This window comes from Juglans microcarpa x Juglans regia, chromosome 3S, assembly GCF_004785595.1.
Source record: "Juglans microcarpa x Juglans regia isolate MS1-56 chromosome 3S, Jm3101_v1.0, whole genome shotgun sequence".
Classification (NCBI taxonomy): domain Eukaryota; kingdom Viridiplantae; phylum Streptophyta; class Magnoliopsida; order Fagales; family Juglandaceae; genus Juglans; species Juglans microcarpa x Juglans regia.
The window spans coordinates 14,627,306-14,699,394 of NC_054599.1; the positions used below are offsets into that span (position 1 = coordinate 14,627,306).

The following is a 72,089-nucleotide window of genomic DNA, read 5'->3' on the forward strand; positions in this document are numbered from 1 at the left end:
ATATATCTGACCCTCCAAGTTTTGCACCTCTAGATGTTAGGTTAATTCTGCTATGTGCTTTTGCAAATTTGCAACCATCACATCCTATAAGTTAAGATCATGGTCATGAGTTTCCTCAGGTGAAACCTGCCCACTCCGACCACGACCTATACTATAACATCTCATATTTTAGTATATTTCTATTGAAGGATTATTTTTATTAATTCAAAAATTTATTCTCTTGTTTTAAAATTGTCGAATTTTTAGTGGATTTAATTTTATGATATTTAATTTGTAAAAAGTTAAATTGATATGTTTTCTTAATATTTATTATTGTGATACATTTAAATTGTTCTTTGTTTTAAATTAATTGATGGTTGGATTTAATTATTGTATTTTCATTTTCTCATTACGTTTAAATTATTTTAATTAACTTGTTGTTTTAAAATCTTTTTCGTTGGATCATTTTTGTGATCCAAGATGTGAGGATTGGACCTCATTTCTTTCCTTCCATTTTTTTCCCTTTTTCCTTTCTTCTTCTTCTTTTTTTCGTTTTTTCTTTTCTTCTTCTTCTTTTTTTCTTTTGTTCTTTCTTTTCTTTTCACCCCTTCTCTCTCCTCTCCCACGCGGCTTCTCCCTTCTCTCCCCGCGTCCGTGTCGCCTTCTCCCAACCCATCGCCGTCGCACGCCACCGTGCACCTCACCGCCCAGCCCACCGTCTTCCCCTCCCTCCGGCGACCACCTCCCTCCATTTTTAGCCTCCCTCGCATCGCCGTTAGCCACCACAAGCTCCTCAAAGCCGCGACCTTCTCTTCACTCCAGCCCTGCCGTCACGCCACCTCCGGACACCATTTCTTTACCACTTCATCCTCGACCTCCTAGCAACCCAAAGCACCCATCCTTAGCCCCGATCCGTCACCAGTGAAGTGCATCCAACTCCATTCTGTTTTGGGCATTTTTGGCCTAAAATCGCCTCCTACGCCACGATCCACGGCAAACCACCACCACCACTAGTTTCACCAACATGCCTAAGCCCTACCCTATCAATTTCGGGTCTTGGTTTGTCTCTGTTCAAAAGTGAATTTTTGAGACCCACGGCCACAGTGTATTTTACACTGTTACGTTGTTGAGCCGCCACTTCTTGCAGCTTTTTGATCCTTCAGAAATTATAATATAGCGCTATAAATATTTTTCCAAAGAACTATCGTGATTTAAATATATTTTTGCACTAACACATTTTATCTGTGAACTGGTTGGTTATGCAGGATTGAGTTCGAGGAGTTTGGAGGTTGGATGGATTGTGGACGGAGGTGTTGTGTGTTTGGTTGCATTGTTGGTTGTTGGTATGGTGTTGTTCATGTACATGGCATATCTGCACGCATGATCATGTTTGTAAAGGAAACTGGATTTTCATGTAAATGCATTCATGTTCATGTGTTTATTTAAAACTGGGTTTTCATGTGTTAAAGGATTTTTGGGTGCGTGTGTATCATGACTCCAAGTCGAGATGGGGCATTATCTCGGTGGAGCTCCACTGGTCACTCGGGAGCGGAATATACTGAGTGACGTCCCTTGGATTGTCGCTGGGCGACAACGGGATCGGACGAGATGGTCTCATGCTGACTCTGTGGCCCCTCTGCTGGCGGGGGCTAGAGGATGCTTGGCCACGAACGCGCTGGGCGCGGAACTGGGCATTGCTTGTTGCGTAGAGGATGCTTGGCCACGAACATGCTGGGCGCAGAACTGGGCATCACTACGAAGCCAGGACGTGCGGATGATCCCTAGGGGAGATCATGGTGCATATGGTTAATGGATTAATGGGCTATTTTTTGGGAAAATAGCGTGTGCTGAATAAAAGGATTTTTATGTGATTCATTTTCTAGGAAAATGATATTTTATTGATTTGGGTCATTTTCTGGGAAAATGACGGATTATTATTTTTGGGCCAGAATGGAATTTTGGCATGTGCTGAAAAATATCTATTTTTGGGAAAAATAATATTTTTGGATCTGATGCATATGTCATCATATGCATGCATGTTAGTTGCACCAATATGTTTTTATCTCGTGGTTGTTTGGTTTATACTTATATGTGGTACCGTTCTATGGTAATGCAGATTTTGATACAGAGGAAGATGAGGATGAGCTTGAAGATTCTGCTCCGCCCAAGGAGTGATTGGGATCACTTGTATTCTAGTTTGAGACTTGTACTATATTTTATTTGGGATGACTGTATAACTCTTTTAATCGTTTTACTTATGTAAACTTGTATTAAAAATTTTGATACTTAATTGACTTATTTATATTATCCGCTGCGTTGTTTATTGTACATTGTTGCATGTACACACACTTGGCACTTTCGTTGGGATGCGTGACCGTGTTGTCACCATCTTGGCATCTTGACTCCCGTGTTCCCTTGTATGAGGGTCGGGGGCGCCACATAAACTACTAGCCACGAAAGCTTAAGCTCCAATGCCAACTGACACCAGACAAAATAAGGATGATTATCCTAACAACTAGTTAATCAACAAAAACTAGAAATTGAGAATTGAGAAAAGATGCAAACAATGAAACAGAGAAAAAACTCTAAAATATATTCACTAATGATAAAATTCAAAATTAATAAGTGAAGCTTACAAGCAGGGCTAAATAGCTACAACATTTGAAATTATGAAGATTTTTTCCAAAAGGAAAAATCCATATCATTGCATGAAAATTAACTACGCAAGTAAACATGAATCCTGCAAAACATTGGGCAAAATCGAAATCATAGCCACTGCTAAAACTTAAAATGAAATATTTCCTAAGAAAACAAAAGTGAACATAAATAGAAGACTTGGGAAAAAAATAACTAATATTGTCCCAATCCAATGAAGATTAAGCTTTTCTTAAGGTAGTTCAGTACAATCAACGTAAAACCTAGATATGGATTCCTCATATCAATTTGGGTGTGCATCACTTCCCTTAACAAATTGGCGGAATAAATGAAATATCTAATAAAATTGGAATGAAATATCTAATAAAATTGGGTGAAATGTACCTGTAAGGGGACTTTCCCCCACTAAGCCCAAGAGGCCTATGAATGGAAGGGAAGTAAAATAAAAAATTTGACCCAGAGTAGAGAGCCCTTAATCCAGTTCCAGTCCACGGGAAAGCTCCTCTGAACACGACCTGCAGGAGGGATGGTGTTGCAAGGGATAAGACTCGTCAATTTGTGGACCCCTCGAGTAGTGTCCAGTCCTCAAGTGCTTGCCGGAAAAACAGGTGTGATATGCGTGGGGAGCCATTGATCTACTGACAGAGAAGGTATGAACGACCCAGAGGGGAGACAAACTGAAAGAAGAAGGTTGAATAACCATGCCGTATTAATGACTCCACCAACAGGCAACACGCCACATTAATGACGCCGTCACAAAGCCACGCCACATTTAAAAACTCTAATACAAAGAACAGTACAGGCGACGCGGACTTCACGAGAGTAGACACTATCTGCTCTTTAGACCTGTAGTATAAATAGTAGATCTCACGTACGAGAATATCTCTTTGGTCCCTAGACTCCCTTACTTATTTGCTACCCTCAAAGAGTATTTACTAACTTTGGCATTAGAGGTTACCTAGCCCCTAGGCCACCCTCTCAAAGCTGTAGTCTTTTCTACCTTTTGCAGAGCCCTTTTTGAAGACCTGAGTTGTCGGAGCTTGGCTCAAAGGTGTACGAAATACAAAGTTAACAGTGGCACCGTCTATGGGATCGTAATAGATCTTGTGTGTCTTTCTCATACTTGCGACATCCCGATCCTAACAACTTAGGAGAGAGATAGGAGATGTTATGGAAATAAGGTTGAAAACCATGAAGGAGCAGGTAACAAAACTAACCGGCGAAGTACAGACACTCCGCAAGGAGAATGAAGAGCTTAGAAAACCCCAGCAGGAGCAAGATGGTGGGGTTGGATCTAGAGACACTGAGCACGTAGGATCTTGAAACACACAAGTAAGACCTAATAAGGAAGAGGAGAAGAAAAACATGCAGGACAAGCTCCGCAGCCTCAAAGGAAAATACAAGGAGATAGCAAGGAAGGTAGGCACGTCGTCAACGATGGAGTAGTTGCTCACGAGCACGAGCCTACCATATACTGAAGAAGTAATGGCAGTGCCTTTGCCTCTAAAGTTTAGAGTCCCCAATATGGAGATGTATGATGGAGGAAAGGACTCTCTAAAGCACCTGAAAACTTTCAAGGCCCACATGACCCTGCATGACTTCCCCATGGAAGTAGCTTGTAGGGCATTTCCACTGACCCTGAAAGGGTCAACACGTGCATGGTTTGGGTCACTAGCACCTAGATCGGTGGACAGTTTCAGTGAACTGGCCAAACTATTCCTAACCCAGTTCATATCCAGTTGAAGGAGGCGGCGTCTGGCTACATACCTTCTCACCATCAAACAAGTAGAGGACGAAATCCCGAAGTCCTTCTTATCCTAGTTTAACAAAGAGCGCATGACCACCGACGACCAAGACTAGAAGATAACATTGGCGATGCTCCTGGGAGGGGTCTGGCCACTATCCCAGTTTATCGCGAAGCTGGCCAGAAGGACTCCCAAGACATTGCGAGAGTTCATGGACCAAGTCGACAACTTCATCAACGTAGAAGACACTCTCCTGGCAATGACGGAGCTGCGAAGGAAAGAAATGGAGCCCGCAGCGAAGGCAGCGAAGGTCCCAACCAAGGCCAAGCCTTATGAAAAATGGGAGAAGGGCTCCTAAGAGAAGCAAAGTCCTGGCAAAGGGATCTGGACAACAGTAGGACCGAGCCATGTTCACTATACAAAAGGAAGATGACCAGGGGATAATGTGCCAGTACTGCACGTACCATCAGTCCACCTCCCGTAGTATTGAAGACTGCTTCTCCCCACAAAGGATGAGGGAATATGCAGAACAGCAGAAGTGACTCCGCTCCCTGGCCCCGGAGGCAGGAGTAAGAGAAAATGGGAAGATCGAGAGAAAGGAGTCAAGACCGTTCACTGCCAAGGCAGGAGCCCCCTTTTGGGAAAATTCGAATCATAGTTGGAGGATTCACTAGCGGGGGTAGTATTATCTCAACAAGTAGGAAAGCACGTGCCAAACGAGCTCATTACCATGAGGTGTACTCGCCTGAGTATCATCCCGCCAAACAACGGAAGGGTGACCCTACCCTGACAATCTCATTCACGGAGGCCGATGAAGAAGGGGTCATGTACCCCTACGAAGACACGCTGGTGGTCACTACGCATGCTACCAACTTCACCACCCATAGAATTCTCATTGATAACGGGAGCTCTGCCAACATCCTATTCTACGAAGCCTTGGCCAAAATGGGTATTGAGGCTGCCCGGCTGCAGCCCACCCCTATGCCCTTGAAAGATTTCTCAGGAAGCATTGTCCAGCCCATGGAAACCATCACACTATCCATCCTTATGGGGAGTAGCCCTTCCACAGTCCTTGTTATGGTCGACTTCCTGGTAGTGAAAACTTCGTCGTCGTACAACGCTGTTATTAGGAAGCCCACCCTCAATAGCTTAAGGGCTGTGACATCGACCTACCGCCCAAAAATTGAGTTCCTAACTCCCCAGGGAGTGGGGGAAGTCTGAGGAGATAAGGTTTTAGCAAAAGAATGCTACGTCCAGGAGCTAAACTAGAAGGATGGAGGGCTCGTCTCAAATGACATTAACAGAACAGAGTAGGCTGGGCACCACCTAAAAAGTTGAGGCAGATCTCCGTCTACAACTCGTCCTACCAGTCCTGAGGGGGGAAGGGGCAGTGCACGACTTTGGAAAGAAGGATGGATGACGACCTCACTTGCCTGAGATTCATTTTTCCTTAATTATGTAACACCTCTTCATCCAACATGTGCCTTCTTTTTATTTAATGAACATGCAATTTTTTAGGACAATACAAAACATCTACTCCATGCTTTCATATTATCAGAAGAGCACTAGCAAAAAAATGAGCGACTAATGAAATCTATGGCAACAAGGTCATCAAAAGATTACCTCCCCGCAGGGGGTGATAGGGAAAGACAGGCCTACAAGTTGCCTTATCCCTCCCGTGGCGGAGTGCGGGTTAGCCTTCGACGGCCCAAAGATGAAAGCTTACCTTCCTTGCGAATGTCAACAGGCGGGTGATGGTCCAGTCACAAACTGCTCAAAATTACCTCCCCGTGGGACACTATAAGGAAAGGTCAGCCCAAAGGTAGCCTTATCCCTCCTGCAAAGGAGAACGGGATCTGCCTCATGGCCCCCCGAATAAACTACCCCAACCTCTACCGCAATTAAGAATGGGATCAGCACTAGCCTGACTTAACACTTACCTTTCATATGATATCAATGAGCGGGAGCGAGTCCACTTTCAAACTAACTGAACAACATACCTCCCTTGGGACAGAGGGGGGAATTAGGCTAAAGGCTGTTCCATCCCTCCCACGATGGAAAGTAGGTTATGCCCCCCCGACAACCCGAACAGCATACCTCGGCTCCAATCACAGCAAAGAGCGGTCAGCTATACGGTTACCTTGTCCCTCCCGCGATGGGGTACGAGTTAGTCCTCGCTTACCCGAAATCAGAAACTATACCTTCCTCGTAAGTATCAACAGGTGGGAGCAGGTACAGTAGCAAACTGCTCAAATAACTTACCTCCCCGCAGTATACAATGGAGAAATGTAGGCCTAAAAGGTTATCTTGTCCCCCCCCCCCCCACGAAGAGGAGCGGGTTTGGCCCTTATGACAACTTAGAAACTTACCCCGACCTCAGCTACGAGCAAAGAGTGGGTCTAGCACCAGTCTAGCCCAAAATGTTACCTTCTCTTCAGATGTTAACGAGCAGGAGCAGGTCCAGTAATAGAATGTCTGAATGGCTTACCTCCCTGCAGGACCCAATAGAGAAAGGCCAACCTAAAGGCAGCCTTATCCCTCCCGCAAAGGAGAGCGGGTCCTGCCTTTAAGGCTGCTCGAATAATTTATCTTGACTCCTATCACAGCAGAAGAGCAGACTACCTAGTGGTTGCCGAATAAGTTACCTGCTTGGGAAACCAGCGGGCTAATTTGAGGTAGCTTGACCTCTCCCTGATGGAGTGCGGGATTTAGTCCGACGACTGCCCGAAGTAAGAAGGATCTCCAGATGGGAAGCGAGGTCCCATAGAAGCCTGCACAAGCACCAACGAGCAAGAAGTAGGTCGAGGTTGTAAACTACTCAAATTCAAAGACAAGAGATACAAGCAATGGCAACAGCAAGGGCAACAACGGCACGCGAGGAGGACTATAAAAGCATAATGACGCAAAGGGAAGAACCCAGAAGAAAGAGATATAGAGAGAAAAGTACGAAAATCATATAGCCAGGTACAATCAACGAAAAATGATTTTATTGATTACTAAGAGCTACAAGGAACAAATTACATCATAAAGCTGCAGAGCTACAAGGAACAAATTACATCATAAAGCCCACAGGGCTACAGGGAGCAAGTTCCAGTGTCTGACTGTAGACCTAGACCATAAAACGGCTAGGGATAATCTAAAAGGACCAAAAGACCGCACTGTTCTTGGACCCATCTAAAATAGGATAAGCTAAAAATCTCAAATGACGATGAAGATACCGCCAAGAATCAGAACATGTTAGAGTTGATTTCTGTATTGAGAACCACTTACCGGATGAAAGCCATTCACCACTGCAACCAAGCCAGATCAAATTATGCTTTCATGCCAACAACAAGCAAAGATCGCTAGGGCTGTAATGAGGCAACTAATTGAGTTGCATGACGATCACCATCACCCAGGAGACTCCCGAAACCACTCGCTGGCTGTGAAGAATGGCTTCGAAGTCGAGCCTTGTAAGCAGAAGGGTGAGAACGAGTGAGGCATAATAAGCAAAAGTGCAAGAATGAGAACAGGGGGTCCAGGACCCCAACAACAGAGGATTGGTGGTTCCACCCTACGAAATCGTCCAGGGTGGAACCGCCTTGGCCAACAGTGGCCTGAGCATTGCCAGAGGACTCGTTGCCTGCTAGGGTGTGAAGATTTCTTTGAAGCCACAAAAGATAGAAGAAAATACAGAGGAACTTCAGAAGAAAAGTAAAGAAAGACAAAGGAACTGAGGACTCAAGAAGCAGAGCAAGAGTCACACAGAATGAAGGAGAAAAGACAAAGTGAGTATAATAGGTTTCCCAACGTGGAGGAAGGTCCTTATATAGGTGAGGTTGACGTTTGACCTTCTGAGGTACCATAACTCCACGTATCACCACGTGTCCTCCCAGAGAACCAGAATCACTCGATTATCACAACCACTGTAAACTATATTTACTGATACGATGTACGAAGTTAATGGTTGCACAACAGAAAGTCATGATGCATAAATCGAAGGGGCACTGTTCAACACAAAAGTGTAACTGACGCCACAATTGCCATGTGGGTGTAACATGGATGGTCGCTTGGCACACCGTGGAAAGGCCAAGAGATCTAGCAAAGCGAAGGGTTAAGGAATGACTAAAGAATTTCCCTCAGACACGTCTAAGAGGAATTGACCGGGTAATTGTAAGGGATCTTCCCCACTGCTTAAAGCCCACTAGGCCTCGAGCCAATACCGGGCCTAAAAGCCCTCAAGTCTGTGTAGGGGACGTAACATCTTCAGGGAAGGGACACCAAATAGTTGACAGGAAAGATCAGCCTGACAGTTTGTGACCACTTTTAGAACCAAGAGACTTGCACAGAGTGCAGTGGGAAATGTAGAGGAAGGAAGCCTGTATTAAAGATACGAACAAAAGGCTAAGCGGCTAGCGGGATCGGAAGGGTTAAACTAGATGCCAGTGGGGTGGGCCGAGAGTCTTTGAACCCAACCATGAGTCGTGGCTGCCTAAATAACATAATATAACGAAGAAAGCACAGTCAGGCATGGCCATCCAAAACAACAAAGTACATCACGATTAAAAGTGATGGTCGTGCCCTGAAAATGACTGTCCAAAAAGGATAAGCAAGCATAGCATGACCGGCCAGCAGGGTGGGTAGGAGCCTTACGAACCCATTCACCATAATTCCCCAAGCTGGCCGCCAAAGCAAAAAGAGGTGAAAAAAAGACATAAAGAACAAGATATGTATAGTGGTCAATATATATGTATATACAAGTCGCTGGGCGACAGAGTGTCGATACATATGGGCAAAAAAGAAAAAAGGGTAACAGAACAATAAAGCCTTTAAATCTCGATGCCAAGGACCCGATCTCAGTAGCAGCAGAAATAAGCTTGTTTGGCTTCACAACGGTTGCTGCAGGAACAACCAGACTGGGGAAAGCATCTAGCATCTCTTTCCTTCCTGGTTTGAAAGGCCGCCTCACTAGTGGGAATATCGGCAAGCACAAACCTCTGAAGGTACTTGGTGAAAGATCTCCAACACAGCTCTAGACTTTCCAAAAAGAATGCCCACATTAACCTGCAGCCCTCGACGACCTCGCGTCCCCACATTTCGTCATGAGAACCACTTCAACTGCCTTTGTAAGGAGAGGGTGACATCCTAAAGACTTTGGTTCAGCTGCTCCAACCCTCCTTCTCTTCCCGCACTCGAGATAGGTCGTCCTGAAGGCTTTGGTTAACCCGGTCCAATTGCGCATTCTCCTCCTATGACTTCTACTTGTGTTTCCACCTACGATGCTCCTGCTTCTTTGCAATTTTACATTCATCTGCTAGGTCAAGTCGCGTCCTCTCCAACTCACGCTTCAATAGTTCCCTCTCCTTTCCTCCCTTTCACCACAAGCACGATCCAAGTCCTTTTGAACGACTACCTCCTGATTTTCCATGATGAAAGCTGCAAGCTGGGACGTACCCTGGTGACAACAAGGAAAGGCTAAAAGGAAAAAGAAGAAGAAGAAGACGAGAAAGAAACAGTCAAACCTTGTGGAAAAAACCAGACAAACACTCGACAACCCAATCAATTGCCTCCTCTCGGCTCCCCTCCATGGCTAGTCAAGACAACAAAGGGGAGACTTTAGGGGGAATAGGCAGATCCCCGCTCAAACCCTCTAAACTAAGGCCAATTGCAACATCCAGAAGAGAATCACCCCTACTGGATACTCAGCCTAGGTGGATAGTTCATTATGCGGATCCTTGCCGACTATAACACCAGTAGAACCACCTTTCTCAGAAAACTCAACTTGGACAAGTGGGTCGATGACAGGACTCCTCGGACCTTCGCCAGCTAAGATATGCGAAAAGGGACTCCCCTCTCTAGGGATATGGCCTGGACGGAAGGGTCCGCAACAAGACTCTTTGAACCCCACCCCCACAGATAATAACGCCTATAGGGGACCTACCTCCTGTACGATCCTCTACCTCCGCGCGGTTGCTAGAAGTAGCTGCCACCCCCTCATTAGCAACCTCAAGACAATGACTGCTGATGGCCAAACGAGACGAAGAAGGAGGTGAGATCCATGAAGAAGAATGTTGTCCCTCGTCATGAGTGGTGGACGCAAAAATACTCTGGAGGAGAACGTCCATCTCAACCTTCCCCCCGGACGCCTCAACAGTGACCACTGGTAAAGGTGTTGTGGGAAGATTGCTCGTCAGTTCGCCTGCCGACGCCAGAATTGGAATCATAATAGCAATGAGACAACTGGCCTTCAAGCTAGCCAACCCCATGATAAGGGGTTCTGAGCCCCAATGGAGGCCCATCCTTGGCTCAAGCACTCTCTCGGTGGATTTTCTTCCCCTTATCCAACAAAGGAAGTTCCGAAGAACGCTTTCAAGATGGAGCAACTTGGGGTCGCACGGCTACCTGCCTATCATCGGAAGGAAGGTGTCCCAGGGGAGGTAGAGAGCTCCTTAGACTCTCCTAGGAAATGAGGGTTTTCGAGAAAACACTGTCAGGTTTGTTCTGCACCCATTCTCGTACAATCGTAATAAGTCGCGCTTCGTAAGGGGTGGCTAATAAACGCACACCTTTGTCTTTCGAGATTTTTCCATAGTTTGTCCGTATTGGGAACTCCTGGTGGTTCACTTGGCCTACTGAAAACTCTCATCCGCGGCCAGATATAAAGAATTTGGGAGACTAGTCTTTCACTTTGCGGTACCACGACTCCAGGGTGACTAGAGCATGTATTGCTTTGAAACTACATACATTCCCTCCCCGTTTTCCGTAGCACCTTGTGGGTGAGAAGAAACTCACGATCGGTAAGGTCTGCATCATCTGGGAAGGATTCCAACAAAGCATGCCACTAGATAATGCTGCAGCATATCAACAATATCTAAGCATTCGGGTGCAGTTGAGAAGGAGCCAAACCAAGGCGGTCTAGAAGGTCACAAATAGGGTAAGGGAATGGTATTCTCAAGCTACATGCAAACATGGAAGGTATAGGGCCACCCTGGTGGAATGACTCTCTACATCGAAGGTGCCCTCATCAAGGTCAGGAACTTTAAAGGAGGCAGACTTCGATACTTGGTAGGTGAGAGCTAAGGAGGCCAGCATTGATTTGGTGGTAGTCAAGCGCCATCCGCTGCACGAAAACAACGACCCGATATCAAATGAGCCCCCACCGGAAACATTGGGTTGAACAAATCTTTTAGCGGTCATCAATGCCAATGCACAAACTAGCTAAGAAGATAATTGGTCAGAGAGAAGAAAAATCGAGAAAACAAAAATAGCGGGACAATCACAGCACAGTAGGCGGGAACTAAGTCCCTCTCCCACGTTATATAAGAAAAGGGTGACAGTTAGACTCTCACACACCATGGCAACAGGGGTACTCGCCGTTTCGGATTTTGGGAATGTAGTTTATGAAGTCATGCAAACACGAAAAGCCACCTGACACCCCTTCATTAATGAACTTGAAAAGACGTTATGAAAATGTGAGTCCATCAATGAAGATTGGAACGCCCTCAAAAGGTCAATCAGCAAGGGCCTCTCAGATCTTGACCTTAGTAGTAAGACAAGATCGGATCGTGAAAGAATTCCCACCGTTCTCGTCCAGTGAGAATTAGCAGGGTAACTGTCAGGGAATTTTCTCCCACTAAGCCTAAGATGCCTGTGAATGGAAGGGAAGTAAGATCAAAAGCCTGGCCCGGAGTAGAGAGTCCCTAATCCAACCCATGGGAAAGCTCCTCTGAACACAACCTACAGGAGGGATGGTGTTGCAGGGGATGAGACTCGTCGATTTGAGGACCCCTCGAGTAGTGTCCAGTCTTCAAGTGCCTGCCTGCACAGCAAGTGTGACATACGAGGATCCATTGATCTATTGACAGAGAAGGCATGAACAACCTAGAGGAGAGACAGATTGAGAGAAGGAGGTCAGATAACCATGCCGCATTAATGGCTTCACCATCCGAGAACATGCCAGATTAATAACATCGTCGCAGAGCCACGCCGCATTTAAAGACTATGATACAAGAAACAATACAAAAGACGCAGACTTCATGGGAGGCACTATCTGCTTCTCAAACCTGTAGTATAAATAGCATATCCCAAATACGAGAATATCTCTCTGATTCCAAGACTCTCTTACTTATTTGCTACCTTCCAAGAATATTTACTAACTTTGGCATTGGAGGGTTACCCAACCCCTATGCCACCATCTCAAAGCTACAGTCTTTTCTACATTTTGCAGGACCCGTTTTCGAAGACCTGAGTTGTCGGAACTTGACCCAAAGGTATGCGAAACACGACGTTAACAGTAACGTTAGAGTTTAAACTCAAGACCTCTGCTGATCTGATAGGATGTGAAATTTAACATAGATGACATGCTACACTCTTTACCCAAAAAAAACCAAGGCAAATCCTTTCAAAAGTTACATGTAACTGAACCAACCAGATTAATCTAGCTATGACAATATATCAAACAAGTTGTACTTCTTACCAAGGGTTACTTTTTATTTTATGTCAATATAATAGCATGCAATTGGGGAGGAAAAAAAATCAGCAGTCTGCGAGGGCCGGATGATTATCTTTTATTCTACGGATGAAATTCTTTTGTTAAAGATAAAAGACGTTTTGCTCGTATATATAATGCCCCATCTACGCACTCATTGGCTTGCATGTATTTTCTTAAATTAACATATCCATAAATACAGTCCTAATGCACGTCCCAAGTTAAGGACCAAACTTCAACAAGCAAACTTAATATGGTAAAAGTTCGGCAACAGTCCTATAATACAAAATTATAACGTCCAGGTCGAAACTGATCAGGAGAACTATTTCCTGATCCATAAAGTACTTGGAAATAATCCACTTAATTTTGGTTGCCTGAGAAGAAAGAAGAAAGGATCCTCTCTTCAAGCAAGATGGCAAGGTTATACTATAAATAGCCCTTGATCAACTATAGGATATTCTGTTGGGTCATAGGGACACTCGTAGTCTGAAGTTAGTGTGTCATACAAGTGGACAGGAATGTCGGCGATAAAGCTGGGATCGCTGTAGTCAGCAAACTCCATATTTGGGAGTCCAAAATTCTTATTTAGGAAATCGCTTTGTAGCCAGCAAACCGTCAGGTCCTCATTGAATGGTGGAAAAGTCGAGTCACTTGGTGATATCAGGTTTCGTTGGCAAGATTCTAAGTCTGTAATGCAGCTCAGATCGACAGCCTGCGGTTTCATGCTCGATATTGCAGTTGAACTGGGCTCAAAAGATTGATGATATGCGATAAGGCTCTTGGATTGAGCAGAAAAATTGTCAATTGTAGTTTCCTTCGGACTGATATGGCTCTCATGACGGCTCTTGTACTCGACAAGCACAGGTTCATCTTTTATAGGGCTACTTGTATCTCTTACTGATTGTAGTTGATCAATTTCAATGTAATGCTGTGGAACACCTGGTGGCTGCTGGCTAAAGCCATCCTCTAACTGAAGAAGAAGCTTACGTTCCTGTTTGGACTGAACTTCCGGACATTCACTCCAAGGGTACTGTTTTGGGATGCTACAATCAAACTCTGTATAGTTTACATCAGATCCCAGTGATGCAGAAGAATGATCAAAGCTCATCTGTGAGCTCCTTGTATCCTGAGGATCAGGAACATCAGCAGTCAACGGTTTCTTGGAATCTGGCTTGGGCTCTGAAACAATTTCCTCTCGATAACCTTCATTGTTTTTGGCATCCAGGTCCTGACCATAGAAGTTACTGCCAGAAAATTGGTCCCTGTCATTGGCAACATCATTTTGGTTCGTGTGGATTGAACTCTGCAGGCCAAAACCTCCAGAAGTATCCTCTGAAGGAACATCTGAATGCTTTATACCACCAAAAGAAGCTTTCAGATCATTTTCCTTCTGCAATCTAATCAAGTAGAGGCGGTACTTCTGCAAAAGAATATATATATATATATATTATATATATATATATATATATTGCCATATGAGACTTCCCTTCATGTTCAAACAGATTCATAATGACTTGATCACTAGACAACACTTTCTTTCTCAATTTTTGTTTGATTCAATAACTTGGCTGTGGTTTCTGTACATTTTGATATGCCAAAGGTGGGAAGATTTCTAAGGTTCAAGTGAAATCACAAACAGAGGGCCTTAAAAATGCGGTTGTGGTGAAACTGAATAGAAATTCATTCAAAATTAAAGCATATGCAAACTTAAAAGGACCAGAAAATTTGAATGGGTATCTCAAAGAGAGAGGTGATATTTATTTATTTCGCGTAAATACCAACAAAAGAAGATATATTGAATAGCAGTGGTAAAAAACTTACAGTTATTTACAACATTATGGATCCACGTGTGTGTGTGTGTAGCAATTCCTTGGCAACTATTCCATAAGGAAAAGTTTTGTAAAAGCCCTACTAGATTTAGCGATTCATAGGATGAAGAACTAAAGAGTGAGGAATCTACCTGCAAGTGACTAGCAACATTTTCTCTAGTCAGCCATGGCACATTCATCAAATCGAGTATCTTTTTGGGACCTACTTCTGCCAAACAGACAACATATGTCATGGTTCATGGAAACGAAGATAAAGATACCAGCTGTATGATTGAGGATCACATAAAGAAAACTAACCAATAACAACTTTACATTTCTTTAGTTTTTTTAATTCCCATGGTGCAAAAAACTAACTCTAGAAATGGAAGTTTATACCATACTTACTATCAAAACCAATCTGATTTACAGCCTTGACAAACTTCTGATGAAGATCAACAGACCACACCACTCTATGTTTCTTTGTGGAAGAATGATCGCCGTAGTCTCTCTCATCATATTTGTTCTGAAAATCTTTTCTTTTCTTAAAAGATGTCAGATCTTCTCCACTAAACATGATACAATCATCCGAAAATTCTGATCCATTTCTTGATAGTCTTATACCCTCAAAACTTTCATGATGATCAATGTCCCTTATCTCATGTATTTTCTTTCTGAAGACATGCTGCCATATATTTCGGAGTTCTTTCATCCTTATCGGCTTGAGGAGATAATCACAGGCTCCATGCTGAACTCCTTTCATTACCCTGCTTGTTTCTCCATCAACAGACATCACTGTATAGATTCATAAAATGGAACTCGTCAGAAGGAGGGTTGCCAATGAATGTGAATAAATGTAAAATAAATTTTAGCATGTTATAAAATGCTTCATGTATTAGTGTTGGATAACTAACTGATGACAGGAAGATCCATCTCTAGTCCAACATGCTCAAGAAGTTTGAAACCATCCATGTCAGGCATGTTAACATCGCTGATTACGATGTCATACCCATCTTTCCTTTCCCGAAGCAAGTTCAAAGCTTCTCTTGCCAGACCACATGTAGTCACTGCAAATAAATGAAAGAAGAGAAAAAACAGAAGTCATAAGAATGGTTTCAAATTTTTGGTGCAGCCATCCTGGAGCTGATCAATTGGGTGAGTATAGTCATAGAAGCAGATGTTATACTGTGCAATAAAACTCATTCAAACCAAAAGTCACAATATAAGAAAGAGATACAAAGCAAATGCACCTTTCTTAGATCAACAAATTCTGCTCCATTCTTTTAGATCAACCAGTTACATGCAAAGGCCTTTGGTATTTTTTTCTCTTATCATACATAAAAGAAAGCAGATATGATAAGATATAATGCCATTTGAACGCAGGGAATGATTGAAGAGATATGCTTAGGAATGGAGTAATAAATTATTGGCCAATAAGGTAAAAAGATGCAACTGAAAATATGATACTGGACAGAATTTGGTAAATTAATCAGGTGGCAGGACAATAAGTAACAATATTGGTTGTGTGAAACATATAATAAAGCTATTGATTTTGAAGGCGAAGAAGTTCTGATCATGTCTGATAGAGGCTTTGGATGCCACTGGTTGAGGTCAAAGAGAAGATATTGTTCATTTGGCTGGGCATTACATGCATATTTGCCAGAACAACACTCTTTCTCCACTTGAGTGCCAATTAGCCTTCCAACAAGGTAAAAGTTCATTAGATTATTCATCACACCTTGCCACAATAATATCATGTAGAAGATTGTCTTTTATTGGTGTTTTTTTTTTTTTTTTTTTTTTTGTGTTTTAATAGGTAATGTTAATATACGGTGGCACTTTACTGACTGCAAATGTTCACAATCCTGCTTCAAGAATCAGGTACTTTTACTCAATTGTGAGTTTCAAGATCAAGCTGGAAGGTCTATAATATTCAAATTGAGCTCTTTATTGAAAACCACCAAAAAAAGGCATGATGGATTCCGGAAAAGGTTTTCGCACGGCAACTAACATAGATAAGTATTATATAAGCACCCTATCACAGGCTCCAAAGAAGCGTTATCCTTATTCACCACCTTTCAGAAAGTTGGTTCAGCCAAAATAAAAAAATACAAACAACAGTTACATTTTCCTATGTTATAAGTATACAAAACTAATGGAGAATTAATATCTTTTTATCTGTAAAAGAAATACCTTTCATTTTTCCTATTGGCTATAAAAAAGAAAAAATTACCTACCCTGTAAAAAAATGCGGGATTGGCAGGGCAGTTAAAATCGGAAACTTGTTTATGCAGCTCACCTCAACTCAGTAATCTTGAAACACCTACGCCATTAGATCATGTTCTTAAGCAATACTATCTTTCAGATCAACCCTGATCAATTTGAGTGTTAATTATCATTAACCGAACTAACAATTTCAATAATAAACCTTCACTTGAAAAAATAAACAAACATATAGACGAACAAAATACAAGCCAGCATCCTTAAGTCATGTTCAAGGATACGTAGCCTTAACGACTGTGCATAAGACAGAGGCCATAACTTTCTCATGCTCCTCTAATACCTAAGGAAACATAGAATATATATACCTCGTGAAAACAATGAAACATACCCAGAAGCCATTATGCTTAGAATCAAGTCATGATCGGACAAACCCAACTCGTAATTAACAAGTATTATTAGGAACTACGAAGTGCCATAGTAAAAAGGAACGCAGGGAATATTTTAGAAACACAGACGGTGAACTGTAGCAAAGTCAAGTGGGGACGTACCTTCATAGGCGCACTTCTTGAGCATCTTCTCGAGAATTTTGAGCCACGTGGGGTCGTCATCAACGACGAGCACCCGGAGACCTGCCGGGAAAGACTCGCTCCGAGGGGAAGAGAAGCCGTTCTCCATGTAGAAGAAGCTGGAAATTCAGAATGAAGTGGACTGGGGAATTTGAGGTGGCGGTGGGCAAGTGGAGGGAGGGAGCGAGGATTCTCTGCAAGACAAAGCCGAGACGACAAAGGATCAGCGTCTTTACAGAGTTTTAAATATATAAATGGCGCACGTTAGCCTCTGCCACCTTTCGGTTTGGGACTCTCTCTCTCTCTCTCTCTCTCTCTAGTCTCTTCCAAAATACAAGAAAAAAAGTATATAAAAATATCATCCAGAATTGGAAAAGAAAAAAAAACAAAACACAAAGCGTCTTAACAGCTGAGAGAGTGTGGGAGAGATAAAGATGAAAGGGTAAAAGTTTGGAGAAATTAATTGAATGGTTGAATCTGGCCTACCCAAAGATAGAAAGAGGCAGAAGATCGAGCATCGATTTGAGAGTCTTTGCGAAGGAATAATTGAATAAGAAAAGGCATCTAATAAACTTCTGAAAGACAAATATTAATTATCATCCCTACACAATACATCAATATATAATATATTATTATTATTTTTTATTTAAATAAACATATTTACACATCAATATATGCGTATTTAAATAGAATGAAGAAAATAATAAATTATAGATTAGTGCATAGTGTAAGGGATGATAAGTAGAATTTTTTCATTCTAAAAATGTAGTTTATTGATGCAGTCTAAGGGTATGTTGTACATTTGGAGTATCTCATAATTTTATAAATAGTAGTACAATAGTTTGTGAAAGAGAGATAAAAAATTAAATAAAAATATTATAAAACAAAAATATTGATTTAATATATTTTTTTTAATCTTATTTTTGTTTTAAAGTTTGTAAAACTCGTATTGACTTTGTGTTTTGTTTTAAAATTTGTAAAAATTATATTGGTTTTTATGTTTGAATAATGATTAGCTAATGATTTGATGGAAAACATAAAATTTTGAAATTAAAAATTATTTTGTATTTAAGTAATGTTTGTGAATAAAATTATAAGAAATTTTGAAAATTTTAAGAGTTCTTATTGTGTCCAAACATGCCCTTAATTTTGACATTCAAAGAATTATTTCTTTTTTTACTCATTATGATATTATGATGAAAAAATTTATTCATAATCATTTTTCTCATTATTCTCTTCTCATTCCATGATGTGGTATTGCATTATGATAGGTTTATAAGTGAAATATAATAAATAGTTTCTAATCATTTAATGCCATATTATAAGATTATGAAAATTGGGATGATGAGTAGTATTACTTTATTATGATATAAATAATATAATAATATTAACATTATATTAATTACTAAATTTATTAAATAAACGATATTTTATGTAATTAACTTAGAGTACTATCTTGAAATATCATACTATAAGTAAAATTTCAAGAGAATGTAAATGTTAGCATAATTTCTAATAAAACTATCAATATTCTAAATAAAAGTAGTAATTTAATTGAATATATTGTTTTTATGTTTTAAGTTTAAGTTAATTAAATATATTTTTAATTTTCATTTAATAATTCACAAATGAGAAGAGGATGATGGGACTATAATAGGGCATAGTTTAATGAGAAGAGGAAAACTTCATGCATTGAGAAAAAGTAGAACTACTATACGTAATTGGAGATTTGTGAATTAATCATAATAGAACGCTCAGCGTGCAATGTTACATCTCCAAAATACATTTTGTAATTAGGAAAAAAAAGACATACAAGATGCATTTTCAGAATAATTCACATTTTAAATGAATTAAATGGATGCTAGAGAATTATTATCCCTCTTTGTAAGCATTCACCACGATTATATCGTGAGGTCTCAACATTAATTATAAGAGTAAATTAACGAATAACTTTTGAGTTTCATATATATTCCTTTTGGAGGAAACCAGCATAGAGATTATTATAGGGAAAATTCTATACACCATGCTACCATTTCATTAAGTATGATGTAGTACATTTATCACCATTAAATGATCATTTATTACATGTTTCTTTATCATCTAATGGTGATAAATGTACTACATACTACTTAATATGATCAGAATAGGATGAGAGTGTAATATATAACATTACTCTTATTATATATATATATATATGTGAAAAACCAAGTTTTAATATGGCTTCATACGAGGCCGAAAACTCCATGCATGCTTCGAGAAAAAGTAGAAGAAGTAGAGTTGGAGATCATTTTACAATCATATATATTAATAGAACGCACGCTCAGCCTGCAATATTGCTTGTCCAAAATAAATTTTGTAATTAGGAAAAAAAAAAAAAAGATATACAAGATGGATTTTCATATATTGTAATTCATATTTTAAATTTAAGTGGATGTTAGAGAATTTTTATGATTACTCTTTGTAAGCAACATTCACCACGATTCATGAGGTCTAAACATTAAATGTCAGGATAAATTAACAAATAATTTTTGAGTTTTTCATATCATGATCCATGCATCCGTACGTAGAAACCAATTAATATACATATATTTATATATTTATATAAATATCCGTAGAAACCAATAAATAAGTAGCATCCAATCAAGTTACTTGTGTCTAGATATATATTAAATATAATCCATAGTCCTATGTTTATTACTTAAGTCCATAAGTGATTAAATTATAGTAGCTATTTTATAATATAATTGTAAAGCTAATATACATATATATATATATAATAGATATATATTACTAATAAGTAACTAGTTATGTCAACATAAAAAGTTTGGTTATTAGATATATATATATATATATATATATGAATATCGACTAGTTACATATTTTAATGGATATATTATATAAAAAATAATAATAACGCAACTCAGCTCAAACTAATGTCAGGCTCGACTGAGCGAGAGCAAGTAGCTCAAGCTCAAGTTTGAGTTATTTGAGCCAAATTGAGCTTTACAATCCAAAAGATCAGCTCAACTCGACGAGCTCTTAGCACAAGTTATTTGAATCAAGCAAAGCCCGACAATCCAAAAGATCAACTCGGCTCAACAAGATTACAGACCTAATCAATCCATTTATAACTTGTGAAGAAACTAAATTATTGAGTCCAAATATATTCCATGAATATTCAAACTAATGCAACATGATGGGATCCATTCAATTGTCTTCAAGTACCCAAAAACCAAATTATACCCTTAATTAATTTGAAAACGTCAAATAAGATAAGATGAACTATTTACCTAAGTAACAAAGAACTTATAATATCCTGCCTAAAGATTAAATAAAGAAAGAAATATGCATGGTATCTCATGTTACAGCCAATTATTTTCTCTCAAATCTTTAAAAATTTGAGTGGAAACCTTAGGAGTAAATTAAATAAGTGCAACACAAAATAAATCAAAGTCATGTATGGATACTCAAATCTTGATAAAAGTATGTAATTAAGAGTTCTATAACTCTGACTTACATAATAATCTTCTCTGAAATCAATACTTGATCAGGATCTAGCGTAGTCTCTCAATATCCCAATGCATGTAAAATGAAACGACCGTACTTAATTTCTCAATAGATTGGTCAGTATAAATAAATTCAAACACCCTTTATCAAAAATTAATAATACCGATGATGATGATGATGATAATAATAATAATAATAATAATAATAATAATAATAATAATAATAATGCATGCTTGTACTAACTAGGACCATTAAGGAAGATAAAACAAATAGGTAAGTTCTAATAGATAAACACGTAATGGGCACGTAGAATGCATTTGAAAGACAGAAAGGAAAGTTTGGTCAAGGGGAGGGAGGGAGTAGTTTTTGGATGTGCCCAAAACCATTTGAATGAGGGTTTGATTAGTATAAAATCATAAGATTTTAATTGTCTTATTTTCGATCTCTGACTTTTTGTGATGGTCAACCAATGAAGGTGTGACACGTGTTCGTTCTCACTGGATCGTACTAGTAATATTTAGAAACCTTGACAAAATTAAAAGAATAGATCAAGTGGTAGTGGGAGGATGCAAGGGAAACTTTATTAAGATTAATTTGGTCGATGCCCAATAATTCACATAGTTTAATGCATCTTTATGTACTTTGGTGATGATCAGTGAAATTCCATCAAATATTTTAGTGGAATTGGTACTACACGACCAAAAACCTGAGCTGGCCGCTACCTAGTACTGAAGACCCCCCCCCCCCCCCCCCCCCCCCCCCCCCCCCCCCCCCCCCCCCCCCCCCCCCCCGCATGAATATATATGATCTTCATCTTCTTCTTCCTTGTCAACTTGTATTTGGACTTGCAAAATCTATCTTAATTAACATCATGTTTCGACCTCAGGAACAAATAACTGATCACGATCTCTTGTTTTTTATCATATATATATTAAAAAACTTAATGATGTATGTAGAAGCTCGACACATCAGAAAGCATAAAAAAATATTTATATTTTGACTTTATTTTATAATTGTAACGAACCCCATATATAATAACTAAGATGTTTATATATACAACAAGTTGTAAGTAGTATATATAACTCCACTTCTCTTATTATAAATTAGGAGAGATAGAAATAACATATAGATCATATCTTAATATTTTACGAAGAAAAATTGATCTATTTATCCTCATTTTTAACATCATCTTCTTAATTAACATTTAATCTTGATGTGACATTAAATTATTGATTCATAGAAAAAATATAACAAATAATTTCTAGTCATTAAATAATATATTATGAGATGAATTAGGAAATATGATAATAAAATGATCGAATAATGGATAGCATTTATAATCTTTTACTAGTAATATTATATATTAGGTGGGATTTGGATATTGAGATGAGATTGTTTTAGATGAAAGTTAAAAGTTAAATAAAATATCACTATAAGAAAAACGGACTTTTGTGATCAATTAATTCTAGTAAAATGACTATTTACAACTAATTTTAGTTGCGAAAGTTTTTTGGTTGTAATAAAAAAGTTAAATTATTTATTATATTTTGTATAAAAATTAATTTAAAAAAATTATAATGATAAAATAAAATAAAATGAGATAAAATTAAGTGATTCTTAAATCCAAACCGGACTTAATATCATAATATCTGGATGTACGTTCAATGTCTACCGTCCGGCAACTTTTTAAAAAAGTATTAGAGTTGTTAAAAAGCATTTTAGACCGATAATTGTAAAACCCTAAAAGGTAATGGTACGGAGAAAACACCAAATCTTCAGGTCAAATATACTGCCACTTGCTCTGTGTGTGCACTTTCTCCCTGCATTGGGACGTATTTTTCACGCTTTCATATCGTTACCTTTTGATCACACACGATTTCAAGTTCAGAGATCCCATTATAAAAACTCATGATGAAAAATGTTATTAATTTCCAGTACTTCTAGTATTCCGTCTCACAAACCTTAATTTACTGATCATGATTTACAGATTAATCTTATTATTTTTTTTTTTTATGAGAAATGACTCATCCATTATAAATAGATTTTACAAAATTAAATTTACAAACTAACGTTATGGCTTCATGATATATATGGTATATACGACTGATTACATATTTTTATATATTATAAAGTAGATCTAACGCACTACATCAAACTATATAATCAATACGTAAATTCACGTTCGTAAGATCTCTTTATGAATCTAGCACTTCTAGTCTTTTATATATATATATATATATTTCTAACTATAGGATTAATATTGATCATATCATCGATGCTTGGACCTCAATATATATTTTCACATAATCTCTTTCCCATTCTTTTTTCATTTTCCCCAAATGAGCAAGCTGTTGGATACAATTGGAAGTACTTCTAAGTAGTACTGCATGCCCTAAATTATACATATATATATATATATATATATATGGAGTTTAATTAAACTAATGACATAATGATACATGCGTAAAGAGAATAACAAATATTATACATTCAATCACATTAAATAATAAAAAAAAAGAAGCCTATATTTATATATATTGGGGGGAATTATATATATATATTATTATTATTGGACTGAAAAAAGTGTACGGACCCAATATAATTGATCACACAATCTAAGGCCAGCAGGTACGTAGCTAATCATTGTGTGCAGATGATCAGACCACCAAAACCCTACCCAATATTAATATTATAAAGATTTCGAGGCGGCTAGCCCACTAGTTTGAGGACACGTACGTACGTACGTACTCTCATTTGCTCCATGTATTTTGACACTTGGTTATTATTATATATGATCATTAAATTAATGACCAAGAAAAGCAAGTTTTCTTGCTCCACTTTGTGCTAGCTGCATGATCTACCATCTTCAGCTAGCCTGCTTAGTGGATCAAACCCATTAATTTCCTAATTTCAAATTAATTAATTAGGCTTAATTTATTTGTTTTGTGTTTTCTTTATATATTTTATTAGTGATTAATGAGTTGGTACTCATGGTGGTACAGGTTTTAATTACTTAATTTGATGAACAAATTAATAGGAGTTTGAACTTTTTAGAGAGTGGGGATAGAGAAGAGAAGAGGAGAGGAGAGAGGAGATCATCAGGGAGTTTCAAGGAAAAACATAATGGCTCTAAAAGGAAATACCCACTAAGAAATTATTCTTTAATATCCAAGGGAATTATTTTAGTTGAGGAGTGAGCTAGAGAGCATGATTGATCATGAGCAAGAAATAGGCCACAGGATGCACGAGTATACTCCATATATGCACCATCTTGATGATGATCTCTTTAATTTAAGTGGGGGTGTAGCTTTTCATTTGTTTATTCAAAAGTTATAGAATATGGCTCTCCCTTATGATATGATCGATGCTTCGACGACTGTTCTTCTTTATCTGTTTATATATTCTTTTTTAACCTTTTTTTTTTTTATATAAAAACAAAAATAAGAATAAATTATTATTCTTTACTATTTCTTGATCTTATAACTAGCTTGAAGATGATCAGATAATGCAGTGTGCTATTTGCTTATATCTTATAGGATTTATTAATTTGGTTTTTATTTTTATTTTTTTAATTCATGATCGTATTTATTCAGTCTTAGCATATATATATATATATATATATATATATCTCACATATTAATATATATAGATGAATAGTTGAAAATTCTGCTTTTGGCAAAAAAGGATCAAAGCATGTTCTAAAAGAATTATGTGAATATTCTTTTGTACTTGATAATGGGCTCAAAGCCCCAGTAACGTAAGAACAGATTTTAAATAGATTGTTGTACACACCAAGATCTGTATCCTAAAATCCGGGCCATGTATGGCCTAGCTAGTAGCTCATTTCTCTCCTGTTTCCAAGAGAACATATAACAAGAAATCAGAACCAAATTAAGAGTCAGAGCTTGTATATATTAATTACTCCAAGCACCGCTCAAAAGCCATGCAATAGCTCAGGGGTTCCATAAACATGCGTACCCAAAGGTGGTGGATCAGGCACGTACAAGTTAAATCTAAATATATATATATATATATATATATATATATATCTTGTACGGTACCCGATAGGTATTCGATCGTAAGCACCTACTTGACTACTTCATCCTCAATTTGAATGGTGGAACCTGCCACTCAGACAATTTCTCAATATACATTTATTATCAGGAATTGAATTTATTATTTTTTCATCTTTTTATTATTCTGTTGTTTTATTTACTTTATTTGTCTTTATATCACATCATGATAGTCACATGTCATTTTATTTTCTCATGTATTTCTATAAATAGTGTCACTGTACATGGATGTAATTAACACTTTACAAAGAATATTTTTTCATTTCACTTACATAAGGTTCTTTTCCTTTCTCCCGACCCTTGGTCTGCTAGGGTTTTCACCCTTGCCCCTGCTCTGCTAGGGTTCATTTTACATGGTATCAAACGTCCTTTTTTTCTCGCTTCTATGGTGTTGTCTCACAAATCTATCTCCGAGGATGCCACTTCTCCTTATTTCTTCATCCTAGTGACAGTCCTAATGTTCTCTTGGTTACGCAACATCTTCTCGTTGAGAACTACCATGTCTGATCTCACTCGATGACTATGGCTCTCTCGGCGAAGAACAAGCTTAGATTTGTTGATGGATCGATTACTAAACCTTCAGATTCAACAAATTCTGTTTTCTCTCCATGGCTCCGATGCAACAATATGGTGATATCTTAGATCTTAAAGTCTGTTCTCCTAAAATTTCTTCTAGTATCTTGTATATTACAACTGCTTGTGAGATCTGGTCAAATCTTAAAGAACGATTTTCTTAGAAAAATGGACCTCGCATTTTTCAATTACAGAAATCGATTTCCTCCCTTATATTTTCCTGCTTGTTCTTGTGGAGATGTACAAAGGTTGAACCATTATGATCAACAGGAACGTGTTTTACATTTTTTGATTAGATTGAATGAATCTTTTGCACCTGCTCGTGCACAAATTCTACTTATGGAGCCCCTGCCTCCTCTTAATAAAGTTTTTTTCTTGTTTTACAAGAGGAACATCAACGACAAATATCTTCTATTTCTCTGCCCTGCCCCCTGTTGACTCACACGTTCTTGTTTCTCAAATGATGCAACCATATCTTTTAAATCATTTTCTAAGAAGGATGTACCAGTTTGTAAGCATTGTGGAGTTACTAGTCATGTGGTTGAAAAGTGTTACAAGTTGCGTGGCTTTCCCCCAAGCTATAATCCGAAATAGAGGCAACAGTCTATGGCTAATAATGATGTCCTCTGTGATAGTAATTCCTCGGCTATTTCTCCTTTTTCATTGACTAAGGATCAATATCAGCAGCTTCTAAATTTGCTTTATCCTTCTAAAGCTACCGATGAAGTTCCTTTTGTTGTCAATGCAGTTGTGTCATAATTTTTCTAGTATTATTTTTCCTTGAAATAATGCTCATTCTGTTTTTTTCTGTTGCTCAATCTGCTCCTTTTAATTCCAATTCTTGGTTTCTTGATACTGGAGCCATTGACATATGGTTCCTTCTATTGATTGCTTTACCTCCATTATCAGTTTTGTTAATGCTTTTGTGAAGCTTCCTAACAGTCAATCTGTGTCTGTTACACATATTGGTTCTATGTCCATTTCTAAACATCTTGTTTTACATGATGTTCTATGTGTTTCAACTTTTAAATATTAATATCCATTAGCAAGTTAACACAATGACTAACTTGCTGCTTTTTGTTTTCCTCTAACACTTGTCTAATACAAGACCTGATTCGTTGGAGGTTGATTGGAGTGGGTAGATTGTAAGGAGGCCTCCATATACTGCACAGTCAGACTTTTCTATTTCTAAACCTAATTCTTTTTCTAGTATATATATTGTTTGTTTACTTGAAACAATATCTTTACATGTTGGCTCCATTTCTTCAAAATGCTCTAATTATGAGCTTTGGCATAATATACTTGGTTATCCTTCTAATTATAGGATGCTATTTGTGAATAATTTTGTTCCTAAATTGACTATTCCTTGCACTCCTTGCATGATTTGTCATTTAGCTAAACAAAGGAAGTTACATTTCCCTAATAATGTTCATATGTCTTCTGCCTCTTTGATCTTGTTCATTGTGATGTTTGGGGATCATATGTTGTACCTACTATTGAAGGTTATAAATATTTTCTGACTAATGTTGATGATTTAACTCATGCTACATGGCTTTATCTTCTTAAAAATAAATCTGAAGTTTCACACAATTTTAGAGTTTTCTTATAAAATGGTTAAGACACAATTTCATTTAAAAATAAAGTTACTTCGCACTGACCATGGCACTAATTTTTTCTTTTTTCTTTTGCCTTATTTTTTTGCATTCTAAAGGCATCATACATCAGCATAGTTGTGTTGAGACTGCTCAACGAAACTCTGTTTTAGAGAGAAAGCATCAACACATTCTTAATGTAACTAGAACAATGATGATTCAGTCTCATCTGCCTATTAGTTTTTGGGGTGATGTTGTTTTAATAGCAATTTACCTCATTAATAGGCTTTCTACTCCTTTTTAAATCATAAATCTCATTTTGAGCTTTTGTTCAAATTTTCTCCTTACGCTCATTTAAGAACTTTTAGTTGTCTTTGTTTTGTTTCAACTCTACAAAGATCTCGAACCAAATTTGATCCTAGAGCTCGAACTTGCTTTTTTCTTGGTTATCCTTTTGGCATAAAAGGTTACAAACTTATTGATTTAAAGACCAATCAATCTTTTCTTTCAATAAATGTTTTTTTTTCATGAACATATTTTTCCTTTTACTTCTGAAAACAATACTGATTTTTCTTCCATTTTTCATCAACTTGTTGAATGTTCAACTTTAGATTCTTTAACTGTGCCTTCAACAACATCCTTTGTTGATTCATCTCTTAGTTTTTCTTCACCTTCTTACCCAAATGATTCTTCACCATTTGTTGGTTCTTCACCTTCTCATTCCAATAATTCTTCAACTTCTATTGATAATTCTTCCCCATTGCCTTCTATTAATGTTCCATTACCTTTTGATCTTCCTAGAAGATCTTCTAGAATAAAAAAGGTACCTAGTTACTTGCAAAATTTTCATTGCGATTCCTCTTCTAGATACTCTATATCAGATCCTTCAACAAATTCTGATTCATCAGGTTCTTCTTCATTTTTGTCTTCATCTCCCAAATATGATATTTTCAATTTTTTATCTTATTCTAATCTTTCTCATTCACACAAGTACTTTGTCATGTCCATTTTTGCCGACACTGAATCTGAGTTCTATAATCAAGCTGTCAAGTACTCTCATTAGAGAGATGCCATGTCAGCTGAGATTACAGCACTGAAAAGTAATAATACATGGACTGTTACTTTTTTACCTCCTGATAAGAAGCCTATTGGTTGCAAATGGGTGTATAAGATTAAGTATCATGTTGGTGGTTCAATTGAAAGATATAAGGCAAGGTTGGTTGCCAAGGGTTATAATCAAACAGACATTGGCATCTTACACAATTTGATGTGAATAATGCATTTTTGCATGGGGATTTATCTGAAGAAGTATACGTGGTCCTACCTCTTGGTTTCCATATTAAACGGGGGTCTCAAGTTTGCAAATTGAATAAATCACTTTATGACTTAAAACAAGTCTCACAACAGTGGTTCTCCAATTTTTCAACTTCTATACTCAGTATGGATTTTCAACAATCCAAATTTGATTATTCCTTTTTTAATAAGATTGAGGGTTCCTTTTTTATTGCCCTTCTTGTCTATGTTGATGATATTCTCATTGCTTGTAATAATATGAAATCTGTTGATATTTTAAAGTCCTTGCTTGATAAGAAGTTTAAGCTTAAGGACCTAGGTAAGCTCAAATATTTCCTTGGTTTGGAAGTGGCTCAGTCTCTTACGGATATTTCTCTATGTCAAAGAAAAGATTCTTTGGAGATTCTTCAATATGCTAGTTTACTTGCTTCTACACTAGTTGCTTTTCCTATAGAACAAAACATTAAGTTGAGTAAGGATGTGGGAGACTTGCTGCCTAACCCTACAGTTTATAGAGGACTTGTAGGTCAACTTCTTTACCTCACATTAACTCGGCCAGACTTATGTTATTCTGTCAATAGGCTTAGCTAATATATGGCTCAGCCTAGGCAGCCTCATTTACAAGCAACCTACAAAATTTTACAATACACCGAAGGCACTCCTGGCAATGGCCTTTTCTTTCTTGCTGCAAATACACTGTACCGCCAGTTGATCTTCAAGGAGAATTATCTCCTGAACTCGAGGCCATTTTACAATGTAAAACTAGGAAGCTTAATAACAGACCAGTGGTTGAAGTTTTAGTGTAGTGGTAGAGGCTTCAGTCGAGGATGCAACTTGGAAATCTTAGTGGAAGTTATGGGAGAAATTTCCTCACCTTGTGGGCAAGGTACTTTGAAGGAGAGAGGGGTGTGTCATGGGCTACGGTGGAGCTACAGAAGAGTCATAAGGAATTGTGGAAGGAAGAAGAAATACTAGGTGATAGTTTTGTTAGTTAAACTTAGCTCTAAACCTAGTCGTTTTGGTATTGTAAGAATATGTAGAATGTATAGACGAAACACTGTCGTTTAAATTAGTAAGTGTAGGATGCAACTTGGGAATCTTAGTGAAAGTTATGAGAGAAATTTCCTCTCCTTGTGGGCAAGGTACTTTGAAGGAGAGAGGGGTGTGTCATGGGCTACGGTGGAGCTACAGAAGAGTCATGAGGAATTGTGGAAGGAAGAAGAAATACTAAGTGACAGTTTTGTTAGTTAAACTTAGCTCTAAACCTAGTCGTTTTGGTATTGTAAGAATCTATAAAATGTATAGACGAAACACTGTCGTTTGAATTAGTAAGTGTAGAAGGAAAGATATTATTTTGATAGTTGCAGTGTTATATTGTTGTAAAGATATGAAACATTGTGTTTTAATAAATGTGGTATAAGAGCACCACTAGTTGGAACTAAGGCCAACTCTGGATTGATTATGCTTGCTTCCCTCTAATTCTCTCCTTCTCTTCTTCTCCATCTTCTCTCTACTTTCTCTCTCTACTTCTTGGGTTCTTGGAGGGTGACTCCCTCAAAACAGTCATATCAATAATGGGTTCATTACAGCAAGCTATCGTAGGTTTCCCTTTCGCCATGACCCAGTAGATCCATTCGCTAAACTCCACCTCTTCGTGACCCACAACCACAACCACAACCACCTTGAGCAATTGAAGCTGGGAGCCATGTACTCCTTCATTAACACCACAATGAACCACCAAAGGGACACTGTCGTGCACCAGACCTGTCCTCTATCTCAACTGTACAAGTTCACCGAGAACCACCACAAGATATCACTTTGATTTATCGTATATTTTTTGTCACTTTACATCCAAAATTATTATGTTTGTGAAGCTGAAATGGTTTGTGAAGTGATAGAATTAAATGTGAAGTTTTTGATGTAGTTGTATGTTATGTGCTATTGAAGTGATGGCGTGATTATGTAGTGGTGATGTAGCTGAATGTCATGTGTAGTGTGATGTGCCATGTAAAGTGATATGTTGATTGAGATTGTTATTATAGTGTGTATGAAGGTAGAAAGATCAACTGTATGTTGATTTAAGTGGCTATATAGATTGTGTTGAAACTGATTTTCTTGCATTTTATGTTGTGTTAGATTTATACATATATATATATATATAATGTATAGTTGTAAGATGATAACATTTTGGAAGTGTATGAATGCTATTAAGTAGTATAAAACTTGTATAAGGATACTCTTGGAAGAATTGGACATATTTGTTGTATTGAATAAGTTGTTTATGATGAACTATGAGAAAGTGATATATTAATTAGGAGCTTGATATAGAGTATGTGTGTTTGTGTTGGGTGGTAAGTTGGAAATATGTATGTATTTTCAAAAGGCTTATAAATTAAGTAAAGTGTTTGTAAATGTTGGTTGGATAGATTTTATGCATATTGAGTGTAATATGAGGTTTATATGATTATATTTTGTGTAATGGATTATGTTGAACTCGAGTGTTAGATGAATAGAATATGTATATTTATGTTGGATTGGATTACATGGGCAACAAGCATGTTGATATGCCTTATAAGTTGAGTTATTTATATGAGAGTGTGAAGTGGAGTGATGTGAATGGGTGCTAAGTATTGAAGTGTGTCATGTATTGAATCAACTTGTGAAGATTGGAAGCCATGTATGTGTCGATGATTATATGGGTTTGAGATTTGTGAAGCTATGTGATTATTTAAGTTTGTTAGATATCGAGTTTAAATGGATAATGAAGTTAATTCATATGTGTATATTGATTTAATTGAAGAGTTAGTTGGACTTTACTTAAATACAAAGGTTTATAGATTTGATGTTACATGAGGACCATGAGGTGCAAGGATTTGACAGATTTGAATATGTTGGGTATATTATGCATGGACAATGGTAGTGAAGCATGGTAATTTGTTGGTTTCTACATATTAGACAGATTTTACATATTGGATGCATTAGTTGGGATTGCAATGGAATTTATTGTATACAATAGATAGATTTTAAGTTTAATCTTTGGCTTCACTTGTACTTAATATTTGAGTATGTAAATGGTTTGTAATTGCATAATTATCATTGACTTTGGACTATGCCACATGATTTAATTGTATTGAGATATTGGATATGAATGTATGGAGTTTGGATTGAGATGGTGTGTCTTTTAGGGTTGGGATTAATTGATGGAGTTGCGGTGAAGCTTGAAACGCATGATAATGACATTGGTTTTTAAATGGATAGAATTGTATATAATATATGTGATGTTGGTATGGATAAAGTTGTAAGACTATGTGGTTGTGTGGTGCATTTATGTTGAAGTTGAATGATAGATTGATTATGAATATGTGTATGAGTTTCCAGAACATTTTCAATTTATTTTATGATTATGCAATGAAAAAAATGTGTTTGAAGGGCTTCCTTACATTTTATGTGTGTAAAGTGTATATGATATATAGTTGTAAGATGGTAGCATTTTGGAAATGTATGAATGCTATTGAGTAAATTAAATAGTTGCATAAGGATACCCTTGAAAGATTGGATAGATTCTATATATTAATATGTTGGTTATGATCAATTATATGGAAGTGATGTATGGATTCGTAATTTGTTATGGAGTATGTGTGTTTGTGTGGATGAAGATTGTAAAAAATAAATGAGTGTTTTAAATAGATTATATGTTGATCTTAGGTGATAACGAGGGTAGGTTATATGCGTAAATTGATTGGGTGAATATATTGGAGAAATTTGTGTACCTTGAATGTGTTATTTATGGATAGAGCTTCTAAGAACAAGTGAATACTTAGATGGATTGTATGTTGACTTTACATGATAAAGGGGTATGAGACGTGTATGTTTGGTGGATTGTATATGTATGTTTGGTTTGGATTGTGTAATATGCTTGTAGGTGAGGAAGTGAATGGGGACTTGAGTGGATTGTAATGTATATATATGGAGGATTGGTATTGTATTTGCAATTTGGATCTAATGGTGAAGTGAGACTATTTTGTAAGATTTGTTGAGTGATGCTTTGGAGGTTAAAGTGAAGCATAGGAGCTCACTTTATTAGTTAGAAATGAAGTTAGGCTTTTAGGTTCATAGTTTCAACTTAGGATTTACAGAAATGGTATGATTCAAGGATTGAATAATGACTTATATAAGTGAAATAAAAGGGTGTCATGAATACCTAGAGACGCAAGTTTGTATAATTAGGAATGTTATGGAGAAGTATGCAAGTAAATAGTTGAAGGAGATTACTTGAACAATGACTAGTCACGAAAGTTTAAGCAAAAAACCATTTAAAGGATAAGACCACGTAGAAGGAAAGGCACTAAGAGTTAAAAGTAATTTTATTAAACTTTATGAAATGAAAATGAAATGTTTTTTTTTTAGAAGTTGAAATGAAATATTTTATAGGAAAAATGTTCTGTTTGTACAATGAAACTATAGGAAAATATTTTTTTAGATATGAAAAGTTGTCTTATGAAAGCACGCTAAGGTATTAAAATTTTAAAGTAAATGTATGTAATGGACTTCTTTGGCAGCTCCGTTTTATGCACCCCAAGAATATTAGTATGCATGTGAATAGATGTTATATGTAGTACTTATTATATTTATGTTCCATGAAATGAAATCATGAAGTTCTATGCTTTATGTTATTAAATGATATTTTATGAAATGAGATGAACTAATGAATGAAAAGAATCAAATGGAAAGGAATGAAAGGAAAGGAAAGGAATGAATGTTTTAATGTATAAAGTTATGAAACGGCCATGACTGAATGAATGATGGTACCAAATGAGGGGCAGATTACAATGCTGGGTAAGTAGTACTGGTAGTGCACCCAATGTTACCCCATGACTGAGGGATTCTCAAACCGCGTCCATGGGAGAAATCAAGTCCAAAGGACTACTTACCCCAACATACAAGGGCGTAACAGTGTGTACTGGCCAGAAGAAAAGTAATAAAAGTAATCGGATGTATAAAACGTTTTAGTTCTTATGAAGGAATGTGCAAGGTGGGAAATATTTTTATGAAGAATAAAAACCTTTATAAAGAAAAACCCTACAATATTTTCAAGTAATGAAAATGTTTATATAAGGTATGCATATGAGTGATAAATGCATTAATGGAAACCTATGTTAGTATATTTTTACAGTATTAAGTACTACTTATTAAGTATTCGACTCATTTTATTTTTGTGTGCCCCACTTAGAAATGAAATGATTACGAAGCATCAGGATGGACATGGCCCAAGGTAAATGTGACAGAAGCCTAGGCATTTTATGTAACGTATGAACTCATGTTTGTAAAAGGACTTTCTATTTTTAATTAAATGAATTCCACTACAACACTCTATTTTAGACTTATAAAGTAGATTTCAATTTTTAATTATAGAATCTTCTATATCATGGGGAGGAAAGAAAAAGTCTGAAAAAGTTCAATAATTTCAGTCTTATTTCTAAAACTATTCTCAAAAGTCCTGCTACAAGGATAGACGTTACATCACCCTCTGAGCAGAAACACATGTCTTCATCATTATGGAGATGAATCATGTGACGCCCCGACTCCCACGTATAGGGACGCGAGAATCGTGACATCGGGATGATGACAACATGGGTCACGCATCCGAATGAAATGTGCCCAAGTGTGTGCAACATGCAAAAGTGCACAACAAAAATCGCAGCGGATAATATAATAAGTCAACTAAGTACCAGAAATTTAAATACAGGTATCCAAAATAATTTATCTTTAAAAAAAATTATACAGTCATCCCAAATATATTACAAAAGGTAAATACATAAAAGACTAGGATAATAAATATCGATGCACGAGAGCAATCCCAGATCGCTCTCCCAATGGAGCCAAAGCCTAAGACTCATCATCTTCATCTGCATCAAAATCTGCGATACCATAAAACGGTACCGCATGTAAGTAATAGTCCAAACAACTCTCGAGATAAAAACGCATTAGAGCAACCAACTAACAAATCCCAAAACCTCATTTTTCCTGAAAACAAGTACTTTTCCAACACACGCTAAAAATCTCATTTTTAGCCCAAAATATATAATCCAACATTTTTCCAAAAAATGATTTACACAAAACTCAACAATTTATTGGACACTGTAGGCAGGAATCACAGGCGGGACTATACCACCATCCCTGCTTACCACCATACCTACCGCGTGCACCGTAGGCGGGAATCACAGGCGGGACACAACCACCATCCCTGCTTACCACCATCCCTACAGTCTCTTTTTCTTTTTCTCAAACCAGTCAATCCAGTCGTTTCAAACACACCCAAAAATCATTTCTCACATGAAAATCCAGTTTTCAAATAAACACATGAACATGTATGCAATCATGCGAAAACCCAGTTTTCAGTTACAAACATGAACATGCGTGCAAATGTAGTGAACAAGACACGACACCAATATCCAACAAATGTCAACACAATCCAATCATAAACCAAACAAACAATCAACTCCGTCCGCAATCCATCCAACCCCCGAACTCCTCGGACTCAGTCCGGCATAACCAACCAGTTCACAGTTAAAAATGAGTTAGTGCAAAAATACATTTAAATCACGAAAGTTCTTTGAGAAAATACTTACAGCGCTATAAAACAATTTCCGAAGGATCACTAAGCTGCAAGAAGTGACGTCTGAGCAACGCAACAGTGTAAAATACACTGTGGCCATGGGTCACAAATACCCACTTTCAAACGGAGGCAAACGAAGACCCAAGATTGATAGGGTAGGGCCTAGGGAGGTCGGTGAGGTCAGTGGTAGTGAAGGTTGGCCGTGGGTGGCGGCGCAATGGGCAATAGAAGACCAAAATACCCAAATCGGAAATGTAGATAATGGAGCTTCACCGGTGGCGGATCGGAGCTGGGGTTGGGTCCAATGGGTTGCCAAGAGGTTGGGGATGAAGTGGTGTGAAGATGGTGGCGCGACGGCGGCGCTGGAGCGAAAGTGGCCCGCGACTTTGAAGAGCTGGTGGTGGTTAACAGCGGCGCAGATGGAGGTGAGGTGGTGGAGTGAGGTCGCCGGCCGGTGGGGAGCACGATGGGGTGGGATGTGTCGCGCACGGCGGCGCGACGGCGGTGGGCTGGGTGAGGAACGATTGCACGACGAGAGAGAGAGAGAGATGTCGCGTGCGGGAGATGGCCGAAGGAGAAATAAGGGGGAAAAGAAAAGAAAGGGAAAAGAAAATGAGGAAAGAAAAATAGAAGGAAAAGAAATGAGGTCCAATCCTTATAACTTGGGTCACAAAAATGATCCAACGGAGACGATTTTAAAACCATAAGTTCAATAAAATAATTCAAACGCAATGGTAAAGTCAAATTGAAATAATTAAATCACACAATAATTAATTTAAATATTAAAAACAATTTAAATACATAACAATAAATAAATATTAGGAAAGCACATAAAAATAATTTTCACCAAATTAAAATCATAGAAATAAACTCACGAAAAAAAAATCCAACCAATTTTAAAATAAGAGGATAAATTTTTGAATAATCAAAAATAATCTTTCAATAAAAATACACTAAAATACGGGGTGTTACAAATCACCCTCTAAATAAAACATAAGTATAAACGCATGCCGATGAATAAAACATAAGTATATAAGTATGTCGAGGAATCACTCACTGAGCAAATCTCAAGTACATGTATTTATCACAGAGGCGAGGATCCACCCTATTATCAAACCCTTAAAGCATATTATATCTCATCGTATAAATGCCAAGCAAGGAATTACTCCATTGTTAGACGCGGGGAATCACTCTACCTGGTTAACTCAACGTGCAAACTAATTCGCTAGTTTTAAACCATCTGACACAAAGAATCACTCAACCTAATCAACCAACTCGAAGACACCACATATGATATTACCGAGGAATCTCTGTACCCGTTTATCAAGTGAGGCCAATACAAAAGCGTTCCACCCCGATCATCACGAGGACTTCATCTCCCTGTGCAAAACTCGTGGCAACATATCGTAGGAATGATGAAAGGAATTACTCTACCTATCCATGATGATCGACATACAACAAGACTCACGCACCAGGAAATCATATTCATCACCAATTCATACCATTCAAACTCATTATCTCAAAATTGCAATGTATACATAACCCATAAATATAATAAAGAAGTATATTAGTTTTTTATTTAGGAAAGGGGAGAGTTATAGAATAAGCAATGCCTATCCTTACAACATACCAACAAACATTCACCCCACATTCTCAGTACGGTCTTAAAAGTTAAACTACCTAAACAATATTTAAAATACTACGGTGGTGCTGTCGCTACTTCTCCTGTCGTTTCCTTTGCAGTCACTTATTTTTTTTTAGGATGCCGACTCTGAAGAACATCAATTACTTAACGATCTCAAAATTGAGATTTGTCCTTCTCTAATGCATTTTTAAAGGCAAGACCATCAGGTGTCATGCTGATATTTTTCTGACTCCAAATATGCTTGAACAATGACCTTTTGATCTTGACCGTCCATTTATCCTATGGACTTAAAGAATTTTAGAGACCTAGTGACTGATAAGACAAGGTACACACATTCCTACCGCCCAAATCACTTTCCTCTTTCTTTGAAATTTCATCACAAATAAATCTCATGTTTTATCTCCCTTGGTTAATAGCTCAAATCTGATACCATATGAAGAAACTCAAGGCTTCGCGAAACCCCCTTCACCTTAAGAGTTATTTATCCTCCACCAGTTGAGAGATAACTACTAGGCCCAAGAGATTTATCCCCTCTGAGTTCAAATGAGTTGATTTTTTGTAAATAGCCTAATGCTTTATGGAATTATAGTGACTGTAGCGTGATGAAAAGTAGTGTGAAATAATGTGAATTGAAAGGAGATATTTTTAAGGGATATAAACTTCTCACAAAGATATTTAAAAACATAAAATTACTAACTTATAAAATTATCATTTTACCCCTCTATTTGTGAGAAAATGATCATTTTACCCTTAAATTAAGGATTTTGCATCATAACTCCAAAACTAACCAAAATTTACATTTCTCATGTAAATTTTATCCTAATCCAAATATCTAATAAAAACAAATTTAAAACAAAACACAACTATAAGAACTATGCTTAGGCCAAAACATTCTAGGGCTAAAATCCTATATTTTTGTTGCAATTCTTTCAAACTCTAACTTTGATGCTAAAATCAATTTATGCAACACATAAAAATCATATCCTATAATTTACAAGCATGCTAAGACCATAAAATATACACTTTAAAAATAACAAACTCCTTATGACAAGAAAATGTTAAAACACCAAGTCTTAGAACAACTATTTAATGAAATTGGACTATTTCCTTTCCAATAAAGTCCAAGGACTCTTAATGTCCATCAACATACTCTTAACATGTTTATAAGTCAATCCTAAGAAATAGCATGCTCATTAAAAAGAATCAGTCTACAAAAATCCCAAAACATCTCTCGACACAATCGACTTGCACACTAACTTCAAAACCTAGTAACACATGCATGGATTTTAGATCAAACCTACTAAATTCGAATTTATCAGGAAATACATTTTCAATAAATAACATGATATACCTCATTTGCAAGTTCTAAACTTGATCTAAGTGTTAAACTAAAGATCTCATGGCAAAGATTTGCATTAAAAGACAAAGCAACCCGTGAGACAAAAGTTTATGTCCTAATCGGAACTTGGCATGCATAAAAATTTATTTCGTCAAGATCAAAACCATTATTCTCCAACAATAACTTCCTAACATATAGATCAAAGTCCTAATATCAACATATGTGAATATGAAGACCATGCATCCATAACATGAAGATCATGCTTCCATAACAAAAGATCAATATTTTCTCAAAGCAGAAATTGTTTTTACACCTCCAGTTTCCAACTTTCTAAAATCATGTAAAACTCTTCATAAAATCTCTTAACATGCAACAAATCCAAATCGAACTTACATGTTAGCATATGAACTCTAAACCATAAAACGGTCAAACTAAGATCTTGCCAAAAACTTCATCACTTAAATCACATTTCACACAACATCCAAACTATCGCTTAGTAAGACCTTTGCATGATTAAACATACTTTTCACTAATCAAACCTCTATGAAAATCAAAAACAATATATTAATGAAAACTAAACTCATAGGAGAAAAATGAATATGCAGGTAGTTTTGTGAGAATCAATTTACAAATATTTCAAAAAATTCAAGCAAGATAGACAGAAACATTGTCTGAAGTCTCCTCTAGAGTTCTCTCCAAGAAAAATGAAAGTGACAAAACCATGAAGAACAAGCAATGAAAGACTTATGTAAGGATGGAGGGTTGAGAGAGAATGTGAGAGTGACAATTTGATGGTGATTTTGTCAGCTAAAACAATGGGTAAAATCGTGGGCAATAACACATGGGTTTTTAACCAATGGAGTTTCTATGTGAAGGGTAGTGTTGAGGTGGCTGACTAACCTCCCATCAATCATGATGTGGGCTAACATGGGCAGTTAAAGTACCCCTAGGGTAGTGGGGCAAACTTCCTCAAGAAGCCATGCTTAGGTGGAGCTTTTCGCTAGGCCTTAATGGGCTTAAACTGATTGGGCCTCATTTAGGGTTTTCAACCAATGAAGCTTCTATGTGAAGGGTGGTGTTGAGGTGGCTGACTGACCTCCCATCAACCATTATGTGGGCTAACATGGACAGTGAAAGTACCCCTAGGGTAGTGGGGAAAACTTCCTCAAGAAGCCATGCTTGGGTGGAGCTTTTCGTTGGGTCTTAATGGGCCTAAACCGATTGGGCCTCATTTAGGATTTCAATTGGGTTTGGTTTGGGGTTTCAGTTTCTAACAAGTCCAAAGCCAAAGTTTCTTGGCCCAACAAACTTACCAAGGTATAAAACAACAAAAAGAGGTGTAATGACATGAATCTGAATGGTTAACAACATATAGAAGTGATTTAATCAAGTGATTAACACTAAGCTAAAACTGGCCAACATTTAAGGTTTCGGGTAGCCATTTGGGGTTTGGAGAAACCTTTTAGAGTTTCGATTTTCACTAAGGTTTTTCGGTTTTAATTGGATATCAAAGATTTGGGGTTTCACTAGGGTTGAAACCCTATTTGTTTTGGCACAAAAATGAATGGTTGGATGAAATAGTGTTTGGCTTAGGTGGCATAATGACCATGCTTGATTTTCCTTCATTTCCTTCACATTTCTATCTAATGTTCCTCTTGGTGCCATGTGTCCTATATTATTCACCCAGCGTGGCTAAAATCTTGTCGAGTGTCTAAATAAAACTTTTATAGACTAATTTGGACAATCCACACTGTGATTTGAAAATTGATTGGATTGAGTGCCACACTCTAACACAGAAGTTTCTATTTACTCCAAAAATGGTAAAAATAACATTGCAGCATAAAATCTTAAATAATGCTATGAACCTAATCATGCATTTAGTTTGGCAAAAAATTTCAACTCCTAAGTGCTTCGATTAAATCAAAATCAGTTTTCAAACAACTCTAGTCCAAAAAATGAAAAACGTATTATTGTACCGAAAAATCTTACATATTCATTTGAAACTAATGACACAAACCGTTTCTCAATCTCAAACTCTTAAGAACCTCAAATAAATGAAATTACATTTCTGTCACCAGAGTGAGTACGAAACTGATTATGCTAACAGACTAAAACTTACGTGATTGCTCAATTCGTGAGACATTTATGGGATTTTCATAATGTTCCTAAACCCTAAAGAAATTCATCTATTGAATTTCTGGCAGAATGTTACATCTATAGTTATCAAATCATACGTAAATGATTTATAAATGCAACAAAAGCATACACGATTTGAATGGTGCATTTGATCAAAATTGTGGGTACTCTCATAATGTGTATGGTACAACCTATACTAATGCCAATTACAAGTGGACTGATCATATAGCCAGATATAATTACGTAAGTCAAAACCAACAACAAAGAATTATGCCATTATAGATATCATTTGTTCTGAATGTTTTTTTACTATTCTTTATTTGTTTGTTATTTATTGTAGTTTTTACAGTTCTTGTAGGAGAAAATGATTGACTTGTAGTCTGCCTCTAAGGGATCTACTCCTAGTGACACCGACATTTTTACCCAGGTCTTTGGGATCAAGTCTTGTTTTGTTAATGGGCTTGGTCGTTCCTTCAAGCATGTGAGTTCATCCTCCATGGCTTTGGGTTCAGAAGTGAATAATCTTACCAAAGATTTAGAAGCTGCGTGCCTAGAGATTGAGCAAATGAAGTTGAGACAACAAGAATTAGAGGATCTCTTGTCTGAATAGCCGGATTTAGAGACGCATCTATAGGAGTAGGAAAGAGACCATGAGGCAAGAATACTCGTTGAAGTTTAAGAACAAACACAACGGGAGAGGTTGATCCAGATGGAACATATTATACCATAGCAGCAAGATTGCAGTGGTCAGGGAAACAAGAATAAATGAACTTGATGCTATGTTTGAAACAAGTTGCTATATAGTGAATTTTATTTTATTTGTTTATGATATAATTTAAATTTAATTAGTATGATATGTAATTTTATCGATTTATTAATTCTGATTGACTTTACGTTCGAATGTAAACCTTACACGTTTGAAACAGCATTCGCACGTACAATATTACGTTCAAACATTTAAAGTTCACGAACGTGCAAACGTATCCATGGACATCCGAACTAATGATAAACAGACATTCGGACTTAAATTGTTGTATCATTCGAGCTTCACATTTCAAATAGTCAGATGAAGGATACGTGCAAATGTATCCTTCTAACCTTCTGAACGTATATATCTTCACGTCTAAACTACTGATAACTGATATTTGAATTTAAAATTCTGACGTCACATTTCAAACATTCGAACAAGGAATACATGCGAATGTATTTATGAATGTCCGAACTAATATAATCGAACATTAGGAAAAGTAATGTTTGAATATTAGTCGGTTCATGCGTTCATGTTCAAACGTACTTTACGTGACAGAAATTGACTGTCACAAATGGTCAGTGACACATGATATATAAAAATTAAATAAAACTTTAGATCATATATTGGAGAGAGACATTTCTATGTATATACAATTTTTTTAAAAATTTAGAGTACAAAATGGTAGAAGTTTTTTACGGGGCCAGTTTCTATGTACATATAATAGCCACCTAGCTATAAGGGGGTTCCGCCATTGGGTATTGTCACACCATTAGTACTATTAATCCGGTTGTTTTAATGGATTAATTATGCTGTTATTGTCTTCCAACATGGAAAGGAACCATAAAAACAAGTGTGGCTACGATTGTTGGGCGCAAAGAAATTAATTTTGAAGGGACTACAACGTAGTAAATACATTATATATAGAAATTATATAAATAAAACTTCGGGTCAAATATGAAAAATAGAAATGCTTTAGCCACAAAGAGATCACATAAAGTAAACCAAAGAAACATCATTATCATATTGAGTCAAAATAACATATACAACAAAGTTAGACAGATGCTGCAAACTGTCTAAAACAAATAAACATTATCCGCTCTCAGAATCCAGTCATTCGGAGCTTGAATACGAACCTAGCTACCATTGGTGTGAAGCATCTAAAATGCCTTTATTCTTCCTGATCATTACATGGTTTATTATGTAAGCCTCAACTGAAAATAGATCAGCTAGCTGCATATATCATGGCTTCTATGTACTAGATCCCATCATCATCTGTTTCTTCTTCATAATTAGCTCAGCGAAGGATGGTCGACAATGGTCTTTATGGAAGAAAAGATCAGAAACATGCTTATACATGGCTTCTGTTAAGTGAATCCCATCCCAGTTAATATACTTGTTGGCATCCTTGCAGGTGGACGTGCCTGCAGATCCACACAGGCTGTTCAATTCAAAGTTAAATGGTCCACCCCCAGCTCCACAGCATACATCGAAAGGTTGTTCAAATTGGTAACTTTTATAATTTGTCAGTATGGTTTGATATGCTTTCCAATAATCAGCATATATGATCATAGCATTGCTATATTTTCTTCGTAGTTCTTCCAACTTAGCCTGCAGAAGTTCGTTGTGTGCCATTATCAATGAGTTTGCAATATTTGAGCAACCGTATTGATCACGGTCCTTCAACGGACAAAATGACAAGTGCAATGGAAGGCATCCTGCTGGTGGTAGCCCTTGAACCACAATAAACCTTGCACCCTTGTCCAATATTACCTGTCAAAGAAAACAGGCTTAGTTAGAGCTTTCAACCAGGGATAAAACATGAGGAGACCTTCCATGGCAACCCCAACTATATGTGTGTGTGTGTGTGTGTGTATATCAGTTTTCGGACCATCCATGGTACAACACATAAGGCTTATGCTTACCCTCAAAAGTTTGTGGACATGTCCAACAGCTTGTGTTATTAGTAGCTTATGGAGAACATGAGAGCCATAAAGGCGAGCATAATCATTGCCACCCATCTCACCAATCCAGAAGAGTGAATTCGCCATCTCTCCCCTGCATGCCTCCTCATTAATCCCCTTGCATCCTTTCTCTGCAATATACTTGTTGAACCAATTTATTTGAGTGTCGCAACTCTCTGGATTCGCGTTCCACATCAGTGAATGACCTTTACTAATAAACTGACTGAAGAAGTCCGTTGAGAGGGTCGTCGATCCGGCGATCGCAAAGTTCACACCTTTTGAGAATTCTGCAGAAGAATCTGCGTAGGGTCGCAAGGTGGGTATGGAGAGAGCATCGCATAGGAAATCAATGACTAAGCGGCCATTACATAGTCTGTAACCAGGTAACTGACCCGAAGAGAATTGTGAAAATATTTGGGAAATGAAGGGTTGGAATCCTCCCATCAACTGAGCATTTCCGGTGTCTGTGTACGAATCTCCAAAAGCAAAAATCCTAGAGAAGCAACTTTTGAAATCGAATTGTGAACTTGAAGGGGGAGAATAACCTGAAGGAGGGGGAGAACCTGAAGGAAGAGGAGGATAACCTGACGGAGGGGGAGAACCTGAAGAAAGAGGAGGAGAACCTGAAGGAGGAAGAGAACCTGAAGGAGGGGAAGAATCTGAAGGAAGAGGAGGAGAACCTGAAGGAGGGGAAGAATCTGAAGGAAGAGGAGGAGAACCTGAAGAAGGGGGAGAACCTGGAGGAGGAAGAGAACCTGAAGGAGGGGAAGAATCTGAAGGAAGAGGAGGAGAACCTGAAGGAGGGGAAGAATCTGAAGAAAGAGGAGGAGAACCTGAAGGAGGAAGAGAACCTGGAGTAGGGGGAGAACCTGAAGGAGGAAGAGAACCTGGAGTAGGGGGAGAACCTGAAGGAGGGAGAGAACCTGAAGGAGGGGAAGAATCTGAAGGAAAAGGAGGAGAACCTGAAGGAGGGAGAGAACCTGAAGGAGGGGTAGAATCTGAAGGAAAAGGAGGAGAACCTGAAGGAGGGGAAGAATCTGAAGGAAGAGGAGGAGAACCAGAAGGTGGAAAAGAACCTGAAGGAGGGGAAGAACCTGAAGGACAGGGACAGGGACAGGAACAACCTGAAGGAGGAGTAGTAGTAGTAGTAGTAGTAGTTGTCGTGCTCTTGTTATGAGCAGATGAAGGAGAGAAAATGGAGAACAAGAGGATGAAAAATGCAATTTGACGCAAGAAATATTTGGAATCTGCCATTTTCGTGTCTCAATTGAGCTCTGTGCCAAGCAAATGGTGAACCAAGGAAGTATTTATACTTGGGGCCTCTCTATTTTGGGAGGAGAGTACGTTCGGGAGTGCATGAAAGTCCCTAGTTCTAGGAGACCCTGAGCGGGGTGGCATTGTTTTAGCATTTAATTGCTCTAGTGAGCGACTCCAGGAACCTACATCCATGTGCAAATGAATGCATGGAGTCAACCCTTCATTTTTGGCTAATTTCTCTACTCATGCAATTGCCCCAAAGCCATTAATATTTGTTCTGATTAATGTCTTTATAATAATTAAAGTGGCATTTTCTAATGATATTTTATTTAAATAAACTATTTTTCAGCCATTAAATTACTTGAACTTTAGACATTCCAATAATTTAATATGCAAGTTATATTCTATGTAAATTATTCTATGTATATTTTAATATAATGAAAATATTATATATCACGAGTCTTTGTGAAGTACTATAAGTTTTGTAGTCGCGAGTAGGGGTGTAAATTTAAACCGGAAAACCGGACTGGACCGGACCGAACTGTACCGGACCGGTTAGTCCAGAACCGGTTCCTATATTATGAAAACCGGCCGGAACCGGTCCGGTTTCGATTCCGTAGTTTCCGGAACTGGACCGAACTGGTTAGAAAAAAAAAATATATATATATAAATTAATTTTATATATTATACAAAATATTTATATATATAAGTTTTATATATAATATATAATTATATATTATATAAATTATATATCATATATGAAATAATTTTATATTATAATTTATAAATTATAACATAAAATGTTAATATTAAATATGAACATTTGTAATTTGTTTGATCATCTGTTATTAATATAATTATATATAAGATAATGTTATTATAATTTATAAAATAAAAGTTTAATTTTAAAGATGAAAATTTAATTGATCATATGCTTTAAACATAATATATATATATATTAAATTATTAATAACATTTTGTCATAAGAAGTAACACTTTATTATATGTTTTTTACATTTTAAAAAAATTAGAAAACCGGACCGGACCGGAAACCGGTAAAACCGGATATACCGGTTTAGAAGGGTAACCGAGGTGTAATCGGTTTTGAAAAATGAAAAACCGGTACATACCGGTTCAGTCCTAAATTTTGTCCAAAACCGAACCGGACCAGACCGATTACACCCCTAGTCGCGAGGAACTCAAATACGACAAGTAGGTTATTTTATATGTTCGAGAGTGAGATCCTATTGGTCAATATCTCAGTATGTACGTTAGCTAAGCACATCCAGCACTACAACAAATTAACCTTTTTTCCATGAGTAATTTTGTTGCAATTAGCCAAAAATTTTGAACAACTGTACTCTTTTCCACCACTTCAAATCATGGCTGCTCTTGAGAAATCAGTGGCAAAACATAATACTTAAACTTGCGAGCGAAATATATGTCATAAATATTCTTATTTTTTATAATTTTTGTTGTCCCAAAAAGTGTCAACCATGATTAATTGAGGTTGAAAAAAGTAAAATTTTTTCACGGCAATTTTTTTTGTTGCCGGAAAAAGTAAGTCATAATATTAGTAAAACAGTACTACAACCTTATACCTAAAACACATAAAAAAAAAATGTGAACAATATATTATAAATACACTAAACTTATAGATTAAAAAAAAATGTACTACAATAACTGGAATAGATCCTGTAAATCTCAGCCAACCTCATCATGGTATACTTTTTAATAAGCAACTCGAAAAGACACAAGTACAATTCAGAACAGTTAGAAGATATTGGAATACAAACAATAATTTTTAGGTAGTTTAAAAAGAAAAGAAAAAAAAAACAAATAAGCGCAAATACTAAACCATGAAAAAATGCACTGAATTAGCAAAAGAACACCCCTAGCACATCCCTGAAACACAAACGAAAACAATTAAAGGAGTTTGAACCTTCCACTTACACACTCTCTCTCTCTTCCAAGGCATGCAGACCATGAGTTATGAACTAGAAAAGCTTAAACATTGCGCGTGTAGAAGATAAAATCATATACGAACATTGTGAGCAAGAAAAGTAAAACTAGAAAAGCTTACAAGTGCATTTTAATTACCACATTGACTAAGTGTACATACGTGGGGATCTCTAGGCTTACAAATTAGAAAAAAGAAATGAAAAAAAAAAAACTATTCCGATCGAGCAATAGATGTAAAGCATCAAAACTAGCTTTAATTTGATGTCAAATTGACATTGGCCGTTCAACATCAAAGGTAGGAGTATAAAAGATGGAGTAATATACAAGGCATAAACATGTACAAATTAGCATATAAAACCAAACAAGAGGAAAAACAATATATAGGCTAGCAACTTTTAAAACCAAAGATTAAAATTTCCCTGGAACCTCTGATTCTCAACAGGTCTATATATATATATATATATGTATGTATATGCCATGATTAATACAAACAAGAAAATCTGTTGTTTTTGGGTAGGGTTCAATCTTAAAAATATGAAGGTGAGTTATTCAATTTGAAGCAATATAAAAAAATGCCTGAATGTGTAGTTGTAAATTACGACATAATAACAATTAAGGGTTAGATTTTGTACAAGTACTATCTTCATATCTATTTTTTTTTCAAGTGTCTTCATATCTATTTTTCTTTGTCCAGATTTTTTCCCTCACAAAGCACAGCGTGCCATCTACAACTTGAGATGAAACGACAATAGAATCAATAAGTAGGGTAAAATGTGCAACAAAAGAAGTTTTTAAACAGGCATAACCAATTTCCGGGACAGTAAAGGAAAAAATCAAATGAAGAAAACGGCAACCATAAGCTGGATAAATAGGATAACCAATTTCGAGAAGTGTAAAAACAAAGGAATTTTTTTCCCAAACTAAAAGATCTACAGTGCTATGCTAACTGCTTCCTAAAATTACAAAGCAGCTTTTAGAAGGAGAAAACAGAAAAATCAGATTGCAGGGGATTATAGATAAGCAGGGAGGACACATCTAGAAAAAAATATGCTAACAAATCACTCGCCTGTGACCATCCGAAGATTGGCTGCCAGGGACTGAACATTGAGAGAAGCAACTGAAGCCACTAATATGATCCAAAGTAGCTGAGTACAAAAATAAGAATCATGATAAACAAATAATACTAATAGAATAAAAAAAAACCTACTCTGTGACATCCCATATTTTGGTGTATTTTAATTGAATGGGTATTTTAATTAATTTAAATATTGTTTCTCTTATTTTAAATTTATCGGATCTCTCATTGGTTTATTTTTTTATGATTTTTAATTTGTGAAAATTTTTTTGGTATGCTTTCTTAGTATTAATTATTGTTTTGTATTTAAATTACTCTTTACTTTAAATTAGTCTAATGTTGGACTTTAAAATTAATGTATTGTTAGATTTTTATTATTATTTTATTATAACTAGTCTGTGCGTTTAAATTATTTTATTCAGTTTACTGTTTTGAAATTCTTTTTATTGGATCAATTTTGTGACCCAAGTTGTGAGGACTGGACCTCATTTATTTCCCTCACTTTTTTTTCCCTTTTTTTTTCCTCCTCATTTTCTTCTTCATTCTTTCTTTTTCTCCTTTCTTTTCCCCTGCCTTTCCTTCCCGCGCACAAGCCCCTCCCCCCTCTCCTATTCGTTTGCTTTGTCCACCCACAGCGCCATCGTGTGCCACCCGTTACCATCACCGCCTCTCCCATTCTCCTCCCCACGGCTGGCGACCACCCCCCTCTGTTTTCAATCCCTGCCGTGCCACCAATCTCCCCCACCCATGACTTCAAGTCACGGCTTTATTTTTGCTCCTGCGTCGTCGTGCCTTCACTGTTCACTGCCAGTTCTTCACCACACCACTATCGACTCTTCAGCTACCTAAACCTCTCTTCCTCGGCTCCGATCCACCACCCTTGAAGCCCCTCCATCCCCATTTTTCAATTTAGGTGTTTTAGCCTACAACCGCCGCCCTCGCGACACTCACGACCAACCACCACCACCAATAGATTCATCAACACCCCTAAGCCCTTCCCTAGCCATCCCTAGTTTTCGTTTGACCCCGTTCAAAAGTTAGATTTTTGAGACCCACAACTTTAGTCCAAAATACACTGTTGCATGGTTTTGCCGCCACTTCTAGCACTTCTATGATCCTTCAAAAATTATATTGTAGCGTTGTAAGTATTTTCTCAAAGAACTTTGTGATTTAAATGTATTTTTGTGCTAACTCATATTTACTATGAATTTGTTGGTTGTACCGGACTGAGTCCGAGGAGCTAGTAAGGGGGTCAGTTCGATTGGATGATGGTGTTGTTTGTGTGATTGGTTTATGCTGGGGGATTTGTTGGCTGTTTCGAGTTTAAATATTAATGTTTTGGGTTTGACGTTGGCTATGGTGGATCTTTAAGTTACTATTGGAATTGATAAATGGTCGTTTGGGTAGATAAATATGATTATTTAAATTGTATGGTGTGGCAGTTTTGTGATTGTTAAGTATTACAATTGGAGTTAATGTTGATTGTTGGACTTGTGTTATGGAGGGTCGTGTTGGGTTGCGTTGATTGTGGGCTGCCAATGTCGTAACAAGTTATGAAAGTGAGCTAATTGGTTGGACATGACGTGTTGGGTTCATGTTTTGGAGGTTATGTGTGAGTATGCTTATACCATGTATTGAAACCAAATCAAAATGATGTCATGTGTGGGCTGAATAGAATCATAGAATTTAGTTAGTTTTATTGAATTTGCATTTATATGAAGTATTAACATGTTAGTGAAAAATTTTCTGCTTAGGTCGTGACATTGATAGAGCTCAAGTTCAAGGCTCTAGTAACTCTTAGCAAGAGTTAGGTAAGTGGGGTTCATATGCTAAATTTGCATAAAAGAAATGAACTGAGGTTGGTTTGTAAAAATGTGCATGTTACTTCAAAAAAAAAGGTGAAAAACAACCTCAGTATATGTTTTGCATTCACTCATGAGATTTGTATAAAAGAGAAAAAAATGTTTTTGACATGAATGGTGTAGACATGAGTAATATTTGACATGTTTTTGGAATATGCAAAAGAGCGAATATGATATCATTGAGATTTTTATACATGTGATATGAAATGATTTGGATATGTTTTTGATCAAATGGAAATGATAAGAATATGTTTAGCATGTGTTTTGATATGATATGGATATGAAAAAAAAACCTTTGGCATACTTATCTGTTTGGATTCTGATTCTGAGTATGGTTCTGATATGATGATACTGGTTCATGTGATATGGTTGGTACCAACGTGATATGTATGATATGAGTGCACCCACTTTGGAAACAAAGTGGTCTTTTATGTGTTCTTTCCTATGTGCACTCTCGGGTCTCCAAGATTAAAAAATGAGAAGTTTCACGATATGATACCGCCTAGTTTGGCCACCGGGGATAGCACAACCCTATCATGAGAGTTAAACTTGGTATATGAAATGACATGATATGATACGAAATGATACGATAAGATGAAGATGTTCAGATATGTTATGCCAAATCATTTTTTAAAATGAAAACTGTATTTGAATATGAAAAGTGTCTTTAAATATGAACATTTGATTTTTAAGTTCATATGATTTTTAAGTATGAAAATATTGAAAAGACGTTCTAATTTTCTGATAACACGTTTTTGAGAATCTTCATGTAAAAATGAAATGGTTTGATTCTGCATATTGAGCTTTCTGAAAAGGCTCATGTTTACATACTAGTATATGTTCTCTGCTTACTGAGTTGTTGATAACTCATCCCTTTATCTCCAATATTTTTAGATGATTTTAGATGTTTCAACTAAGGATCAAGACTGTGAAACATTGGGTGAGATGACTTAAGAATAATGGATTAAGGATAGAAAGTTTTGATGAGTAATGGCCTTTTTTTGTTAAGAAATCTCATTGTGTTCTAATGACATGAAATTTTGAAGAATTGATTATATTGAGGAAATTAGTTTGAATCAAAATTTCTTTATAGTGTTGGGAATTTAGAGTCTATCATTATAGTGTTGAAATATGAGTTTAAGTGATTTGTAGAGAAGTTGATATATTTTTTCGAGTTAGTGTATCGAGAATTTGATAAATGAGTTTGTGTGATTATTTAAATTGGAAATGTTTACGTTTGATTTGGAGCTTTTGGAAGTATATTAGTAGTGATGGAGTTGATTACAAGGTAACATGAGTTAACTCTCCGGATCTTCGGAGACGGGACGTTACAGTTGATATCAGAGCCAGGTTTGGGATTCTGCAGACTATAACATGAGGTTTTGGATATCTTTTGGTTTAGGAAGTAATGTCATACTTGGGGTATAGAAATTTGAGGACTACAAGCTAGATGATCATGGGAATATTTCCAGTTTGAGGTCCTATAGACTTTAGAATACGTGGTTCTGGGTTATGGGGGAACTTTAGGAAATATTTTTCAGATTTGATATTTATAATTTGATGGAGTTTAAGAGATGTTATTGTTGATGATTAAGGTTTGAGATTCTACAGATTTTATGAATCGAGTTTTTTTTGGAAATTTGAAGTTTAGAGAGGATGTATTTTGATAGATGATTTATTGATGAGACTTAAGGTCCTAGAATTCTGCGGGCTCTAGGATATGATTTTTGATTATATGTAAGGTTTTTGCACTTATAGACCTATGGTATTTGTCCCATTAAATCTAAGACTTTAGATTTTGCATATTTTAGGAAAACAATTTTTAAGACATTTGAGATTTTAATTCCAATAAGCGCAATGTTGTGGACTGTAAGAAATGATTCTGACATGATTTAGGGTTTAGATTTCAAGTCGACTTCTTGGAAAGAGTTTTGGGTAGGAACTTAAGGCCCAGACTTGTGATATTGATGTTTTATAGGCTACAATCATGTTGTTATAATTTGTGAATTTGACTCTGATGAGTTAAAAATGTATAGACAAGTTAAATGTGGGGTTAGTTAATTTTAGATGTACATGAGTGAGTTACAATGTGTTTAGGATTGGTTAAATGTGAATTCATGTCGTTTGTGATTTGGTTTGATTCCGGAGACCTTTTTTTAAATAGATTTGATGGAGTTAAAGTTTTAGACATTGGAGATTAATCATTACAATTGTTGCACGTACTTCTTTTCTCTTCATTATAGGATGTCACCCCGTTGTCGATTACGAAACATTTCGGAGCTGAATGCGACTGGCAATGAAAGAGTATAAATGAGTGTGCATGGATTTAGAAGACAAGAAAGTGAGTTGCTAACAAAGTGTGGTAAGAGTCACCTTCATAGATATTATGATAGATTAAACTCCTATTTTTAAGCATTTTTGGGAAAAATTATCAGAGTGCGGAAGGGAAGCGTGGTTTTCGGTAATCTGATTTTAAGAGTAAACTTCCCGAAATTTGGAAATTTGTTAACTTGAGATCACTTAGGACTTGAATCTTGTGGCCATAAACTTTCAATTTTGAGGATTGTTGGGAATTTTCAACTTTTAGAAATCACTGATTGGATATCTTCATGAATCAAGTAGGAGACAAAAGGTTAAGGACTGTGGAGAGTGTATCTTGACATTAGTATGAGTTTATTACATTATGCGGAGGGTTCAGAATTATTATTAGGCTTTGAAGGGCATGGTTGAAGTTAATATTTTTAGACTTGATCTAGATCCCAGAATGAATGAAGAAAGAAACTAGGTGTAAGAATGAGTAAAACAAGTTCAAGATCTTATCGATTCATTTTTCTTTTACCTTTAACTTGTTTTAAATATTTTAATTGGTGTTTATATTTTGTTTATACATATTGTGTTTTCTTTCCTTAGAACGTTTAACTGAATTTAAGATCTCAAGATGGCTACTCGTCGTCGAGTACGAAACCTGGATGATTTGAATGAAAACAATAATGAGAAGGGTTGCACGTTCGAGCAATTTTTAATCGCACTCATCCGCCCACCTTTGATGGAAAAGGCGATTCCAATGCAGCTGAGGATTGGATTCAAGACATCAAAGAGATATTCAGTGCTTTGGAGTGCACTGATCAACCGAAAGTCTGATTTATAGCTTTTAAAATTAATCGGAGAAGTGAAGAGATGGTGGAATTCTGAGAAAGCCATCAGAGAAGCTGATGGAACTGGAGTAGTGAGCAGGCCTCACTTTAAGCAAAACTTCTTCGATCGCTTCTTTCCCAAAGTAGACCGGGAAGCTAGAGCCTGAGAGTTTACTAACTTGGTGCAATGGACCGTGATGGTATGCTAGTATGCTGCAAAATTTGCAGAGTTATCACGCTTCGCCTCATATTTGATTTCCCAATGAGGAGAAGAAAACTCAGACGTTTGAGGAGGGTTTAAATCACAGAATCGACGAATGGGTTATGGTTCTACAAATCCAAAAGTTTTTAGACTTTGTACATAAAGCGTTGCTAGTGGAGCAGAATCTTAAGAGAATCGATGAGTTGCAAGAACAGAGAAAGAGAGCTACTCCACATGGATCCTCTAGTTTGGATCAAGGGCCATGGAAGAAGAGAAACAAAGGTAGCAACTCAGGACAGAGACAGGTTGTAACTCCCCGACTCCGAGAGTCCGGAGAGTTAACTTATATAACCTGATAATCAACTCCAATAATCCAAATGTATCTTCAATTCCAAGAATACATATACTTCCAAAACTTCAAATCAAACGTAAATACTTTAAATTAATAAACCATACATACTCACATATCAAATCCTCAGTCCAACAATCCAAATAAAATATCAACTTTTCTCCATGTCTCAAATAACAAAATTAGAATAGAATAAAATTCACATAAGTTTCCATAAACCGTCTAAATCCATTGAAATCAACTTAATAAATAAATAGCATGCAACAACAGTACTAATACCACAAGATACCCAATATTTATTCACGGATAATCTTGTCCACAAACTCTAATACTGATCCTCAGCTGAACCATCAATGTCATCTGAAAATATTATGAAGATTAAGGGGTGAGTTATCAACAACTCAGCAAACAGAGAGCACATACTAGCATGTAAACATGAACATTTATAACGTTCAACATGCAGAACAAAACATTTACTTTCAGAATGTATAAACAATATATTTTCTTTCATAATACATAAATAAAACTTGTTATAAAATATCAGAGCGAAATTTAAAAAAAAAAAAACAAACTTGTTCCTAAAAGGAAATCCTTTGGCATATCCAAATTGAAACATTATATTTATATGATCTCATAGCATCATATGGGGACAAATACCATGTTTAACCCCCGTGGTAGGGTTATAAACCACCATTATACCCGTGGCTGGGCCGTATACCATGTTTCACTCCCATGGTAGGGTTATAAACCACCATTATACCCGTGGCTGGGCCTTAACAAAAACAGAACGGAATATCATCGGAATCAGATCACATTCAGATACAGAATTAGAACTTCATGCCAAGGTTTTCAGATGACACATCACATCAAAACAAAATACTGAATAGATTCATATCATTTCACATGTTCGAAATAGAATCCAAAACATCTTCATTTATTCATAGCAAAAATTTTTAGATTTTCATATTCGCTCTTTTTGCATAGTTCAGAAACAGAATGCACAAAATTAGCTCATTCTACACCAGTCATGACAGAAAATATTTTCTCTTATATAGAACTTATACATATGCAAAACAAACATCTGAGGTCATTTTCAGATTTATTTTCAAAAACAAATATGCATATTTTCAAAGTCAACCTCATTTTATTTTTTTTATTCAAAACTAGTATATGTACCCCGCTTACCTGACTTCCGTGTATTATCAACACCTTGAGTTGGAACTGTAGTAGTGACACCACCTAAACAAAACATATACCCAACATTTAATAAACCAATACAGTAAGCTACTATTTATTGAGTAATAAACCAAAACAGTCCCTTTTAACTCAATAACTATCATAACAATTAAACCCGAACAGTACTCTCCTCAAACCATTCGCATTTAAAACCCAAAACAGCCACCTTTTATTAACACCAAACCAACCATAATCATTTCCAAAACCCCCAACAGCAACTCCAATAATTAAAACATAACCCAAACCATACTTCACCTCCAACCTTCAAATAAAATTTTCAGTACAAGCATCAATATTTTAGTCATTCAACCATTCGAGACTTCCATAAAATATCCAATACAACTAGCTCAAAACACCCATAAATTTACACCAACTAGTTTCAATTAATAGCCCAAAACAGTCTCATAAAGCCATCCAAAAATCATACTCCTCAACTTCAAGAATTCCATCACACTCCACCACAATCCAACATATAAAACACCAACACAATATAAATTTATAACTATAACAGATTGCCCAAAAGTCACTGTAGTAGTGCAAAAATCTTACCCACGCCACACTCAAATCAGTAACATTACTACATTTCACAACCAACCACAATATCCAAACCCTACCAAAGGCTTCGGGAGTGACTTACCTAACAGAGTCACGAAAACTTCAAACCATTTCAAACCGACACAACCCACTGTAGTCTATGCCCAAAAAATTCACAGCAATCTCTAGTGAAAGAGAAAGTGACCTGCGCAAGGAAAGCTTGAGAAGTTTGAGTGTGTGCATACGGCAAGCAAAACAGAGTGGTTTGTGTGTGTAAACAAAACAGGGCAAACCCGCATAGAAGAGAGGCCTGCACGGGTAAACCAGAAGAAAAGGAAGAAGAAGAAAGAAATAAAAATTAAAAAAATGAAAGAGAGAAGCCGGATTGAGAGAAGGAATTACCAACGGTTGTTCAAGAAAAAAAAAAGTAGTGGAGTCAAAAGCTAAAGCTTCAACACCCAAGTTGAACGCACGGTGAAGGGATGGAGAAATTGAGAGGAACCGATTGAAAAGGTCTGCAGAAAGGTGCGAGTTCGTTTCTTGAGCATGATAAGAGGTAAAACAAATGCAAGAGTTATGGGTTTGGTGCGCATGGTTTGAGTGATATGCGGAAATGCAATGCAGTGGGAAGAAACCGTGCAGAAGAAAAGTAGTGCAGCAGAAAAGGGGAATTAAACACTCACCAAAACGATGCCGATCGAGTCTCTCATCAAGTGCTCGTGGGCCGACTTCGTGCAACCGGGCTGACTTCAAAGAACTGGGCTTAGAGCCCGAATGTTACATAGGTGCAAGACAATCAACAGAATAACTCCTGCAAGTCATGCAGCGTAGTACATTTTAGGGACTGCAGAAGGCGAACTGGACGGTGTTTTCGATGTGGGAAGCATAGTCACCTCATCAGAGATTGTCCAAGACAACCAGATGGGATCATGAACCCCAACCCGCCTCAGAGGACTGATTTGGCAGCATGAGGCAAGAACCAACATAACGCAGTGTAAGCACGAATTCAACTCAATACAGAATGCGCAGTGGAAGCGTGATTAGACCATTGGAAGTAGCAGCAGTTAGCTAAGCAAATTTTGAGAAACAATATTTAGATTAATTAAAATACACTAAAATACGGGGTGTCACATCCTCCCCCCTTAAAAAAAAAATTCAGGATTCTTATTTTAAATTTATCAGATCTCTCATTCCTTTATTTTTTTAATGATTTTTAATTTGTGAAAATTATTTTGATATGCTTTCTTAGTATTAATTATTGGTTTGCATTTAAATTGCTCTTTACTTTAAATTAGTCTAATGTTGGACTTTAAAATTAATGTATTGTTGGATTATTATTATTATTTTATTATAACTAGTCTCTGCGTTTGAATTATTTTATTCAGCTTACTATTTTGAAATTCTTTTTGTTGGATCAATTTTGTGACCCAAGTTGTGAGGATTGGATTTCATTTCTTTTCCTCACTTTCTTTTTTTTCCCTTTTTCTTTTTCCCTCTTTCTTTTTCTCCTTCCTTCTTTCTTTTTCTCCTTTCTTTTCCCCTGCCTTTTCTTCCCGTGCACAAGCCGCGCTACCTAAACCTCTCTTTCTCGGCTCCGGTCTGCCACCCTTAAAGCCCCTCCATCCCCATTTTTTGATTTGGGTGTTTTAGCCTCCAACTGCCGCCCTCACCGCCACCCACAGCCAACCACCACCACCAGTAGATTCATCAACACCCCTAAGCCCTTCCCTAGCCATCCCTAGTCTTCATTTGTTCCCGTTCAAAAATTGAGTTTTTAAGACCCATGACTTTAGTCCAAAATGCACTATTGCGTGGCTGTGTTGCCACTTCTACAGCCTCCGTGATCCTTCGAAAATTATATTGTAGCGTTGTAAGTATTTTCCCGAAAAACTTTGAGATTTAAATGTATTTTTGCGCTAACTCATATTTACTGTGAATTTTTTGGTTGTGTCAGACTGAGTCCGATGAGTTAGGGTGTCAGTTGGATTGGATGATGGAGTTGTTTGTGTGATTGGTTTTTGCTAGGATTTGTTGGCTGTTTTGGGTTTAAATATTAGTGTTTTGGATTTGACGTTGGTTGTGGTGGATATTTAAGTTACTATTGCAATTGATAAATGGTAGTTTGGGTGGATAAATATGATTATTTAAATTGTATGGTGTGGCGGTTTTGTGATTGTTAAGTGTTACAATTTGAGTTAATGTTGATTGTTGGACTTGTGTTATGGAGGGTCCTGTTGGGTTGCGACGATTGTGGGTTGCCAATGTCGTATTGAGTTATGAAAGTGAGTTGATTGGTTGGACATGACGTGTTGGGTTGATGTTTCAGAGGTTGTGTGTGAGTATGCTTATACATGTATTGAAACCAAAGCAAAATGATGTCATGTGTAGGCTGAATAGAATCATAGAATTTAGTTAGTTTTATTGAATTCACATTTACATGGAGTATTACGTTAGTGAATAATTTTCTGTTTAGGTCGTGACATTGATAAAGCTCAGGTTCAAGGCTCTAGTAACTCTTCGCAAGAGTTAGGTAAGCGGGGTTCCTATGCTAGATTTGCAGAAAAAGAAATGAACTGAGGTTGGTTTGTAAAAATTTGCATGTTGTTTTAAAAAAAAATGTGAAAAACAATATCAGTATATGTTTTGCATTTACTCATGAGATTTGTATGAAAGAGAAAAGAAATATTTTTGACAAGAATGGTGTAGACATGAGCAATATTTGACATATTTCTGGAATATACAAAATAGCGAATATGATATCATTGAGATTTTTATACATGTGATATGAAATGATTTGGATCTGTTTTTGATCAAATGGAAATGATAAGAATATGTTTAGCACGTGTTTTCATATGATATGGATATGAAAAAAAAAAACATTTGGCATACTTATCTGTTTTGATTTGATTCTGAGTATGGTTCTGATATGATGATATTGGTTCATGTGATATGGTTGGTACCAATATGATATGATATGATATGAGTGCACCCACTTTGGAAACAAAGTGATCTTTTGTATTCTTTCCTATGTACACACTCAGGGCTCCGAGATTGAAAAAGGGGAAGTTTCACAATATGATATTGCCTGGTTTGGCCTTCGGGGATAGCACAACTCTACCACGGGGTTTAAACATGGTATATGATATGACATAATATGATATGATATGATACAAAATGATATGATAAGATGAATATGTTCAGTTATGTTATGCCAACGCATGTTTGAATATGAAAATGGTCATTGAACATGAAAAGTGTCCTTAAATATGACCAGTTGATTTTTAAGTATGAAAAGATTGAAAAGTCGCTCTGATTTTCTAGTAACACGTTTTTTAAAATCTGCATATAAAAATAAAATATTTTGATTCTGCATACTGAACTTTTTGAAAAGACTCATGTTTACATACTAGTATATGTTCTCTGCTTATTGAGTTGTTTATGACTCATCCCCTTTATCTCTAATATTTTCATATGATTTTAGATGTTTCAACTGAGGATCAAGACTGTGAAGTATTGGGTGAGATGACTTAAGAATAATGGATTAAGGATAGAAAGTTTCGATGAGTAATGGCCTTTTTTTGTTAAGAAATCTCATTGTGTTCTGATGACATGACATTTTGAAGAATTGATTATATTGAGAAAATTAGTTTGAATCAAAATTTCTTTATAGTGTTGGGAATTTAGAGTCTATCATTATATTGTTGAAATGTGAGTTTAAGTGATTTGTAGAGAAGTTGATATATTTTTTCGGGTTACTGTAATGAGGATTTGATAAATGAGTTTGTGTGATTATTTAAATTGGAAGTGTTTACGTTTGATTTGGAGCTTTTGGAAGTATATTAGCAGTGATGGAGTTAATTATCAGGTAACATGAGTTAACACTCTAGTCCCTTGGGGACGGGCCATTACATACTCACTGTAAAAACTAAACACACACGCACATACACATGCAGAAAGAGGGGGCTCCTTTGCAAAGAGTAGATGCTCGAAAGCACATAATGTTAAAAAGTACCAAGTTGTAACACCCCGCTCATTCTTTCTTACATAAGCAAATTCCGAGGACGGAATTTATTACAAGGAGGAAATGATATAACAGTCCGCCCCTTCTCTCTGGCGACTGCGAGTCTTGTTATGCGAACCAAATCTCGATGGCGTGCTTTTAAAGATATTAAGTGATTTTAAAGTAAGCCCAGTGTTTTAAAGCCCTCAAATATTTTTAAATGTCATGGAAATATTTATATAAGGTATTTCCAGTATATTTTAAATAAGATAGTTATAATATTTTTGAAGAGTGCCAAAAATATTATAATTGTAGAAAATCATTTTATTAAAATAATTTCAGTTATTTAAAATATTATAGGATTTAAATTATGTTGAAAACTTTAATTAATTAGATGCTTTTATTCTCTTAAAGATATTAAACAAGACTTCATCATTTTTATGATGATGAAAGAATATTATTTTATAAACTACAGTTTAGTTTAAATAATATTCTATCTTAATTTCTCTCAGTGATTTTAGTTAAGTTAATGTTTATGCATTTTCAAATCAGTATTTAAAGCCGCCTTTAGATCATTTTGAAGACTCCAAGATAAAGGGTTTGGATTAAAATCCTAGCCCCCTCTCTTTCTCCCTCACTTTTCCCTTCCCTCTCTCTCTCTCCTCCCTCTCTCACAGCTCACACGTACACCCCGCCACCAACGGCCTCTCCTCTCACCGGCAATGCTTCCACCCTCCAAGCCCAACCTCCCTCTCCATAAATGGGTCTCACATGGCTTCACCACCACCGACAACCCTAGAACCGTCGTGTGTCGGTTCTAGCCCCACTAAGCACCTTTCCTGACCACCAAGACTCCTTTCCGAGCTCCTTCATGCCGCCAAGCCCTCCATCTCTCTCTCTCCGACGACTCCTCTCCACCCATTAGGCTTAGATCCGCCGCCGTGCCACCACCACCTCGCCACCACAGCTCCATCATACCCCTCTCAAGCCCTCCTTGGCTAGCCAATGACCAGTCAAGCTCCTCCATTTCCCCTATTTGAGACACACAGATTCCCCTTGGAAACCCATGGCTCCGCTGTGGTCCACCACCCCAGCCACCATGAGACCACCCTCAGCCTCCCTTGACCTCCCCTAGCCTAGTCCGAAGCCCAAACCGCCACTTTACGTGGTGGACAACCACCATACATGGTGGACAGCCACTGTACGTGGCTAACCACCACAATACACGGCCTTAGCCACCACCCACAGACACCCCACCATGTCGACCACCCTCACACAGCCTAAACCTAGTAGCCAAAATCCTAGATCCAGTCCTCGAGGTAGTCCCGTCGTAAGGTCACGGTAGTGACCGCTATCGCCCAAGCTAGTGGCTTCCGACGCCACTGGCCGTGCCGGACAATGAGCAATGCATGGGTTATCCTGTCGATGGTATAACTCTCTTTCCCTTATCCTGGTTATTATGTTAGTGGTTGGTTAGGTTGTGGATTGTGCTGTTAGTATTTGTGGAGTTCGATGTGTAGTGTGGTGATGTGATGTGATGTGCTGAGTATGTGGAGTATTGGGCATAGTTGTGAGGTGTGTTGTGGACTATTCTGGGAATGTGATTGTGAAGTATGTGCTGTAATGGTGAGGCGTTGTGTAAATTGGGAAGAGTACACATAAAGTGTACTCTCATGGCATAGCGTAGAATAAGGAGAGTATACATGAAATGTACCCTCCTGGCATTGTGTGGATAGAGAAAAGTACACATGGAGTGTACTATATGTGGCGTAGCATGGTGTGAAGGGAGTACATGTGGAGTGTACTCCATATGGTGGAGTGATGCACTATATGGCGTGTATGTCATAGTGGTAATGTGGCATAGCGTGTGTGAAGGGAGTACACGTGGAGTGTACTCCATGTGGTGGAGTGATGCACTGTATGGGGTGTATGTCATAGTGGTGATGTGGCTTAGCTGTGTGAAGGGAGTACACGTGGAGTGTACTCCATGAGATGAAACGATACACCTTGTGGCGTGTTGAAAAGATAAAGATGGTTGCATAGTTGATGAGTGTAGAGCGTGATGTGTAGTGTCGGGAACTGTGAAATAGCATCTTGAAGTAGTTGTGATGTGGCCTGTAGTCTGTGGTGAATGGTGTTAGCGTGTAGTTGACTTATGGCTAGGAGGATGTGTGAAGTGACAGAATAGCGTAAGAGTAGCGCAGTGGAAACATGACGAGGGAATGTCACGAAGTGACATAGTTAAACATGAAGTCGTGCTTGTGATGAGTGAGGAGTTAGTATTAGAATGACGTAGCAGGAACGTGACGAGATGTCAGGATGTGACAGGAATACGCGAGGAACCCTACTCATGATGAGTTAGGAGTTGGCATATAAGTGACGTAGCATGATGTCATGTAATGTGACAAGGTCATGGTGTAGCTTGGGAGTAGTCTCGAGCTATATGGCATGACGTAAGGTGTAGTTATGAATAGAGTCTTGTTGTGTCAAGTGTTGGGATGAACTATCAAGCAGGACGGGTAGTATGAAGAGTCATGTTAGCTGGGTTAGGAGAAGGTTGGTATCGGAGTATGGGCTTGTTTACACAAGCCGGTAATCAACATGTTATGTGTTGCTCTTAGGTGATAAGGAGGTAGGGTACATGTGTAATCTGGTTAGGCACATGTGTAATGGGTAATATGTCTTAAGCATTGTTAAACGATGCTTAAATCTTAGAGTTGGCTTAAAGTCGTGTGTTATGTGTATGGATGAGAATGATGATTTAGAGTGAGCTAAGATGCATGAAGTTAGTGACGGGTGTATTGTCTAGGATTGGGATGTGTGACTTCGTTGGTCGAAATCATGCGTCAGAATGTGGTTAATAGGAAGAGTAAGACGAACGTCTTGGTATCTTAACCCTAAAGTGAATCGTGGAGGTTCACTTTAGTGGATTGAGCACTTGAGGTAAGATCTTGAGTTTGGAAGAGGTAGTGACCGTAAGTAGATTACGAAGCTTTTAGCATAGTAAGGGACACGTGAGAGCACGAGATAGAAGGAGAGTCTTTCCAAGTGAAGTGTAGTTCTACTTCTATTTTAGTTGCTTATGCATTACATAAAGAATGACACTAAGGGTATGTGTATGCATGTAGGTTGCTATCTGACACGCGCATGAATGGATTGCATAAAATGAGTATAGCATGGAGTCCAGGTAAGTATTATGTTCATACCCTTCTAGAGTTTTCTAAAATGATATGAAATGAAAATAAAATGCTTCCCCTTTACAATGCTTTACGAAGTGAAAGGAAATTATGTTTTATGAAAAGCATGCTAAGTGTTCAAAGGTATATCTATGTATGGCCCTTCTTGGCAGCCCCTTTTTATGCAACCAAAGTATAGTATACGTATATATGACCCTTCTTGGCAGCCCTTTTTTATGCAACCAAAGTATTAATTGTATACATGTGAATAGATGACTGTACGCAATATCTATTGTATGTATTTTCATGAAATGAGATGTGAGGCTTATGCCTTATGCTTTAAGTGATGCTTTGAATGGTGTGAAGAAAGTGTTTTAAAATGTCCTTACAAACTGATGTTAAAATGCTCCTATGAACTGATATTTTATGGATGCCATGAAGGATGATGTTTAAGCTCATGCTTTTAAATGACATTTTTCCATGAATGGACTGTTAAATGAAAATGATTGAAAAGAAATGATTTAAATGACTAAAATGAATGAAAGAAAGAAATGAGTGAATGAATGAATGTTTTAACGTATGAAAATACGTAACGACCATGATTGAATGAAAGGGTACCAAAGGAATGGACATATTGCAATGTCGGGTAAGTAGTAGTAGTAGTGCACCTAGTGCTGCCCCCTAACTGAAAGGGATTCCTAACCCATGGCCATGGTGGAATCCAGGTCCAAAGTAAGACCGCTAACCCTAACACAAGGGGCGTAACAGTGTGTACCGGCCAAAAGAAAGTGATAAGAGAATGTATGAATTCTTTAAGAAATGAAGGCATTAACGGGAGAAATGTTTTAGGAAAAGAAAACCCTTGTTAAGAAAAACCTTGTCTGGTGATGTTTTCAAAATGAATGTATGTGTCATGTATGTATAGTATGTATGGAGTGATGAATGCATGAATGAAAACCTATGTTAGTAAATTTTAACTGTATAAAGTAATGCTTACGGAGTAATCAACTCATTTTAGTTTTTATGTATGCCCCATTTTAGTTTTTATGTATGCCCCTCCCCCCCTCCACAGGAACAAAATGAGCAGAATGCGTCAGGACGGACACCGCCCAAAGGGAAGAGCACGAAAGTCTAGGCGTGAGAGTTTTAATTGTATGAGAGTCCTTTTTATTTTAAGATTGATATTTTCCGCTATAAACCTCTTTTATTCTCAAAACATATTTTATTTTGTAACGTAGAGTCTTGCACCCTGGGTATGGAAGTAAAAAGTTTTAAAACGAACGGTAATTCTAGTTGTCCTTTCTTAAAATCATATTATAAAAAAGTTTCACCACAAGGACGGGCGTTACACATGTTCTACTGAACTTTAATGGGAAATAACTGCATTAGACGATGACATACGCACCTCGTACTTGAGTTGTGCTCTTGACTGAAGATCTATTTCAACCGAGAGAAAGAAAAATATAGAATTGTATACATGTTAGTAAGCACGAGATTTATGGTGGCAACACATAAGGAAATGAGAAAGTAACATAATTATTTATTTCCAGGATCAAAATATGCAATAGAAACATGAAACTGGGGACCCATTAATGCAAATAAGTTTTTCTAGCTTGTCCTCTTCCAAAAAGAGATCATATAAATAACCATCGAGCATATTCAAAGAGAAAGAACACCAATTGGTGTTGGAGGAGAGAAACAGATATTCTATTCTAGAGGGAAGAGAGGAGAGACCATTTTGAAAATTTCTCTAACTAAATTAATTCTCAAGTGACTTACTTTGTGCCAAACATACATGGGTATTTATAGGCTTGTAGATTCACCTAGTATTTACTCTAATACATGAACTTCCCTAGTTCACGAACACCCAAGTACATGAATACCCCAAATACATGAATTACTTCTTTCAAGATGAACCTTTCTAGTTCATAAGTCTTCCAAAAGACACAACTCTTCATCTAACATTTACTAAATTAAGTTTATTATTCAACACTCACCTTTAAACTTAATTCTTGGTAACTCCAAGCAACATCCGCAACTTGTTCAAAGTATCATACTTGAGAGTCTTCATAAAAATATCTACAACTTGATCATGGGTCTTCACAAATTTGACTTGTACTTCATTCTTGACAATGCATTCTTGAAGAAAATGAAATCTTGTATCAATATGTGCTTCTATAATGAAAGACCGGATTTTCTACCAATGCAAATGCCGACTTGTTATCAACAAAAATCTCTGTGGCTTCCTCTTGTGACATGAGTAGCTCCTTCAATAATATTCTTAGCCAAAGACATCCATTTGATAAATCCTCCACTTCTTTTGAGTTGCAAAAGAAATAATCATCCGGATTGTCTCTGACCGTGCAACGAGGGCAAAGACTTCTCATACCCACTTTGCTTTTCAACAAGTGCTTTGAATTTTTTAAAAGCACCAAATATTTCAGATTTTTCTTTCAAAAAATATACCCACGTTTTTCCACTAAAGTCATCAATAAAGAGGAGGAAATATCAATTTTTACCAAATGAAGAAGGTTTGATCGGTTCACAAACATCGGTATGAACAAGTTGCAGTAGCTCACTTGCTCTTGTAAATGATTCTCTTGGAAAGCTCTTCTGGAATTGTTTGCCAACAAGACACCCTTTGCAAAGTTGATTGGATTAATCAATAGGCGGCAAGTCTTTCACCATCTCCTTTTGAGCCAACAACTTCAATCCAACAAAATTCACATGCCCAAGCCTCAAATTTCAAAGCCAAGACGTATCTTTCACACAAGCCTTGAGGCACTTAGCCACACCACTTTGAATATCAAGCAAAAACATCATGTTGCTTGTCATGGACACTTTAGCAATCAAATTCTTCTCATCTCCTAGAAAAAAACTACGATTTTTCGTTTCAATCTCTATCTTTTTCCAAGAGTTGCTCCAAACTCAAAATGTTGTTTTTCATACTTGGAACATAATAAACATTTGACATAAATTGATGGCTCTCATTTTTTAACCGAATTAGAATCGTACCTCTCCCTTTGATGGGAACTTTTGACAAATCTCAGAAGAGTAAATCTTTTGGCCGATCCGTCCGACATCTATCAAATAATAGCCCTTCAATAGTTGAGTGCCACGTAGGCTTCACAACTGAACTTCCATGTGATTGCACATCAGAAGATCTAAAATGTGTCCCCCCAACCCTCCTCTTTCACAAAAACAAGAAACTTCATCCCTCGACCCCTATCCAGAGATCTTCCCCCCCACCCCCTTCCCTCGTGACGGTGGCAAGAAAACCAATAGACCTCTTCGCCCACCCTCTCCCAAGACCTTACCAGAAACCTTAAAGCCCCCACAATCATGTCCCTCTATGTCTCTCTCGACCAGATCCAGAAACTCAAGCGACAATGGTCAAATTCGTAGATTCGCTACCAGCCTCTGCTGACGACAACGTAACCCTCAAAGCCGTGACACTTCGAGGATAGATTTAGTGTCATTAGCACTCTAGCAGCTATGAATTCCCCAAATATTGTACTGACCTACGAATTCTTCTGCAATTGTTGCTCTTATTTTCGAATTAATCTGATTATTTTTCTCTAGTGGTAATATGGTTATCAATTTTGACTATGGCGTGAGATTATGGTGTGAGGTTTACAAGAGGAGGGCCACTTGGAAATGTTGGTTCTATTTGCTTCTCTGTTGGCGTGAGATTGTTGTACGAGGAACATAAAATGGTGTGTGGAAATGTTGGTTTTGTTTGCTTCTGTACAAGGATCATTTTATTTTTCTTTTTCTGGAGTGTTTTTCTGATATCTATCTTACTTTTGGTGACAAAAATGGTAGGCGGTGGAGATGGTATTCAAACTGGTAGGCGACGGATATGGTGTTTGAAATTACTTGTGGGCGAACGACTGGTGGTGACGGAACTGGTGCGTAATGGAACATGTGTTGTGCAGCGGTGGGAAACGAAGATGGTGTTCTTCAGTGGTCTAAAATTCTAAGTGAGGGGCTCAAACTATCGATTATCCCGAGTTGTGACCCTTTTGTGATTTGTGTGGAATCGCTAACATGGCAGACTACTATTAAAGGTTGTTAAAGCCTTACAAACGGATGGACCAGTGCAAAGTGGCTCTTATCTTCGAAAGTGATATTCCCACTCATCGATTCGCCAAGCTCCATGAACTTGCTTTTGTCTCCGCACATATGATTGCTTGCAACATTATCAAGATACCATAAATTCGATTTGCTAGTTTCTTCTCCTTTGTAGGCTAGTAGCAAAGTGGGCTCCGCTTCCTCATTTTTAACGTGATTCGCCTTCTCTTTAGCATTGCAAGGAGAAGTCCGGCACTCTGAAGCATTGTGGCCATACTTTTGATAGTTGTAGCATTTGATTTTGGACTTGTCATATTGTTGCCCATTTTGCCTTGAGTAATTTCCTCTGCCATGACCTTTTGAGAATTGACCTCTCTCTTCGTGGTTGGCATTTTGAATGTTTTGTTTGCCTCTTCCTCGTCCCATCCTCTTCTTCCTCTTCCCTGTCCACGTCCCCTTCTTCTTCCTCGTTGACTTTTATCATGCTCTCTTTCATTCTCTTTTACACAGAACTTTGTGGCGAGAACATGCTCAATAGGTTATTCCTTCTTCTTCTTGAGTCTCTCTTCATGGGCTTGAAGAGATCCCATGAGTCGATCAACCGTCATCATCTCCAATTCTTTTGACTCTTCAATAGCCACTACAATATAATCAAACTTTGAATGCAACGAGTGAAGAATTTTCTCAACCACCGGAACATCCTCAAGCTTTTCTCCATATCTCCTCATTTGATTGACAATGGCCAACAATTTTGAAAAATAATCCACAATCGTCTTAGATTCTTGCATACAAAGGACATCAAACTCACCTTGTAGCGTTTGGAGCTGCACCTTCTTCACTTTACCAACTCCATGATAGGAGTTTTGTAAGATCTCCCATGCTTGCCTAGAAGTAGTGGCATTGGCCAATTTCTCGAACATTGCTTCATCCAAACATTGATGGATGAGCGTGAGAGCTTGTTGGTCCTTCTTTTGCAACCTTTGTAGAGCCTCCTTTTGATTAAGACTCAACAAAGCTTCATCTCTAGGCTACTCATAGCCTTTCTCTACGATCTCCCATGCATCTTGAGAACCAAGCAAAGCCCTCATTCGAATGCACCAATTCTCATACTTCTCCTTTGTCAAATGTAGAAATTGAAACGGAAATGAAGAGTCAGCCACCTTCATGATCTAGAAAATTGTAGCTCTGATACTAGTTTGTTGGAGGAGAGAAACATATATTCTATTCTAGAGGGAAGAGAGGAGAGACTACTTTGAAAATTTCTCTAACTCAATTACTTCTCAAGTGGCTTACTTTGTGCCAATGCATATATGGGTATTTATAAGCTTGTAGATTCACCTAGCATTTACTCTAATACATGAACTTCCCTAGTACATGAACACTCAAGTACATGAATACCCAAATACATGAGTTACTTATTTCAAGATGAACATTCACTCTAGTTCATGAATCTTCCAAAAGACACAACTCTTCATCTAACATTTACTAAATTAAGTTTATTATTCAACAATTGGAACTCAAGACAACTTTTGCTTGAAGCTTATTGAATCTAAGATTTCTCTCAAGCAACATTCACGACAAGCAGTTATGTAGAAGTGGAATAAATGCACTTCAGAATGACACACTATTAAATCTTGCTTGTCATAAATGCATTTCATAGGAAAAAGCAAATCGCACTTATATTTTCTTAAGTACAAAGATCCTATTAGAAAGCCCAAGAATATAACCCAAGTAGATGGGACTCATTCAAGATAAATGAATGGGAAAAGCAAACATATAAAATTACCCGAGCCACAACTTTAATGACTAGGATTTTTTCCCATCTCAGTCTAGATCATCAGAGCACAAGCCATCATTACAACAAAAGCTAGCATAATAAGAATGAAAATAAGAAGTGAGTTAAAGACATATTCAACTAAAATTAGTCTTTCCGATGGTACATAACAATAAAATAGGGACAATACAACAATAAGAAGCATATGCAGAGACTAAAACAAGAGATTTTTCACTATTTGACATACATTATCACAATCTTTTGGTGGCTTCCAACACTGAGACAGCGAAGGGGAAAACACTTCCCACTAAAAGAACAATTGATGTATAAAAGCCCGCCTAAAAAGCCCCTTAGGACTTGGCCTTAGCACCCATGATCCTAACTAATATAAGATTGTGATTTTTTAAGAATGGAAATTTTTGGAAATTGAGTTGGCAAAAGAGCCGTATACTTTGGGTTTAGTAGAATTATTAGAAGATTCTAGTGTAATATTGATTTTGAGGAAATGAAGATTTTTTGAGCTTGATTGGTTTAGTAATATTATTTCAGAGAAGTTTTAATGCTTTATCAATTTTGAGGATAAGAAGCCAAGAGGCCCATAAGGGAATGACATATGGCATATTGGAGGGTTGTCACATTAATGGACTAAGTAATTTGAGTTAAATATTTGATAGAATTGGAGAAGGCCCAAATAGTGGTTTACTAAGGGCCCAACCTTTTTGGATATAAGGCTTAGGAGAGGCAATAGTACTTTAGGCCCTACTTGATGGACATAAGACTTTAGACTTTATGGCCCTAATCCACTAAGGATGTGATGGACTAAGGATAAGATGTTAAAAAGCCTTAGGCCCAACTTGGAAGATATAAAATTTTAAGTCTTTCTTGGAAAACACTAGAAAATAGACCCAATGTAAAGAACATAAAGCCATTGGGCCTAACTTAGTAAGAATGAAGGCCTTAGTCCCAACTTGGAAGACATAAGATTTTAGGCCTCACTTATTGGACACAAGAGTATGGGCCTAACATATTAGACCCAAGATATTAGGCCCAACTTAGTAAGCATAAAGTCGTTGGGCCTAACTTAGTAAGTGAAGGCCTTTGGCCCAACCTAAGAAAGACCTAGGATTAGGACCCAACCTAGTAGGCCTTTGAGTCCACGGATAGGCCCCACAAATATAGACACAAGGTCCATATAATAACCCACTCCAAAGCCCATATCCAAGGCTTGCACTTTGGCTAAACCTAAGCCAAACCCTTGAAGCCCAACACCTTATCTTTTATTTCATTCTTCCAATTTGAGCTCACATACACCATACCATTGGTATCCCTCAAGCCCAAGATGTGCCACATGCCCCTAAGGTTTCCACTTGACCATAATTAAGCTTTTAACTTGAGTTACAGGCATTAATCAACTTACAAATGATTAGTGACCTCTAAACCATGTTTTAAGCTTAATTTTTCTTCTAATTATTTCGCACATTTTTTTATCTGAAATTTTTTTATTTTATTATTTATTTGCACTATTCTTAGACTAATTTAGAAGTTTAATATTCACCCAACACATGTTAATAGAAGCAAAGCCATGTCAATGCCCACGTCACCACTAATTGGCATCTAGGTATACCTTCATGTGCATTACATCAAATCAGCCCATAAACCACGCCTCTTACACCATGGTCTCAAGCAAAATTTGATAATTCACACCCCACCTTAACCCTCCTAGTTTAGTTCTAGTATTGGATGAATTGGCTCCAAGAAACCCAACCAGTTCCATTACAAGCCTAGTTGAAACCAAACCGAGTGGCCTTGGGTTTCAATTGAATTTTTTGCACTTGGCTGAGCCACTCCCCAAGGAGAAGAGACAAGAAGGGAATCAAAATCTAGACAGTTTTTATTCAAAACCATTGCCCTCCTTTGTGTTTTTCTCTTTTCATGTTTTTTATTTTATTTTTTGCACCAATGCAGCCCCCTGAACTTATACACACTCTTACACTTGACCATGAAGAAATCATGAAAATATAAGGTACTATTCAGCTGATCAAGCATGCCACACAGCTGAAAACTTCACTCATCACTCCACGTCCCACCTCTGCCAATCCAAAGCCTCATCTTCATCCAAGGCCAACGTCTCCCTCCCCTCTTGAAGCCTATAAATATCTCCCTCACTTCCTCATTTTCCTACACCTCTCCTTCAAGCCTTCTCTTGAGTCTTGAGAGCATTCATTCCCCTTAGTGAGCAATAGAGTGAAACCGAGTGAAGTTATTCAGAGTTCTTGAATGAAGTTGCTTTGGGAGGTTTAAGGGCTACAATTTCTGTAAGTAATCTTCCCCTATCTTTTGTTAAGTGTTATAATGACATGTTAGGCTTTAATTTATGGCATGAGAATGAGGTTTTTGATTGATTTTAATTAAGGTTTAGCATGCTAATATCAAACTGGGTCAGATTTGATGTTTTGATGAAATAAATTACATTGGGTCAAATTTTTAGCCATGGCATGACTTGATATGATTTTATATAATTCACTAATGTCTTGGAATGAATTTTGAAGGTTAATTTCGAGGTTGAAAGCATGCTATAATAGGCTTTAATTCTATCTTGTGTCTTGCATACATTGGTTTTGATTAGTGTATGCTTAACTTATGGAAGTTTTGATTATTTTACCTAAGCTTGAACAATGTGCATTTACAAAAGTCTTTTGATTGGGCTAAAAATGAAAATGCATGATTTAACTAAGTTTTGAAATATCTTTGGGTAAGGAAAGCTAGAAACATCATGCATATGCTTAATGGCTGGTTTAGTGAGAATTAAGGTCTTGAAGCCATGTTTAAGTGTTGGGATAAACTTGTATGACCTGATGCCTAAGTTCTCATTGATTACTATTGACACTTTATGAATTTGACTACACATGCATCCATAGAGGTTGAATAGTTGAAATCACATCTAGGCCTTAATGAAATGCATGCCACGGAGTGTGATTAGCATAGTTCCACTTTGATTCTCAACATTCTAAGGTCATATATGGATGTAGAATATAGAAAATATGACTTTCGTGAAGTTTGGTACATTTTGCTAAGTATAGGGGCAGTTTTCTAAATACTGAAATTTTTGAGCCCTTTCATTATGAACATCGTCCTTAGAGGTTCAAATCCTAACTTAGAATAATTTTGATTTAAACCACTTTGATTCTGTAACTTTAGACAGTTTGTAAGTTAGCTTCTAACTTACTCTTAGATAATTTATTTATGATTCTTGTATAACCGCCACATTCATATTATAAATATAATTTTGATCATGATACATTATTGAGCATTTGATTACTTGCTACATGACATGTGAAATTTTCGCCATTTTGCATATTGCATATAAATGTCATTTTGCATTAAGCTCACTACATATGCACATGTCATGAAATACATTTTTCAAGTATTGCATAAAAATAATTTTTTTCACGATCCCAAACGTTGGAATGTAGAATTATCCTAGTAGAACTCCTTTGTCCACTCTGGAGTGAGTAAAAATGGAGCAGTAACCCCTAGGTTGACAAAAATTTGTCAACGGGTTTCGAATGGATTCCTTTTAAAAGAATGCCGGAGCGAAGTCATATATGACACCTAATCATGGTCGGTGCATACGTTATGATGAAATTTTATGATGATGATATGTTATGATACCAATGTATTGAGAACGATGTCTGCAGACGAAGACGTAGTGTCAACATGAGTTGTACTGTCGTCACCGGCAGGTACTCACAATGCATAATGGGGAGCTGTGATGATAACATACGTTATGTTATGTTAAAGATGGTTAATAACGGTAAATGTTATATTTTTTGAAAGCAATGAGATATGAAATGTTTTCTTTCAAAAGATCATGTTTTTGAAATGAGAAGATGCGCGAGAGCTATTCTGACTATGTAGATTCAGTTTTATAGGGATTCTATTTCCAATGTTATGTTGAATTCAAGTGGATCTCTTAAGTGAGGAAGCACCTATTTATGGTTTATAAATCATTGAGATGTTTAGTTCATTCTGACATCAATTATTTTTATCACCCTTATTTTCGCTGCGAGTATTGCATACTGCTAGTTGCATACTCGAATGCATTGCATATTATCTGTCATGAACGGGAGTATGTAACCTTGTGTTGCATGTCTTGACACTCCAACTCCGTGTTCCATCCCAAGTGGAGATTGGGGGTATCACAAGCAGTGCAAGAAAAAATGCAGTGGTGTAGAGTCGCTGTGTATGTGGTGCAGCGGCATGCACTGGTCACAACGACATTACAGGTAGAAGGGACAAATAGAGGTTAGAGAGAGAGAGAGAGAGAGAGAGAGAGAAAGAAAAAGGGCACAAAATTGAGAGAAAGCAAAAGAGACACGGACGAAGAGATGAAGAGGGAAGTCGAGAAGGGAGAGGATGCATATGGAGGAAGTCGGTGGAGCATGGAGGCGGCGTACCAGAGGGATAGCCAAAGAAATAGAGAGACAGGCTGGCAAATAGACAAAGTGAGAGACGTACATGAAAAGAG

General features: G+C 37.1%; 2 protein-coding genes across 2 annotated transcripts; both read right to left on the minus strand.

The window, feature by feature from the left end:
- Window positions 1-12,984: 12,984 nt before the first annotated feature.
- Window positions 12,985-17,743, minus strand: LOC121257057 (two-component response regulator ARR11-like). The gene is made up of 5 exons (XM_041157926.1): window positions 17,423-17,743; window positions 15,566-15,718; window positions 15,060-15,446; window positions 14,807-14,883; window positions 12,985-14,266 (listed from the first exon to the last, which is right to left on the minus strand). The coding sequence occupies exons 1-5, from the start codon at window positions 17,547-17,549 to the stop codon at window positions 13,268-13,270; spliced, it is 1,743 nt and encodes a 580-aa protein (XP_041013860.1). The 5' UTR covers window positions 17,550-17,743; the 3' UTR covers window positions 12,985-13,267.
- Window positions 17,744-41,962: 24,219 nt separating this feature from the next.
- On the minus strand, window positions 41,963-44,180 carry LOC121258711 (GDSL esterase/lipase At3g48460-like). Its single transcript, XM_041160253.1, has 4 exons — window positions 44,021-44,180; window positions 43,646-43,699; window positions 42,888-43,567; window positions 41,963-42,735 (listed from the first exon to the last, which is right to left on the minus strand). Exons 1-4 carry the CDS (start codon window positions 44,178-44,180, stop codon window positions 42,214-42,216), a joined length of 1,416 nt encoding a protein of 471 aa, XP_041016187.1. The 3' UTR covers window positions 41,963-42,213.
- Window positions 44,181-72,089: the final 27,909 nt, after the last annotated feature.

Coding starts and splice junctions, on each gene's coding strand:
- LOC121258711 (XM_041160253.1), bottom strand. CDS start 44,180: ATGGCAGATTCCAAATATTTCTTGCGTCAAATTGCATTTTTCATCCTC. Junction 43,568..43,645: donor AGGTTCTCCCCCTTCTTCAG/GTTCTCCTCCTC, acceptor CCCCTCCTTCAG/GTTCTCTTCCTCCTTCAGGT. Junction 42,736..42,887: donor ATGTCCACAAACTTTTGAGG/GTAAGCATAAGC, acceptor TTTCTTTGACAG/GTAATATTGGACAAGGGTGC.
- LOC121257057 (XM_041157926.1), bottom strand. CDS start 17,549: ATGGAGAACGGCTTCTCTTCCCCTCGGAGCGAGTCTTTCCCGGCAGGT. Junction 15,719..17,422: donor CAAGAAGTGCGCCTATGAAG/GTACGTCCCCAC, acceptor ATTTATTTGCAG/TGACTACATGTGGTCTGGCA. Junction 15,447..15,565: donor GATGGATCTTCCTGTCATCA/GTTAGTTATCCA, acceptor GAATCTATACAG/TGATGTCTGTTGATGGAGAA.